Source organism: Perca flavescens, chromosome 16, assembly GCF_004354835.1.
Source record: "Perca flavescens isolate YP-PL-M2 chromosome 16, PFLA_1.0, whole genome shotgun sequence".
Classification (NCBI taxonomy): domain Eukaryota; kingdom Metazoa; phylum Chordata; class Actinopteri; order Perciformes; family Percidae; genus Perca; species Perca flavescens.
In genome coordinates, this window is record NC_041346.1 from 21,179,716 (window position 1) to 21,236,755 (window position 57,040).

Genomic DNA, 57,040 nt, shown 5'->3' on the forward strand with positions numbered 1-57,040 from the left:
TACTAAAAATCCGTTGTTGAATGCTATGAAACTGATTTCTTTATGCAATGTATGGCCCCACTTCAATCTCCCTGTGACACACCTTCCTTTTCTAAAATCAATCTGTGATGGAGCTCACCTCCACAGGAGCCTGGTGCCCTCTCCTGGTAGGACAACTGTAGGTGCAGCTCTTCCTCACTCATTTCCCTGATGAACACCTTGAGCAGGCAGCGAATCATGAACAGTGCGTTGTGGGCCTGCCAGATAAACAGCTGACTGCGGAAGAGAAGCAAAAATAAAAAAAATAGGACATCACGTTCAAGGTCTTACGTTGCACTGTGACGGAAATAAATGCTATGAAGGGCATGGCTATGTGCCATTGCCCTGAAGTTATAGAGGAACGCTTGGCTAACCATGTAGGTTCTTTCAGTAATGTGTAAAATGTTAATAGTTAAACACATTAATTCAATAGTTGCTCAGCACACATACTCAGGATTAAAGCCCTTGTGTACTTTGCCTACTGAAACTAGAAACTGGACCCTAACCCTTGAGTTCATTTCCTCATGCCAAATTAATAAAGCATCGGGTTATAACATTGTAATCATCATCTTACATTGACTGAGCAGAACCAGTGGAGCATACTTTGAAACATTCAAAGTAGCGACAGTCTGGTGTTTCTCAAATAAGAACACCAAACTTCACTGATGGCCTTTGAGTTTCTGTACATCACATGCATCTCCTTTTTTACTATTCAAAATGTGAAGATGAAAAATAAAATCACACACACAAAAAAAAACAAGCCCAAGTTAGATCAAATCCTGTGTAAAATCTGCATAGAAAAAAAATGGTGAGTATACCATTGCCTTCACCATGGCATGTAATGATACTACACAAGTAACTATATATTTACACAGAGACCAAATTGGGATAAAGTTGGTGAGAAACAAATGGGGAGGAAAACAATAAATGATTGGAAGCATCCAGTGCAAGCCACAATGTTTCACAACCACTAAACACACACACACACACACAACATTTGCAGATGCCAATTATGTTAGCAGAAAATGTAGGTTTGTTTATGGGACAAAATGTGTTATGATTTGTGAGAAAAATAGATGGGAGTCGATGGGGAACGATAACTCCAACCTCTAATGATGTTTAATAGAGAATGAGGAGTTGAACCCGAACCCCACCCGAAGCATTTTGGTGACTTGGGCAGGGTCAATCTCTGTGGAAATGGAGGTTGGCAGTGAGTGCAGGATAATGCCACATGTGTTGATGGTTATACCTCAGCAGTTTTCTCATGGGAAACTACAACCACTTCAGTGGTTCTCCCCTGTAAAAAATAAGCATCCCCTGACTGCGTGTGATCAATAACTGGCCTGCACCCCCGCACAGCGAAAACTGACGTGAACGGAGTCTATCATTACTAACACATTCATTTGAATTCATTCTCTCCACCGAAGTTCCCATACTCACTCTTGGCATTCAGTAGAGATTTTCAGCTCTTTGGTTCTTCCCAGGAAAATTCTCACAAGAGCGCCAAAGTTCCCCGTTCTGGGATTGTTTTCAACTTAGGGAGAAAAAAGCAGGAGAAAACTTATCAGCAGCATTAGATAAGATCCAAAAACGTCCATATCATAAAGTTCGGCATGCAAACAACAATAGGAAGAAACAAATGTTTGTTTTTTATTTAAAGTCTGGAGAAATTGTGACAAGTTGACCAAGGTATTGATCAGTTAAAATTTTAATTAAAAAAACACACATGAAGCATATTTATATTATAGGCAACGTACTGAGGATCTTGGCGAGGGGGATGACAGCCTCTTCCAGTAACTTGGAGTCTCCACTAGTTTAAAGGAAAAAACAGGGAAGAAGAGAGTTAGAAAGAAAAGGAGAAATACTAAAAATATATAGAGAAAATGGATCAGAGGAACCGATTGCTTGTATTAACTGCCCTCTGTTGTCATGCTAGAAAACTGCAGTAACCAAACACTAATAACATTTAAATAGTTTGCGTCTGCAATGACAGAAAATAGAAAATGTAAGTTGAATCATTTAAGTCATTTTTTTAAGCAAAAATGGCATAAATCCTCTGGTCCTACATTCTCAAATATTAATATTTGCTACTTTTATAGTTTTTTTTATGACTATAAACTAAATACCTTTGGGTTTAAGACTGTTGGTCAAATAAGACAAACAGAGGCAATCTGAATATGTCGACTTTGACTTTTGGAACTTGTGATGGGCATTTTACGTTATTTTCTGACATTTTATAGACCTCAACGATTAATCAAGACAATAATTGGAAGATGAGTCAATCATGAAAATAATCGTTAGTCACAGCACTGACTTTAACCACTAATAGTTTTGTTACCCCTAATGCATATATGTTCACTTTGTGTTTTTAGGTCTTGTCATGACAAATCTTTGATTATACAAGGAAAGCATAGTGCAATAATGAGTATAATTAGTACACAACAGCCTATGCTCTGTCAACAACTTTTCAAAGATGAATGAATGAAACTCCCTTACTAAATGAAAATGTAAAATGAGTCAAAGTCCAGTTGTAAGACAGAATGTAGTGTGTAGTGTCTTTACTTCTCAACACCATTTACAAAGGATCTAAATGTTGATCTATTCTCAGCCAAGCAGGACAATAACCCTATAGGATCATTACTGAGGTGAGCTCTGCAAACATCCTGTCTGCAGTTTATGGTTGTATCCTGGTTGGGAATCACACTTTATTTTTTTTAAATCATACTTTCTCATTAGATGCCAAATGTTTCAAGCAGTCTCTAATTTGTTGTCCTTTAAATATTTAAACACACCAGTTATAAAACTTTGATGAAAAACACTTCCAGGACATACATTTTCCACCAAGGCCCCTAAGGTCTACAATTAAGAAAATGTTTCTACGGTTACTATTTACCTCCAATGGGTTTCCCCTTCTGGCTGCCTTCTTGTTTTGCAACTAACATGTATTCTCATTATCAGTGTTGAGTTATTTAAAAATTAATTTTATTATTCTTCTGATGATTTAGTCTATATGCTCTGGTGAAAGTTCTTGACCTTAGTTTGGCAAAAAAAAAAATCCATAACACAAGGTTCGTTTACTAGCTTTCTCCTTAGCTTTCAACTACAGTTTTTGACATCATCATCATCGTGAGATGCGTCTGAAAGCTCCGGAGAAAGCTAGCAAGTAGGCGCCATAATGACGTCAAACAGAGAATTGTGCATGTAAAGCTGTAACCAGGACTTTTTGTTTGGTACTTTAACTTGATAAATTCCTGAAACTAATAATCATTGAATCTTGGATGTCCTGACTGGATCTGGAAGTATTAGATCAGAACCAATATGGGCATTTTTTAACTGATTGGGGATCAGTAGTCACCCTGATCATCTTACTCCGATCATTTAGGTCAGTAAATTCTACACCATTCTAAGTAGTAGTTGAATTTATATGTGAGTTTTACAAAAATGCTAGCCGTACTAAGTTAAATGTATTAAGCTGAAGACACCTTTTAGTTACTTTGTTATTTTTGTAAACAAAAAAAACTGGTGTGCAGCTCTAATATCGAGGCAAATAAAAGTATTGGATCGGGACTCTGTATCGGCATGTATTCAATATTAGAAAAATTGGATCAGGATCGGGGGCCAAAAAAAGCTGATCGGGACATCCCTACTTGCAACATTCTGGCACATAATCAGACAACAGAACCTTTCCATGTGTGTTTGTGTACCTGCTGGTGGGACTGATGAAGGTAAAGGAGATGAGCTGGTTCCAGAAAGGATCATTCTCAGATATGGATTCCGTGCCCACCAGGGCCCTGAGGCTGGGGTTATCGGACAGGTCACTGACGTGGCTGGTGTTGGCTCCCATCTCTCTCTACTGGCTCCACTCAGCCAGACTCACCACTCTTCACTACTTTTTCACCAGGCATATGCCAAATCCTGGTGCAGAGGAAATGCTTTAATCTTTGAGGTCATCACATTTAACAAACAACTATGTATGTTCTAAACTATTAGAGGTGTTTGTGTCTGGGTGTCTGTACTGTCTACAATACAAATACAAACCCCAAGTCCAATGAAGTTGGACCGTCCGTCCCAACTTGGGGTCCCAATGGGACGTTGTGTAAAACGTAAATATAAACGGAATACAATGATTTGCAAATCCTTTCCAACCTATATTCAATTGAATACACTACAAAGACAAGATGTAATGTTCAAACTGATAAACTTCAGCCTCTCCAATCACAGCTTTTATTGGAACGTGTTGCAGGCATCAAATTCAAAATGAGTGAATATTTGCAAAAAAACAATAACGTTTATCAGTTTGAACATTATATAGCTTGTCTTTGTAGTGTATTTAATTGATTATAGGTTAAAAATGATTTAAATCACGTTTTACACAACGTCCCAAATTCATTGGAATTGGGGTTTGTAAATGCATAAATCCCCAAAACACTGTTGAACTGCTGGAAAGTAGTCCTGGCAAAGAATAATTATCAACTCAACACACACCGCACATCTGCCAAATGTTGTTTACAATAAAAGGTCTAATTAGCTCAGTGAAAACATGCAGTCACAATATCCAAGTCAATTTAAAGACTATCCTTCATACTATACTGGATATTGTGAATTTTCATTAACCAGGCACCCAGAGTTTGACTTCTCTCTTAAATACAGAGGCATTAGGTCACCAAAATGGCTATAATGGCCGTTACAACCATCTGTGTACAGGCCAGTAGGAGATGTAACTGGCACAGAACTGAGATTAATTTGTATCACTTACCACTTGTAAACAATTCAGATTAAACATCATCTCTAAATTAGTTTCACTAATCCATAGCAAAGATGTATCACAAGTAGCAGAGCTATCATGTGTGCCTTTATTTCAATGCAGAAATATAAGAGTGTATAAATAATACAAGAAGGCATGCTGCCACTGGGACTGATAATGTGGCTATCTAATCTTCCGATCAGTGTATATGTAAATTCTTGATTTGTGTAATTATATGCAAGCAAAAACATCTGTCCTCACCAAGTCCAATACATCAATTTATTAGAAAGGCCAAGTTCACAACAGGATGACACATTAGGAACCAGGACGTGTGTTTCGTTTTCTTGAAATGGCACACCTTTAGCACACAGGTGTAACCTGCATGCCAACATTTGCCCAAGTAAACTGGAGCACACTAGTACAGAGTTGTAGTCAACCACAGAGAATGATAGTTTATACCCATATATAAAATGTTATATCTACGTGTATATACCTCTATCAGTATTAATGGAAATACCTGAAAGGCACACATCTGAGCTAAGAGGAGATATACATGCCACCAAAACATGCTATTTGCTTCTTGTTGTTATTGGCTAACAGACAATTGTCAGTTCAAAAATTTGTTTCCAGATTCAGTGTGTAGTTTCCAGATTCAGTGTGCTATCTCATGCGTCTTTAGCTCTATCTGCTTATAATGTAACTGCACTTGCATCTGCTTGAGTTAACCAACTTGCAAGTTAGCTAGCTCATCCTGTTTCAAGTGCAAGAAACAGTCTTGGCAATTTTGACTTTCAACACGGCTTACTGACAGTCACACATTAGCATTAAATCATAGCTAGGTAAATTTACGGTACTGATTCATGAGCGTGTACCGTTAACCGGGCAGTTAATAACTCACTGTCCAGTAAACAGCTAACGTTAACGTCCGCGGCTTGTTCGCCAGCAGCTGACCGCTTACCTGTCATAAATGCTTCTCGCAGTTTCCACGGCTCTCTTGACTCCCAGGACCGTTAAAAGGCGACTGTTTCATACACTAATGGACAGTTGTGTCCAATTTTTTTTATCAAGTGTAATTTCCAAAGGCAAATACTTGAAACTGCAGGTCATTTGAGAGAATTAAGTTTACTCTACATACCTCTCTCCTCCATGTTTTCCACGTCGCCACCCTTTGCGTAATGACGACATGTGGGCGTTAGTAACGTTTGTGACGTTCCAGATAGAAATAGGGCCAATAGATCCCAAGTGAAACATCTAAACCACGCTCTAAACATAGACAGTACATAAGAGGATCTAACATAGACAGTATATAAGAATGAATGGATCTAAACCATGGATGTATTAAGAGAACTAAACCCCTAAACCAGACATAAAAACCATAACAACTTTGATTTTCTATCTACCCACAGGTTCTATCTTAGAACATTTTACTCAAGCTAGCCACATCAATGGCTATATATTGTCTGAATATAATCAATGTGAACATCAATGCACTTATGAAATGATAAGTCAGCAAGCTAGTTGAGATGGATGCACTTGTCAGTATGGGATCAATGAATAAGCATCTTTTTTTATATATATAAGATTGTATTTTATTTATTGATTCATTGAAATTTGAGGAAAACTATTCCACTAAGAGTAAATACATACAGGTATACAAGTACATGTTGTATGTATAAATTCATGATAACCAAGGAAAAGAAGCATATATTGTGTACACAATTGGCATGTATACAGTATGTATGTATGTATGTATGTATGTATGTATATGTGCATGCCTGGGTTGAACTATTAATTTTTATCTACTTCCAGTTTTATCTAAAAAATCTTTTACTCATTTTAAAATTGTCATGAAACTGCTAAAATCTTGTTTTTTCACTATTTGTCATTACAAATCTCAAACCATTTTTTTACAGGTATGATACTGCTGTTAGTTACATTTAAAATATCTCAAAAATACAAACAAAATTGAACCCTTAATGACTTTACAATATGAAGTGAGCAAGCTAGTTAAAGTGGAAGCCAATCTTTGTATGGGAGCAATAAAGCAGCCACTTTTTTGATTTGAAGGCTTTCTTTTATTCATTCATTAAACTGCAAGTTTGTTTTAGAAAAACTATTCCACTGAGTGTGAATATTCAACACAGTAAATGCATATATCAATTTATGATTAACAAGGAATATATTAACAATGACCAATTTCTTAAAGTTATTGTAAAACAAATGGAAAAAAAGTAAAAGCAAGGTACGCATACTATGGAAGGTAATCAAAAACCACTCCATTCAAAGAAGAAATGATAAGTTAATTAATAGTTTCTCTATTTTATATTAACGTACTGTAATATTTACATTGTTTTAGATGCATTATGAACATTTATAGCCGTCAATCTGTCTTCTTATCTGCTGCTATAAAGGATCCATTGGCAGTGGCATCACCGTTGCTTTCAGGCTGAAACACATGAGAAAGAAACTTTAAAAATGCAAATTATCGTCATGAAGATGTTCTAAAACTAACACCAGTATCAGTCATGTTTAGGTCAAGTGAAACCCAACTTAACCTTCAAAAGCCAATCAAAATACTTCTTTTGAAGCAATTATCTGATATTCCTGCACTAGAGCAGGTCAATATGGCTGAAATTAATATCATGTTAGAAAGAACCCTTCTACTATAGTCTACTGATACTCAATGTACAATACAATATTGAGCCCTACAGCTCTACAAAAATAAATAAATAAAAGAAAAAGGGTTTAATTATTAAAATGTCATAACGATGCACCGATACCACATTTTTCTTAGACCAAGTACAAGTACTTACATTTGGGTACTCGCCAATACAGAGTACCGATATAAGTACTTAATAATCCCTCTGAGGTCTGAGGGTGTTTTCAGACACACAGATGATTTTGACCTGCTCTGATATTGTTGTCAACAAATGTAAGCCATATTCTCAAAGTACCATGTCTTTTTGCTATTGTCAGTTTAGTGCCCGTGGGCTGGACATTTCCCTGAGCTAGTGTCAATAAAATAAATCATATTCCTGATATCAAAATACTGAGTGAAGTTTAGCAAGAATGAAGAACGCAAAGTCCGATGATGCCATTCACATGCATATTAATTAGCCATGTGGATTTACTGCTGTTAGAGAGAATAGTTTGTTTACGCCAGCAGCTATCAGTGTTTCCGCTAGAAAAAAAAATTGGTGCCGGTTATGGGACCTGTAAGGTTTCATTTTACCGGTCAAATGGGAAAAGTTCCGGTCAAATATTTTCCTCCGTGTTTATTGCGCTTAAAAAAACAACTGATAGGCAGGCTATTTAAAGAATAATATCATCAAGGGATGTAGATTTATACTATTTGTATTGAAATGTAGGCTACTTGCTACAGGCAGAGAGGTTAAAAGAATTAAATCAATGCACATAACATTGTGCTGATAATTGTGCTGAAATAGGCCTACTTTCCATTTTTCAACAAACTGGCTCATAAAATTATAAAGTGCTGAATAGAATCAAAATAATTGTAAACAAGTGTCTTTCTGCAACTGGCGATGCGCATAAGCCTTTGCCTTCCCCCAAGGCGACGTCGCTGCGCTGTTTTGATGCGGTTCTTCAGGGAGAAGCCTCTCTCTGCTGGCACACTGGAGACGGGAATTACGCAGGTTACTTTGGCCAGTATGACCCTCTCCGGATAGATTTCACCATAATCCCAATAAGCTTTGCAGGCTGTTTAGAAAGTCAAGCCTCCGTAAGAGCTGTCATCTTTAATGGCATCTGGGTGTGCTCCTTTTCCGCCGCCTACCTGCTCGACTAAGAATGTCACGTTGCTATGAGGTGGTATCGGAGTAATTTTATAATTACAAGTACATGCGCACGTTGTCGGGCTGATCCCTGATACTGGCATCGGTATCGGTGCACCCCTAATAACAAAATTATTACTTTTCTATTAACTTACCATGCAAGTCCCATTACTCTTTTCGCTAACTTTTTTGTCAGTAGCGCCAGTCTCCTGAACCGCTTTTTTGGTCCAGAATGTATTAATAATCGGTGAAATGAAAGGATAGAGGAAAGGCTCCAGGAACCTCTTGTAGACCCACAACAGGACAGGAATCACAATACAGGGAATGCACACCATGGCTGTGGCTGAAACCGGCTGCCCAAAATGAAGAATCTGAAGCAGAGAAAGAACACACAGAGATTCACAAGCTTATGCATGTACATAAGCAAGCTTATGCTTATGTAATAGTAATGTGCCTTTATCTCAGTCACCACAGGGGTGTTAAACATTTTATGCAAATGAATGAAGGATAGATAATTTTATATATTGATTTCATTAGACAAGACTAGACTAGATATCCTTGTGGGCTATATGGGGGGCATTTAAAACCCTGCATATCTGTCCATGAGAGTACACCTGAAAATACAAATTAATTGACTGAATAGTGAAATTAAACTTATATATAAATGCTGAGCAGTTACTACACAAAAGCATGAACAATCAAGAAATTCAATACCCTTATGAAACAAACGGACACATTTTCTTGTAGGCTTGGAGGTTGATGCTAGGTGTCTGCTAAGATCTGTGCATATGATTTATGAATGAGGTCCATTAATCGTGAACAGAGAAACCAGGATTTTGATGCCTGACCAAAACACTGTATGTCTAATAAACTTAATGCTGACAGTGTGCGGGACTTCTGTTTTCCTATGCACCTGTTGACCAGGCGTGCATTAGATAAAACTTAGTTGGACTTTGAAGAATAGAAGCTAAATTATCAAAAATATATAAAAACTACAAAACTTGGTTTCTCAATTGTCATATATTGTACAGATTGTAAAGCAAATGTGTGATATTGGGCTATATAAATAAAATTGATGTAACTATTGTTGTGACGTCTGCTCACAGTGCCCCAGTTGATTGAGAGCCAAAACAACAGCAACGTTTACCAGCAATTAGCCATCCACAAGATGATACATCTTTAGGATGATTTGTCACTGGTCATTCATAGTAATGCCTGTTAAGAGTTGCAGTACACAGATAAATATCAGCCAACCAGACTGTAGTGTCGACAGTGCTTCACAAGGGGGAGTAGAACAAGCAGATTTTAAGTGTCAAGATGCGAATTGTATCTGATAACGTTGATTCTCCATATCACTTTAGTAAGCACATTTCTTATGCCTTCCTCCACCAGTTCTTAAAGCAGTGAGGTTTGTCACCAGCGACCTGTTAGTAAAACTGGTGTTTAAAAAGCTAATGTTAAGTTAAACATAGCAGAAAAGAGGCGGTGTTCTCTGCTCTCCTTTGCCACATTAATCGTCGACCTGTCGTGGCCCTTCTTGAGACTCCAGAGAAAAATCTTAACTTAACTTGTCTTTTGTAACTGATCAGCGTCATCAGAGTGGCTGATACACAGCTAACGTTAATGCTAGCTTCCTACCATCGCTCGGTAACGTTATGAGGAATTATAATTAACCTGCAGACTAAAAAGCATTTTTCTAGCCATACATTAACTGAGTAAGAATTCTCACCTAAGCTGATGACAAAATAACCACAGTTGTCACGTACTGCCGCTGTAGACGGGTTATATTATTCTCGTGTGTTTTGGTATCTGCTGTGAAGTCTCCGGAATGCGATTACACATGCGCAATACCTACTTCCGTAGAAGAAGCGACTAGAAGCGGAAGTTGTCCGGGGCGTGAATCTTTCTTCAAAGCACAATCAACCACCACATGAGTTTCTGAATAACAACTTTGTAAGTGACTGACACATTATCAGAGTTAACAGTAAAAAGTTGTAAACGTTTATTTACTGGGGATGCTAGATAGTGCAATACATGGCACTGAAATTAGCGGCATCTCGCTATTTACGGTGTTTGTAACTGCTACATGTGATGCCTAGCTTAAAATATCAATAGGTAAATAACAAGACAGCTAATTGACAGCTTCGTGCGTGTATTACATGAAGCTTTTAAGTCAAGCGTTCCCTCTGGATTTGAAAATGAAAATGGTATCCAATAAAAGAGGCCTCTATGTAACAACATTTTCGACATTTAGTTAACTTAGCTATTTCATAGTTTTGTGCAGATGTTACTCTCCAGAACCAGAACATTTGTTGTTCAGACGTTCCTTGTAAAGTCTGTGTGTCTTTCATTTCAGTCCCACAATGCCTCTGTCAACCCAGTCGCAAGGCGATGCCGAACAATACGTTTTAGTGGCCAGTTTGGATAACGCTCGCAATTTGTCCAACATACTGAAAGCAATCACATTTAAAGACCATGCCATCTTCAGCGCCACACCCAACGGCCTCAAGGTTACTGTGGAGGACTCCAAATGTCTGCAAGCCAATGCCTTCATCCAGGTGGGCTTGCTTTACATAGTAGTTTACTTTAGTAGTACTTTTGCATTGAACAAACACAGGAAGTGATCCAGCTGAATGCAGGAGAGTCTTGTGTTTCTGTTAAATGTTTCCCTTCAATGGCGATACTTGGAATAGCAGGCATGTCTTCTTTTTGTTCCAGGCTGAGATCTTCCAAGAGTTCACCATAAGGGACGATTCGGTGGGTTTTCAGGTCAACCTCACAGTTCTGTTGGACTGCCTCAATATATTTGGAGGAAGCACAGTACCAGGTAAAGATGAAGGAATCAGTAAATAAATAATCCAAATATACATTTATTTAAACAACTTTTTCTAGCTTTGTTCATATTTTAGCTATAGTTAGATTATTATCCCTTCTCAGATATAATTTTACATTTTCATTAACTCCCTCGTGCAATGATGCAGGAGTATCAACAGCCTTGCGGATGTGCTACAAGGGCTACGGTTACCCCCTGACCCTGTTCCTAGAGGAGGGTGGAGTCGTGACTGTGTGCAAGATCAACACCCAAGAACCAGAAGAGCCAGTGGACTTTGAGTTCTGCAGCACCAACGTCACAAATAAGGTAAACATTCACTATTTCATGTAAAGATGGGGATAAACTACTTTTCAGTTTTCTTACAATGTCACTTACTTTACAAACACATTAGGGATATTTGTGACAGCATCTGCAAGTTTTATTAAAACAACACACAACTGATTACTACTCATGCACCTCTGTCTCTTTTCAAAGGTGATCCTGCTGTCAGAAAGTCTGAAGGAAGCCTTTTCTGAGCTGGACATGACCAGTGAGGTGCTTCAGATCACTATGTCCCCCAGCCAGCCATACTTTAGGTGTGTTATCAAAACTAAAACAGCATTGCTGCTTATTAATGTTTACAGGACATTTGGCTAATTGTTATATTGCTAAAACTCCAAAGAACCATGTTTAGAATACATTCAACTCCTTTCAGTAATGAAACAGTTAAATCTTTTAAGGTTGGGGGCGACCTCGAGCTCACACAGTAAGAGCGTGCACCCCGGGTTTGAGTCTGACCTGCGGCCCTTTGCTACGTGTCATCTCCCATCTCTCTCTCCCACCTTTCCGTCACTATCAAATAAAGGGAAAAGCCACCTAAAACTTTTTTCAAGGTTAAGGAAGTACACTAAACTCTAAAGCTTTTTTTGTTAGATTATACCAAACAAAAATCACCTCCTGCACACGGTCACTGCTTATATGTTAAATGGATTGAATAGCAACGTTTTAGTCGCGACCTTCGTCAGGGATTCTGTTATAACAAAATGAAGAAATCTACTATTTATTGTTCAGACTTCTTACAACCTTTCAGCTAAGGTGCTCTTCACTTTTTTCTGCTCTTCAGGTTGTCTACGTTTGGGAACTCTGGAAATGCCCATTATGATTATCCCAAAGACTCTGACATGATGGAGCTTTTCCGATGCACCAAGACACAAACCAACAGGTATGCACCGAGAAATAGTCTATACTAACCCTGGGGTGGACTAGGGGAACTGGAGATTAGTAAACATATGAAAAGAATGGCATTGACAAAGTAGTGGATGAATTGACATAACATGTTATTTATTTCCCATAAGTTCTTTTTGAGTTGCATTTAGTTGCCTTATGCTTCGTGAAGTGGTGATGGACTCGTCTCTTTAAAAGCTGATAACTGATGATTACGATCCAATTCATACACCTCTATAATCTAACTACTTTTGTAATAACCTGACGGAAGACATTTAAATTGTCACATTGATTGCTTTGTTCCATTTAATTGTCTCACAGAGCCACAGCAGTGAGTCAAAATATCTGCTATGAAAAGGGCCAATTCTGTTGTCCACCTCTAGTAACACACACTGAGGAATTCTCTTCTCTATATCTGCCTGTAATGAGTTTTATTAAAGCGCCACCTTCTGTGCTGTCCTCTGTTCATTGGCGACAGGTACAAGATGTCCCTGCTGAAGCCGTCCACCAAAGCCCTGGCTTTGTCCTGTAAAGTCTCTGTGAGGACAGACAGCAGGGGCTTCCTCTCTCTGCAGTACCTGGTCAGGAACGACGATGGACAGATCTGCTTCGTAGAATATTTTTGTTGTCCTGACGAGGAGGTGGAGGAGCAGTAATTAATCTGTGGAATTCCCCTTTAAACAAGCACCTTAACTTCAGTGGTGGCCAGTTGCTTTGAATTTGTAGGCATTCCAGTGGGGTACACACTGGAAATAAATGCTGGACTTAATGGGCCAAATGGATAATGGACACAGTGGCAAAGGCTGCATTGTTTTTACCAAATGACCTGGTTCACAATTAGCCAAGTCATTCGAGTGGAGCATTTCCACTGGATTTGTGGAAAGATAATGTCACCTACCTGGTCTTGTCCCTGTGTGAAGTTAGACCATTATTATAACGAGTACATAATTCCATACAGATATGTACTACTGTTTGTTACTATGGAGACTGAGCTACTTGTCTCCCCCGCCTGTAACTTCATGAGCATGCAGTTTGTAGACCAATTGATCTGGTCATGGTCTGTGCAGTACAATATTTTTCTGGAGCTTCTGCCTTTTTTCTTTGACACGTGGAGCGAGCTGGTTGATGGCCCAGAAAAGAAGAGATTTAAGACATGTCACAGGATAGTTTCCTCAAGGTGTCCAACGTTGCAGTTATACAGTAGGTCTGCTCTCCACAGGCCTTCGATTTCCCTGCAGCTCTCCACACACATTGCTGTAATTGTCCATTTCTATGGACACCTTTGACAACCACTTGTTAGGAGTATATCGGACAACACAGACAGTAAGTTTAAATTGTTTTATTTTCATGACATAGAAAACTGCAGTCACTCAAAATCAATAAACAATGTTTTTTTACACTGATGGAATATTTACTTTTTGCTGTATTGTTAAAGTTGAGACTTTTATGGCCAGCTACAATCTGCAAAATCTTACATTGGGTGAACCCACAACTACGGCAACAAATGTTATACACAAAGTAAATATTTAAGATTTTATATTGTCAAAACTGATAGTTAAAATGACATTTTGCACATTAAGTCTTCTCTTGCTGCACGGTCACCTTTCCTTGAGACAATAGTGAATCATGGCAGCAGTAAGCCACTCACTCGGAATCGCGTCCCTCCAGTTACCTGCGTGCCATCCTTTGTCTTTTGAAAGCTTTGTGTTTGTTCTTCTTCGTCACTTTAGGCGCAGGTGCTTCTGTTTGGATGTGAACAGCCTTCTCCTCAGCTGGCGTTAGGAAGACGTCAGCTGTAACGTCTTTGGCCACTTCCTGCTTCGCTTCAGTCCTCTTCGTTTTCTGCATCTCCTTCACCATTTGCTTTTCACGCACTCTGGCTGCTGCTGCCAGTCGGATCTCTCGCCGGTGCTGTGGGTGTGTGAAGAGAAATGTAACTGACAATCAAACTAATAGCAGGGTTTCTGCAGGTTTCACCAAGTCAAATTTAAGACCTTTAGAACGACAAAAGTACAACAAAATGCAGAGTCACAAAAGTACTTGCAAGGTACATAAATGTATTCAAATTGAATAAAAAGCTACAGTGATAATCTGTACATATACAGAAAATTATATTTGGACTAGCGAAAAAGAACTACAACACCACAGAATAAAAAAACAAAATTAAGACGTTTAAAATAATGTAAGACCTAGAACACAATACTTGAGCAAATTTAGGACTTTAAGGCCTAAAATATTGATTTTGAAATTTTAGACTTTAAGACCCCATGAAACCCTGAATAGGATATAGCAGGGTAATGCATCAGGCACACCACATGCTTACAATCTAAACTAGCAGGCACTGGATTTTTACCATGTTGGGAGACTTGAATTCTGGGTTTTCAAAGAGTGTAGGCCCTCCAAAGCTCCCCTGAAAGATCTTGATGAGGTTGAGAACCAAGCGAGGTCCGATCTCCACTAGAGAGGCATCCTCCTCGATGATCTGAACGGGGCACAGAGAAAATATTGCAAATGTAACTAAAAAATATTTGAACACTGAACCCCACAACAGAAGAACAATGAAATATTTACTAAAAATGCTTAAGTAAGCCTTGGGGACTGCGAAGAATAGTAAAATGTTACCTGGTAGTTTCTGAACCATATCCGGTTGTCTGCAATGGTGAATGTGAAGACGTGGTCCACAAAAGGCTGACTTTTAGGGTGGTATCGTGGCGTGGAAAAAGTCTGAAACAGTAAAACGTAATGAGTACTTCCTTTATTAATTTAGAAATGTAGATATATCCGCTTTCAATCAAAAGTAAAGCTTGCAAATGGTTACATTCACTGCTGCATTTAAACAATGATCACTGACACTGTCCAAGTCATATTACATCAAGTTAACTTTAATATAACACTGTAAGTTTAAATTGCACAAGTAAATGTAAAATTGTTCCTTGTTGTTGTTGTTCTTCCAGTTAAGTAACACTCCATCTCAGAATTCCACAATATCTTCTGGCTGCAGTTGAACAGAAAGTACTTTGCTAGGTTAGTACCAAAAGTGTTGTCAGGATTAATGTATGCATCGTGTATACACACCTGGATGAAGAGCTCCTTCAGTAAAGCAAAGTGGGGTTCCTTGTCAAATTTCTGTAGGAGAAAAACAAAAAGCACAGGAGACAAAAGTTTAGCTCTTGCTCAGGTTCTGAAAAGTTCTTACCTTTTCACTGAACTACCAGCTGTCAACATGCATAAATGCATATTTTTTTTGCAGCTGGGAAATATAGGACCCCTTAGTACTCAGATAAACAATGGGAAATCATGTACCAAGAGTGTAGTATGTGTGCAGGTGAACATTTTATAGTTCCATTAATCAAAAACAATAATTAGACTGATAATTATTGAAATTGTCTGATGTACACAGATGCCCATCACTGAAATACTCACGGGATCGAACGAAAGCAGCGGCCTGGATCCTTTGAGGCAGTTTCCTGTCATCTTGAGTTCAGCCAGTGTGTGAACTGTGGAGGAGACAATCATATAAATCGGTTGTTTTTTTCTCCATGGCCCATGACCGATATTGTCTACTGCACTTCAGGATTGTAGGACAGATGTAACTCACTGTTTTGAACCAGAAACTTTGCAGAAGGTCCATGAGGACTGTTTGAAATCCTATAAGAAAAGAATATTATTGAATTTACTTTGAATGTGTTCTATAACAGCGGCTCCCAAAGTGGGGTCCCAGGTGTTCCACAACAAAAAGTAATAATTAATTTTTTTTTTTTTTTACTATATTTCCATCCATAAGTAAAACAATGACAGAATGCATGACTAATTTTGGTCATGGGCTTCATACACTTTCCGTTATAAAACATCTAAAAAGCAAAAATCCAAAAACATACAGGACCCAATGACAATCTTATCAAATGGGGGTCCGTGGATAAATTAGTGTCAATTTAGGGGTCATTGACGTGAAAAACTTTGGGACCACTGTTCTATAACACCAATTACACAAGGACATCATACCATTTAGAGAATGTAAGAAAGATCAAATACACACCACATATAGAGGTCCTGCTTCTTCTTGGCCTCAAAAAAGAGGCATTTGTTGCAGTTTTTGATCTCACACACCTGCAAACAATGCAGATATTTAATTAATCTGTAATGTATCTGAATATACAGGTGTTTGAATCCTTAAAAAACTCACCTCATTAACAATGAACAACTTGTCCTTTCTGTCCATTTTGGTATCTAAAACACAAAAGAAAATCATTGTTATTGGGGCAGTATACTTGACAAAACATATCTCTGCTCAGCATAAGTAACAATGTGTAGTCCGCCCATGTGGGGGGTGTGGAATAATACTGTATAATTGACACAGGGCACTAACCTGCTTTTGAATGAGGCATCAGGGTCCTCAGGTCTTGCATCAAGTGTCTTGTTCTGAAGTTAATGCCTCTTGAGGAGAAAATGAGAACCCTTTCCTTGTTGGTCCATTTACCCTGTTCAAGATAATTTATTTCATAATATCAAAACAAACACGCTTACAATTATAGAATTTAAAACATCCCCAGTGATTCAGATGGCCTCCGTACATTTTAATAATAGCCAGTAAATATTGAGTGAAATCAAATGTTTGCTTGGCCCGGTTATGCAAGTGTTGATCTCAGACTGGGCACGTTGTGATTTAACGACTTTCTTCGTCGTGCTAACGTTACACATTAAAATACATAATTTAATGCGCATGTCATTCCTAAGTTACGGGGTGTTTGCTGTTTTAGTATAACAACGGCATTAAATAACTTAAAGAAAACATACAACCGTGTATTACGCTAGCTAATGTTAACTCGCTACCAACTTCTGTGGCTAATAATCACAAGCACTTACCAACGAAACCGGTGGTGGAATCGTGACTTCATTTTTCTTCTCCTGTTCGGCTTCTAACGGTGCTTCAGCTTTATCTACTACAAATTTCGCTTTCTTTGCCTTTTTATTAACAGAAGCCTGTCCTCCACGTTTTCTCTTGAACGCCGACATGTTTGTACTCCGATACAAAATCTCGCGTAGAATCTATCCAACTCAAACACACGTGCGGATAGAGCAGAGGAGGAGACCCCTAGTGGCGCGGAGGTGGTAGAGCGGGTACTAAACATGGCGTCACATCCGGAAATAAAAACCAAAACTGTCTATGGAAAAAAACAACTACAACTTTAACGAGGACTATGAATTTTCTACGACGGTGTATATTAATTCAAAGCAATTATTAATTAATTAATAATTAAAATGATTATATTTGTCTAATTATATATAATGTTACATGCATCTAGAGGATGGTCTGGCAAAGCGAGACTAAATCATTTAGTCTTGCTTGGCCCTGTTGACATTATATCACATTTAGTAAATGTGATATAATGTCAACAGGGCCATTGCCAAGATTTTAGAAACACTGAGGTCATCAGTCTGCATATTGTGCACTAATATATCCATAATTGTACGCCCACAGTCCTATGAAGAATTTGATCAGAACATTTAAGATCTCTAAATTCTTTAATTTATTTTATTTCTTCATAAACAGAGAGGTGTGGTAGTCCGTATGCATTGTAAATAGTTCATGCTTTAGTAGGTACTTTTTTATCACCACATTGGTCTCAAGGAGAGTAATGGTATAATATTCTATGACAATCTATTTGTAGAGGGCAGCATAGGGTTAGAGCTTCATGTCTGCCGAAATTACAAAGTAAAGAAGACCGATTCTCGCGAGATTTAGCGGCACCATACAGTAGATAGGGTTTATGATGCTTATGGTCCTAGCAACCGGTCGTAAATTAACTTATCTGTTTAAGCTGTTTGACAGTGGTAAAGGACATTGTGTGTATTTGAATATGTAAGGCCAAAACATTTTAATATCGTCTTCTCTAATATACTGTGAGAAGTCTGGATAATTTAAGAGATAGAATAGAAAGGCTGCAGTTAGCATAGCTAGCTACATGCTGCAGTTAGCTTTGTCTGGGACAACGTGAAGAACATATTTACAGAACATTTATCCTAGAGTCAACTCTGTCTTTATAGTTAGCTAACAATGAAGTGTCACTATGAAATCTTGGGTGTGAAACGAGACGCAGGAGACGATGAGTTGAAGAAAACGTATCGTAAATTAGCATTGAAGTGGCATCCGGGTAAGTTACAAAGTAGGATCACAGTATCTCTGATGTTAAAGTATCTATACCGCTCTGGAATACTACTTCATTCTATAGTCTCCTCTTCGATATTTGCAATTATAAGTATTGTTAGTATTGGTAAAGTATCAAAAGTGAAGAGTAGTCTTATGTGCCATCTCACTGTGACATCTTATACTACATTGTGATTTTATATTATTTTATATATATATATATATAAATAAACATCTCTTTAAGCTCCTTAATACTTCATTGAGCCATGGCAGAGAAGAAGGTTTCAGCTTTTTATATTTGACTGGAGCTACAGAGTTTGTACGAGTTATTAAAAACACTGACCTTATGCTTTTCAAGTAACTAAAATAAAACACCCACTTTTAATATTCTAGTGGTCTGCAACACTTCTTACATATTGATTACATAGTGTTAATTTACTAATGTGCGTTTGAAACTTGTCTTGTGTATTTCTTACTCTGAGAACGTTGAGATGCTATGTTTGAAACTGCTTTGTGCTGGTATATTCCTTCTACTGTCAGGTTTTCATTCTTGCAGCATGCAACGCTATCAACAAGAATCTTATATCAATAAAGCTTTCGGTGAAGTTTTTCACTCTAACAATAGCTGTGATTTCCCTCTGAAATTTCCAGATAAAAACTTGGACAATGCTGAAGATGCGGCGGAGCAGTTCAAGCTGATTCAGGCAGCTTATGAGGTCCTGAGTGATCCGCAGGAGAGAGCTTGGTGCGGATTAATTTATTTCAAATGTGCAGCAGGGCTCTGATGTTAAGAGTAACAATATCTTAATTATTTTATGCACAAACCGTGTGGGTGAAGTGTGTCTTAGATAGATAGTGTCCTTCTGTGTGGCAGGTATGACAATCATAGGGAGGCTCTTCTGAAAGGAGGAATCAGTGGAGATTATGAAGATGACAGCATTGACCTGCTGCAGTACTTCACGGTCACCTGCTACTCTGGCTTTGGAGATGACGAGAAGGTTAGTGTTTGTGGTCAACCATGTCTCTTCAGTCCTCTTCTTCGACAAGAAAAACTAGAAGCAGGATCTCAATCTGCCAAAGAAACATATTTCAAACACCCCATGCAGTCTCATTTTGTGGGTGATAAATCAATAATGTCACCTTATGATATTTGTTTTCAAAGAAAAAAGAAAATTCCCGCACCCACTTGTCACCTCTGCATGGGTTTTTTGGTGCGGAAGTATTTTTTCGTTGGAAATGGATCTTCAAGTGATTTAATTCCCTGCTTTACAAAGGCGACAAAGCAAGTGGGCTGTGTGTTGCTGTCTACTCACCATATGATATGTTGTCAACATGTCTTTATTATGTCCTGAGGAGGGGAGAACCAAAAACTGTTACTGTAAGTGTTAAGCCGTGCAGATTTATCCACAATAAGCACAGAGATACGTGTGAATGACCTAGAAATGGAATCTTAAACTCAAAACACATACCACACAATTTGAATGGATGTCTATTGATTTTAAAAAGTCAATGCAACCCAGTATTTGTGGCACCACACAACTAAATAACAGGTCAGACTATCTGTCCTTGTTGGATTATTCTACAAGTAAGAGGAAGGAGTGTTGAGATTATCAAAAGGAATTGACAGCATTTATGCCAGCTGCAGGAATGTAGGCAAGCTGAAAATAATGCCCCACTTAAAAAGAAAAAAGATCCAATCTCCTTTTTCAGTATGTAACAACATGCATCCAGTCTACCAAAACAGCACAATAGACCCAAGATTTGATGAAACCCAGGTAGAATTGTTTTGGTTTAAATTCCAAAAACTAAGAGTCACTTGCACTTGTTCAAGTTGGTGGTGGCGGCTTCGTCCTTTGGGATTGTGGGGACATAAATTCTTTGTGCGTCTCACAACATTTATTTTCTCATGTATTATTCCCTCTCGTTTTTATCCACTCTCTTTCTCCCTTAGGGCTTTTATACAGTCTACAGGAATCTCTTTGAGTCCATTGTAAAGGAGGAGATGGAGCAAAGCAAGGTGGAAGATGAGGAAGAGGAGGAGTTTCCTCCCTTTGGAGACTCTCAGAGTGACTATGACACCGTAAGCCAGCACCACACTTAAAACAACTTGTCTCAAGGTTGTTCCTCTGTTGGATGATGTAAGAGTTACAATTCAGTTAAATGAATAAAATACTAGTACATTTTCTGTGCTATCTTCTCTGAGTAAAAACAAAACTAAAGAGCAACAAGACTAAAATATTAATAGGGAACCAGAAAGATTTTTAGTCGGCTGGTGTACTTATTCAGTCTCTATTTCCATATTATTACAGGTAGTGCACGTGTTTTACGGCTACTGGCAGAGCTTCTGCACTCGTAAAAACTTTGCCTGGAAGGAGGAGTATGATTCGAGGCAGGCCTCCAACCGCTGGGAGAAAAGGGCCATGGAGAAGGAGAACAAGAAGACCAGAGAAAAGGCTCGAAAGGAGCGCAACGAGCTTGTGCGTCAACTCGTGGCTTTTGTTCGCAAGCGTGACCGGCGTGTGCAGGCCCACAGGAAGCTGGTGGAGGAGCAGAACGCTGAGAAGGTCAAGAAGGTGGAGGAGCTGAGGCGGGAGCAGAGACTCAGACAGGCCAAGTAAGTAGTGGATGGATAGTTGGGTAAATATTACATTTATCTGTCTCTTTTTCCCTTCTCATACTCATAATACTCTACTGTATTACAAGACTGGCAGAGGAGTACAAGGAGCAAAGCTGGGCAGCCATGTCTGAACTTGAGAAGGAGCTGCAGCAGATAGAGGCTCAGTACGGAGAGGAGTTTGGAGATGCATCCGAGAGTGAGGAAGAAGAGCTGGATATGGACACACGGGAGAAGATCGGCGACGAGGGAGGAGGTCAGTGAGACTGCGTGTCCTTCTCACTTCGCTTAAAATAGCATCCCAGACTCCTCCGCTTGCCTCCCTTCCTCGCGTCCGTCCCACCGCATGGGGGAGACGCGAGGAGAGAGGAAATGAGCAAATGTGTTTAAGAGGGATAGGCGCATTAATGTGGCGCATCAGAGGATAAGAGTTTCCTCTGATGCGTCACATTAATTCATCAGCTGTTTGGGCAGGTTAGCAACCCTTTCAGCTGCGCAGCTTCCGTGAAGGCTGCTCCCGTGTTTCCTCACCTTTAGACCTTTTTCACGGCAGACATGTTGACATGTCATAGTAGGAAAAGCACAGGTGTATTCAAAACCATTAATGATGGCTGCATTCCATTTAGGAGAGGTCCTGGTATTGTGCATGCTGACTCACATATATATCTCTGGCTGACTCACTAAAATAGCTTACTGGGACACTTGATGGAATTGAGCCATGTTGGTTGCCGTTTCCTCAGCCATGTCCCGTTAGCCTCTGACTGTTTACATTCCACGGCTGCTTACCATGCCAGTGACGTAGCAGGTTGTGGAATTCCAACATGGCGGCGCCCATTTAACAACAACAACAACAACACCTTCAATGTACCATTTTACCCCTTTTAACAAATTCAGCCATTTTAATCATTGTACCAACGAGAAGAAATAAAATACATCTGTTATATCCCCTTTAATCAAATTCCAGTTCAGTTCATCTTTAAGGTTACATTTTAATTTTGAATTAATCTCAAAGGCAGCAAGTAATACTGGGCACACACACCATGTTTGATGTTTGAATTGAAGTTTATTGTCAGTGAACTTATTTTTTTTTTTATCCTTCTTCAATGCATCAATATTCATTCTCAGATGCAGAGCAGCCCAATGGACACGAACTGACAATTGATGATTATTATGATGGTCTGTACTGCCCAGCCTGTGACAAATCCTTCAAATCAGATAAAGCGTGAGTAACCCCTCTCTCACTCCACCACCTACCTGCAGGGACCCACAGGGTCCACAGGGGTGACAACCTCTAATGCATTCACTTAACTGTTATTGATGTCAGCGTTGCATTAGAAAGTCGCTCAAAGCTTATATTTAGATTAGATTCAACTTTATTGTCATTGCACAAGTAAGGACAACCAGTACAACAAAATGCAGTTTTACATCTAATCAGTAGTGCAATCATTAAAAGTGCTTTTTTTTCTTCATAGCAGTGCTTAACCCTTGAGTTTAAGCATTTTTTGCTTTTTCCAACGTTTTAAATTGTTAAATTTTTCTTCTACACATTTTCAGTGCTTATTTCTACATCCCATATTTTCTGATATAAAACAAAAATTTTAAACGGGTCAATGTGACCCGAAGTCAACACAAGGGTTAAAATGCAAAGTCTAAAGTGTTAATGAAACAGTTTGACATGACTGATTCAATGTCCTGATGTAAATGACAGGAATTATGTAATTGTAAACAGACTGCCTAAAATCTTGGTAATTTTATCTTCGGCACCAATTGATTGCATGTGTGTGGACTTCATTTGCTTTCTGTGGTGAGGGCAGGGTTTTTCCTGGCTCAGATTGGGCCTTTGGGGGAGGGGGGCGTTTATACACTTGACACACACACTGTTAAATCTGTGTTAGTAATGCCTTAACTGTACTTTTCGTTGTTTCTTTCCTTTTTTTCTCTACAGTATGAAAAACCATGAAAAATCGAAAAAGCACCGGGAGATGGTGGTGTTTCTACGGCAACAGCTGGAGGAGGAAGATGATTTACTTGGTTTGAACCTGAACGGAAGGGAGGGAGGAGAGGAGGAAAATGAGGAGGAGGAAGATGAGGAGGAAGACAAGCCAAGGCAAAAGTATGTAGCTTATTTAGTACCTTTTCACCTGGTTGTCAGTGTGATTAGAATTTCCTATAATTTCTTGCATTTTTCTTTTACCTACACAGACTGTCCAAAAAGCAAAAGAGGAAAAAGAAACAGAAGAAAGTAGTACAGGTGAGTTCTGTATTCTTCTTTCTTTCAGAAGTTGTGCCTGGTTTAGTGTGATGTGAACCTTCTCATTTTATGCTCTCTTCCTCCATAGCAGAGTGCTCCAGAAGAGGAGGAGGGAGAGGAGGAGGAGGAGGAGGAGGAGGAAGAAGAGAAACTAACGTTGACCACGTGCGAGGAAGATGCCCCCGAGAAGTCAAAGAACACTACAGAGCCGGAGAAGCAGGACGCCCCCCCTCCAATAGAAGTCAAGAGGTCAGTCCAGTTCACCAGTCCAACTGTGTGTGGTAATTGCGTGGTGCTGGGCAGGTGGTGAACAGGTGGTTTATTAGAGCTGTTTCCCTGGAAACAGCTGCCTGGTGGAAATGAGCTTGATGAGAGTGGAGTTTATGGGTCATGAGACCAAAATAATGAGTTGAACGATGCTCCGAGAGTCAGGTCGTATTGTCTGTGTTTCAGTTGCACTTGACTCTGGGGAAATAGGGGATGCAACAAAGTTAATTCCTAAAATAAATTAGGCAGGATAACAGTTATTTGTAGGGCTGGGTATCGTTACCGTGACTTTGATACCTTTTTCAGATACCAATTTTATAAAAGGCACTTATTTTCATATGTTTTGGGAATGTTCCGAAGTGGCCAGATTCAGGGTAGTGGTTGCCTCCAACCTCTCGGACGTGTTTGAGATCAGCGCGCCTGATGTGGCTTGGATCCAGGGGGGCGGGGATGTTTTTAGTTTTTCTTCTGTTTCTGTTTAGTTTCTCTTTTGAGGACTATTTTACAGACTGAGTTTTGCTGTTGCCTCACATTGAGAATGGCTTTGTTATTTGTACACGCTATGAAACAAATGTCAATAAAAGAAAAATTTGATCACAAAAGAAATCTATTTTAACAAAAATAAATTACATTATGGCACAAATCTTTTCATTTTTTGCATTCCTGCTACGTGAGCCGTGTCTCTGTGCGTAACGTAGACTGTTTCCTGCCTGCCTCTAGGACATGTAACATTAGACAGCCAATCACCAGCCTTATTAAATCTTGGTAAAAGCATGCTGCGTGCTTATTGGCTCACTGACAATGATGAGATTTACTCCTTAGGTATTAAAGTTTGGTATTGAATGACGAAGCATTTTTCGATACTCTGTACTAAGGAGGCTATTTGGTTGGTTCTTAAAAAGGTATTGAATTTGGTACCCAGCCCTAGTTCTTTGACAGTTTTAAAATGTAACAGTGTCTGTCTTGCAGTTAAGAATGTGATTATTACTTATCGGTCATCTGAATGTTGCCTCAGCAGCTCTGGGAAGACAAAAGGAAAGAAGGGAGGAGGAAAAGAAAAAACGAAGAATGTCAAGTCAAACACAGAAGGAGAACAGCTTCCTGAGGTTTGTACGTTAAACCCAGAGTTTAAGGATTCCATGGGAGTGATTTGTGTTTTCCATTTAATCATTTCATTATTACAAATCTCCTCTGCCCACACATGCATCCACACTTGTTTAACATGTAACTTAGTTTGAGTTATAAAAAAATAACCTTATTACATAATTTACTGTGAGGAAACGATCCATGCTTATTCAGTCCCATTCTTATTTCCACCTTCAGAAGGAAATAAACCTCCGCTGTGTGACCTGCGACAACGAGTTCTCCACAAGAAACAAGTTGTTTGACCATCTAAAGACAAGCGGTCACGCCAGCCCTCTCTCTTCAAACGCTCCCAACAGCTCCATGAACAAGAGCAAAAAAGACAAGAAGAAGAACAGATAACCGATTATCTGGGCAGATGAACCTAAAAGAGTTTGACTCAGCAGGGACACAGGAAACAGAAGTATCCCGGTAGGAAAATAGAAAGAAAAAAAAAAAACCTTTGAAAGTGGACTTTTAATGGACTGCTGGAGAGTAGATAGTTTTTTTTTTTTTTTTTTTTTTTTAATTACACAATCTGATCAGTAAGACAGTTGTGTATGTGTGAGAGAGATAAGACCATTTTACTATTGCAAAATATAGTTTTCCAGATTAGTATGATGAAATATTTTCAGTACCTTTCCCAGTAACTTATGAACATCTCTGTACTGATAAACCTATGTGGAGAAATCCAAACATACATTATGTGCATAGGATACACCCTATTATTAGATCCTTGAGTGTCAGTTCGTGGTTTGTCGTAGGGGTATCAGTGTATCATAAAAACAAAAGCTGACGACACTGCATGTTGGTATTTATACAACAACTCTGGATTGATTTGCATTAATGCCTCAGTAACCACGTCTAACAATAAACTCCTGTATGTTGGATATTTCTGTACAAAACATGCACCTGTACCTTTTTTTGTTGATTTATTCACATCTAATACATCTACAATTCCCAGGTTGATAATAACCAAGGGGTAAAGAGCAGTTCAAACAAGGCAGCAGAAGACGTTGTCCTGAAGGGGTAATTATTCCTCCTCAGGGTCAAACCAGTTACTTGTTTGAAATTATGAGCCGTGTCACTTCGGTTACAAACTCAATAACTTTATTTCTAATCTAGACCATATAGTGTAGCCTTACAATTAAATTAAATTGCTGAAACAAATTGTAGATGTGGGCAGCGATTCAGACATCTGGAACAGGCTACTTATTATCTAGAGAAAAAACAAAACATCTAATCATAACGTACCTTCATTCTGAATTATCTGGTCAATATTTAATCTAATTAAAACCTGGTTGATGGTTTACCAAATTAACTTCACATTCTGTATCACAGAAATAACTATGCTTCCTGTTTTTCCCAGTCTACCCATGCCTGAAAAATGTCAGTTATATTATTTAAAAAAAGGTAATGCTCTAAAGTGGAGATTATGAAGTCTAACATGTAACCTAACTCTCACCATGCACCCTCCGTTTAACCACTAATGTTCCAAATGAGATAATATAACAAAGTATTTTAGTGCAATGCTTGCAGGATTTGATCTTTGCAATGTTTTCTGATGTTATTTAATTTGATGCAGGTGCCTAAATTCTTATGTCATCATATCAAGTCTTGTTTCAGTCTTTTTTTTAATAAGACATACATATTACCCAGTGAGGTGCACCAATCTCTTCTGCAGCCTATAATAAGTGTTAAATCCTTTCTAAATTGTACACAGACACAGACAGATTATCTTAACCTACAAATATATCAGCTAATAATAATTTTATGAGCTAACAATCTGATATAATTTACTAGAAAAATGAATTGTCACCAGGTATTCAAAGCTTACTATGACATAAACAACATAAAGGCTAGATAAAATACCTCCCATTCAGGCTGTGTAAGCATTAGCAACAGACATGATTATTTGTTCATCTCCATGGTATCTCACACTTCCCAGGTGAAGTTTGGCCAGGTGAACAGCAAGACTGTCCTGTTAAAACGGCACAATGGCCACTTGGAAAGTATTTTATACATGTTGAGCAAGTACAGGGGGCACGCAGCTATCACTGTCTGACTCTACAGCAGACCTACTTCTTTTTCTAAAAAGTCAGAAAGATGGGTGGACACACAGCCAATGGTACCCTGGTCCCACCAAACTTGACATAATTAACATAAATAAATATATAACCACTGATACCTGGTCACTAGATTTCCACTACATGCTCACTGATTGGGTTAAGAAAGAAGGCCAGATATGTTGTCAGATGCTTATTAAAGTGCATTATTATTTTGCTTATATTTCAGAACCACATCCAACTTAACTTCATGTTCAAGTCATAAATAAATCTTCCTGGATCTCAAGTTAGACATCTCTGGGTTTAGTTCTTACCGGACACCCTACAGCAGGCCAGTATTCCAGTAGCCAGTTTTTCAGTAGTTTTTACAGTGCCGGTGCTTTCCTGTTGGAGGCCAGAGAAGATGCTAAACTCTCTCTGACGTGAGTGGGACTTTGATGTGTGGTAGTTGTGACTGTGTTTTTTATTGTGTGCCTGTTTTCCCTCCTGCAATAAAGAAAACAGGCAGCTGCTTTGGTGACCGGAGCAGCTAGCAGGCTGTCGGAGCACCTGGACCGTGTTGGCACATGAGAAGTGGGAGTAGCCATGGTTATAAGAGGCATGCTCTCCTAGGCCACTCTCTCTCTTCCTGAGCATCCACCTCATGGTCTCCACAACCCCTCTGTTTATTTTAGGTCTGCTTCTTAAACAACTCTCCAATAGATACTGTACGGTACCTCTACTCCCAATGACTTCTTCCACATCACCATCCCCTATATCATGTGTTCCTTTGTTAAGTGAAAACTAAACTAAATTTGCATTTTCAACTTTTTTGTTTGTGGACTTCCTCCATCTTTTTTTAGATATACAGTTGATGGTCCCAACAATTACAGAGAGTTTCTTTATGACAAATGTTACATTTTCAACAATGACAAACACTGATGTTACCACTCTAGGGGTACCTGCCATTTTGAGGGGTGACCCAAACAGTAATTATACGAGAAAGCTATATCTTATGTAATAGGAAGGACATTATTAATTGTAAACTGTACAAACACTGACCCTTTAGAAGCCCTAGTTCTGAAATCCCTTGAAAATCCCTTAAAGGTGCTGTAGGTAGGATTGGGAAGATCCAGGACTTAGCCAAAAAATTTGAACATCAACAACTTCTCAGTCCCTCCCCCCTTTCCGCTAAAGCCCAAAATGGTCTCCTAAGCCCCTCCCCCCACAAGGGAGAATGAATGTGTGTGCGTGAGCAGTGATTGACATGCAGTTAGACACCCCCCACTGGCCCTGATTGGTGCATCTGAACAGGGAGCTGTGGATTTTTGCAAATCGCACTACAGGCTGTAGGTGGTGCCAGAGGAGCCAGATTAAATTTTTTTAATTACCTGCTTCATGTAGTTCTACTGGAACATAGGATCAGTTTCAGCAACTATGACAGAAAGTTAGTTTTATAAGTCTTACCTACTGCACCTTTAAGTTGAACCCATCTCCTTTTCAAGGGGGGGCACTCCTGGTAGAGAGTGACATCCAAATTGTTTTCTGTGGATTCTCATGGCTGCATATCCTGTAAATCCAGTCTGACAGCCCCACCTAGTTAACCAAAATTAGACTTTTTCCAAGAACCACGAAGAACTAAAAAGCAACAAGCAATAGGCCCTGTTCTATAAATATAGGAATGTTTGTAAGTGTGACATACATGTTGGTTGTACCTACATGGGTTTTGACACCAGTATAGAATTTTTCCGTTGTATTCCACCCGTTCCCAGTCTAAATATCAACAGCTGGCAGAGAGCCAAGTATTTTAAGAAAGTAATAGCCCTCATTAAAAAAAGGTAAAGGGTAAAAAAAGCATAGAAGCATACATGTATGCATGGACTACAGACTGCAAAGACAAAAAAGATCTCTTCCTTTTTTCAAGAATTCGAGTCTTAGGAGGAGATTACATGATTAAAACGATAATTAAAACCACACTCCCATTTTGGCTTTTGTAACTCAAATAGGTAGAACAGTAGAACCCATAAAATGAATACATGTAGGGGGCGGTGTGACCAGTGTAATAGTACAAATGGCTGTTCCTCAAGCTCACAGATTTATTATTATTACATTCACATCTATAATTTAGCAACAAAGCATGTGTTCAGAAATTACAATCATACGTTACATCCAAGCATTAATGAACTTCAAGTTGTTAGAAAGGCCCTGTACACAATTCTTTTCTCATTAAAATGAGTGAGGTATGTTAAGTGATTCAAGTCTTCAAATTACAACGTAGTTAAACAAGTTCCCTTTTACAAGTGCTATGCAAAGGCAATAACAGAGGTAGTCTTCCTCAGAAGGTCAAAATGATTGATACTGTCATTTAAAAGGATATACAAAATGCAATCCACTGCTGAGAGGGGTTCCAGTTTTGGTCATTGGTGGAGCAATCCAGCTGACCTTTATTTGTCTTTCATCTTCTTTCCATGTAGTTGTGGATGGACTTGTTAAAAATTGCCAGGAAGAAATCTGCATCTTCCATCGTGATGCACATCGGGGGTTTGACGCGGAAGGTCTTAAGTGGTGAGAAAAATGGAAAATGAGGAGAGATTACTGGGAAAACATGTAACCAGGTCAGGTGCTTTATTCTGTGTCAGGCAGCAATATTCCTAATATTAACCTATACCAGGGGTCTTTGTTAATGCAGGGTTAAAAAGCTATATTTAAAATCTAACTTTTTTAACTTTGTTTTCCACGAAACAAGCAGCTTGGTGATGTAGATGCCAGCTGTGTTCATACCACATGCTGACTCAGCAATCTCACAGTGTTCTTCCCCTTTTACGATTAACACAATGAGTTGTGTGGCGGTGACATTTAAAAACATTTCACAGCCTCATATTCTTCTATTTTTTTAGTATAATAATCACTGTGCAACAGAAACAAAAAAAATTGCAGTATTTTATTTCCCTAAGCCTTGAAATCCTGTTTTTCTTTTCCTCGGAGTAGCCCCAAAACTCTTCTGTAGTGTTTATACCACATTCTGGTGACCCTGCAAAATAAAGTGACAGAGGGAAAGGCTACTTCAAGATGAGTGCGGTTACCTGTCCATAGACTCCTCCTTTCCCTATCAGGACTCCCATGTCCTTTATGTCCTCAAAGATCTCACTCATTGCCTCAGGAGGCAGCGGCTCTCTGCTGGCCTGTGGAGGACAGAAAAAAGGTAAAAAGAGTGAATGTTAAAGTTAAAAGTAACTAACTATATGAACACTGCAACTGCTTGTGTCCAATTATTCAATTGTGACTCAAACACCTAACCTCTGATTGCTAATTGGCTTGAGAGGCTATACATCTGAATAATGGCAAGTCCAACTTTTGCACAAGGAAACCAAGTTTTGAATTCTTGTTTGTTGTTATTGATATTGACAGAGGTGTTTAATCAATTTGATGCTCATTTTTGAGGCTGTAGTTTGTAATTTTAAACTAACTTCCTTTAAGTCTGTCTTGGTGTATGTCTACATTTGACCACTATTCCTCCTTGCTACTTTACATAATATTGTGGTGTTTACTGCTGACACACCAGCACTCCTAGACTATTGTACGTGCTTCCAGGTAAAAGGAAAAAAAGAAGCAAATTATGGAGTTAGAGAGGCCACAATCTTTCTACCTAAATTGCTGGCACAACTGTTTCGGCAAAGAGGAACATTTGTCAAAATTAAACCCTTAAAAACACTGACACAGTAGGATATTTGCCAAACGGAGCTCTAATTGCCTCAAAAATGACAGAATCGACAAATCTAAACATTATACATTTCACTAAATTTGTATTTACTTCCGGGCAACTGTCTTATTTTATAAGTTTATGTATTGGCTCTTCCCTATGCTGACTCTTTTAAAATACAATATCTGCCAGTATCAACAGATACAAAATAAAAAAAAATAAAAACAGTCAGTAGTACATGTCCTGAAGCTGAGATTGATCTCAGGTCACTGCTGCTCCGGCTAATGGTTAACCGGGGCACTGCTGAACCATGCCCCTGGGATGCACAGCACAGACACACACGTTGTTGAAGCATGTGAGGAGAGGTGAGTGTCACTTCTGTTGCAAACTCAATACCTTGTCTTTGACCATTTCCACACCGATCTGTAGGCCTTTTCCACGCACGTCACCGATTATCTCATACTTGTCTCTGAGTTTTGCCAGTTCTGTCATCAGATAGGTGCCCACATTGAGACTGATCTGCTGCGCGCCATCTTCTTTGATAGTCTGTTGACAAAAAGAAGCGTTAGTCATGTTTGTATTGTAATTCAGTGTGCTTCTGTGATTATAAACATTTTGTTTTCAGATGCAACTACAATAATATTAATACAAAGATATACACTAAAAAAAGGGACCGATGTACAAAGAGAAGATGAATTCTTACATCTAGCACTGATGAAGCAACGGCACAAGCCACAGGATTTCCTCCAAAGGTGTTGAAGTGAACGCCCTTGGCAAATGAGGCCGCGATTTCTGGAAAACACATGAAGAAACAAGCTCACAACTCCACTCACTGCTACTCCAAATTATAACCTTGTTTGGAGCTTTTTAGTGGAGTCCAAACTCTCAACTCACAATATAAAGCTGTATAATTCATCCCTATCTGGGAAACTGGGTTGTATCATCTCTTCCCATGTAGTATGACAATTTAATAGTGGAAATAATGAAGAACAATACACTTTGCAAACTCTCTTACAACTGTATTTAATCTTTGACAAACACACAAGTAGATTTCCACGCTTTTTATGTCCCACACTATTATCTCACCTGGTGTGGTAACAACAGCTCCCATTGGGAATCCATTACCTATGCCCTTTGCCATAGTAACCATATCAGGAATGACATCATGACCTTGGAAACCCCAGAAGTGGCTTCCTGTTCGCCCAAATCCAGTCTGGACCTGCCAGGTGCAAAATAGATGATTAAAGTTTCCATTTGTATTCAGAAGGGCTAAAGAGATGGAAACATGATAAAAGACACCATGGCGGTCCATTAAAACTTATAAACCCATGTTATAAAGCTGTTTGCTTTATATGCCTCTTGGGCATAATATGGAATGGAACTGTAAACTCACGTGCAGACTTCCTTATCATGCAAAATTAACTGAAAAAATAAGATTGTGTAAAGATAAGTAATAAGCCGACAACTCAATTATTAACTTGTTCCCATGAATAGGTGTTTTTTCTTAAAGTAACTATATGTAACTTTTAAATGTATCTGAAACTGTATAATTTTTCATCTAATGATCATAAATGACCTGTAATAACAGTGAAATAAACACTATTTTTATATAGTTTTAATAAGGCCTTTTCCTGGGTCCAATTTTCCCCGCAAAGTCACAAAATGATTTACGCCAGGTATACCGGTTCTACCGAGCACACATTCTGATCACAGATTTTGGTGTAACACCGGAAAAGCCTGTGTTAGTAAGCCAGGTGAAAGGTAGCAGGAGATTTCTTTGTATAGGCCTAATTGTATTTTAATTTTATTTTTCGAAGTTATCTGCTGTAGTTATGGCTGATACTGGGGCAGGACCATCACAGAAAAGAAGGAAATTAAACGAAGAACAACTAAAAGCTAAAAGGGAAAGTGACAGACGACGAGAGTCAATCTTGAGCGGGCTTTCAACAGATGGAGAAAATTATGGGATTGTAAATGATTCGAAACAGACCTCGAATTGGCCCTCAGTAGGGTTTGGCATCGAAAACCGATTCCTACTTGGAATCGTTTAAAAAATTACGATTTCTTCATTGGAATCGTTTGGAATCATTTAGAGGATTTGGTTTAAAATCCGATCATCGCTTCCCAATCTAATATGCGCAAGTTTTGGTTTCCGAAGCGGCCAGGCGCTTGTTGTGTTGCAGCCTTGAAGCACAGTAAGCAGCGCTCTAGTGTGTCTTTATTTTACATTGAAAATAGACCACTACACTAGCCTGACGTGGTCATACTCAGACTCAAATTTTGTGGGCGGGGCTAAGTTCGGCTGGCATCCAGGCTACCACTACACCACTCAAAGAATCGGAATAGAGAATCAATAAGAACTGGAATCTAAAGGAAGAATCAGAATTGGAATCGGAATCGTTAAAATCCAAACAATGCCCAACCCTAGCCCTCAGGTATGTAATATGTCTATTTCATTCATAAAATAGCTTTACAATGTGAGATGTGGTTGTACGTCCGTAGCCTACATTAAATTACGTCCCCCTTCCATTTAGTGCGCGTTTTTATTCCTTTTATTCCGTGTTTGTGTTGGCTATTTTCTTTTTGTCCCCCCTGTACTTGTGTAAAGCGTCCTTGGGTTTCATGAAATGCGCTATATAAATCAAAGTTATTATTAATATTATTATTATTATTACATTTGTTGTTACAACAAACTCTTAATGCTTTGGCTTGTGACACAGTGACAGTGATAACTTTACCCGGTTTAGCTCACAAGACATCCAAAGTAGGCGAAGTTACCGTATGCAACACTTGAAATGCATATTTTCTTGTTGTAAATTAGAAAATGTAATGATTTTCTGTCCGAGCAAAACATTCATCGCAACTATATGACCTCCTGGTAAGATAACTCAGTAATACAGTGGGTAATACAGCACCGTAAAGAAAAGACCTTTAGGAGAGCAGGTGTGGTAAAAACACTACCGCTTTTGTCCAAAGCGGCCGCTAGAATCAAAAAAACCCTGAAAGTTACAAATAGCTGCTGTCCCCCTAAGCTGTACAGAGCATTTTAGTGTCTTTCAGCTCATTGTTTTGGTTTTTACAGCCCTAAAATATTCAAAACATAAAATGTATATCTAACCTCATCAGCAATGCAGACGCCTCCTCTCTCTCTCACGAGTTTGTAGGCCTCTTTGAGGTAGTTTTTAGGGTACTGCACAGCTCCTCCGACTCCCTGTACAAACAACACTTGAAATCCCACAGTCCCATCTTAATTAACACAACACAGAAACAATTAACATGGATGGCATACTAACAAAGGACTCCGTTCTCACTTTCCTGATGTCAGCTGCATTTACTTAGTAAATTAATTATTTACTTGCTAGTCTGGTACTGCCGGACCTTCCTCCACAGCGCTGCGGAGGACGGTCTTGCTAGTCCCCACAGCATTCCGGGATGGGAGAAAAATGTGCTCTGGTTTATTGGCATTTCTTTAAATAAATCACAATCGTCTTAGATGGACCAACAGTTCTGGTGGAACGTTTGTACGTTCAAAGGTTGTTTTAGTTGTGCAACAGAAAACTCAGATTGGACAGATAGTCTAGCTAGCTGTCTGGATTTACCCTGCAGAGATCTGAGGAGCAGTTAACCATAGTCCTCATAAATCCACCGGAGTTTGAAATTCCAACATAAAGAAAGCCTAAGGTAACAGACATCAGGACGAAATGAGGGACATCTGGTGAAATTTCCGGCAGCACCTTAACAATCCCGGAAATGAAACGTTGTCCATATAGACTATTTATTTGCTAATATTACTGTAAAGACATACAATCAATAATGTTAATATTCAATGTGGCAAAGCAACAAATCAGACATGCAAAACCATCTCAAACATGTTGACTCAACTACATTTCTTCTATATATATATATATATATATATATATATATATATATATATATATATATAAAAATAAAATACTCCACAACAGTACCTGAATAGGCTCTCCAAAGAAAGCAGCAATTCGACTTGGGACACTAGTAGCAAATGTCTCTTTGAGCTGCCCAATGTATTGGTCATTTGCCATGCAATATCCTGTGGGATTAAACAAAAGTCCTTTATGTCAAACTAATACAGACATAAAGAGGAAATTCCAAAAACAAGCTATGGACAGAACAATTTTTTATGTATTATTTATCGTCTTTCTATAAAATAGCATCATGACAAAATGTTCATACTACATGGTTCACAGTTAATGAATAAATGAAAGTTAAAGATTACCAAAATCAGTCAGTGTAAGATCCTAAATACTTAAACAAACACGAAACATCATTTTTTGTCCTTCTTTTTTTTTGACAGTTGACTCTACGGGATTTTGAATATTTTTGTAATTATATTGTATTTTGTGGATTTAGATAGGGCTTTGATAATTGCCCATATAACAGCTAACAACTATTGAACTAAATTTAGCAGAGGTGTCATTGACTGATATTGATATCATACAGCAGCATATGTTTTTTTGTGTCAGTCATGTAGATATGCTAACATACAGTATTGATCCTTTTCAGGTAGGCTCTCTAGCTGAGACACAGGCATACTATAAAGCTAAAATTCCTGAAAATGGTAAAAGGTTAACAGAGGTAGAGGTACAGTAAATGATCAACAGTAGGAGACTTTGAACTTTATACAGGCAATTCAACACTTTTTGTTGCATTTCATGGTTGCAACTGACCTGTCTTACTATTATGACTATTAGGCAGATTTTATAGAAAGAAATGCAATTTGTGAATTGCAAATCTACATAAATGAATTAAAATACACATCCCTTTAGGCTGTCACAGACATCTGACGTGAAATATAAACCTGGGTTAATCTTTTTTAAATGTTTTTTTCACTTTGGATAAGGACAGAACGCCCTCAAAGGTCAAGCATTCACACTAATAAAAGAAGCAGTTGTATGTGGTGCATGTAAATTACTATGCAATTAAAAAGGAAAAGAACAAAACACACACAACCTTACACAACGTCCAGCATGAACCATTGTTTATCACTGTGCATGAACACAACACAAAAAACAGTAAAGTTAATGTTTTGTAGGAATATTGCAAAAGGGGTTATAATGCTTAATCGTACAGTCAACGGTCGTGTTTATGAGAGCAGTATGAGTGTGTGGAGCCATGTGTTTGTGTACCTTGGGCACAGCTACATTCTCTGATGGTCTGCACAGGAGAGTCCCTGCAGTGGCTTCCTCCCCACGGACCTCTGAACACATCAGGACACATGGTCTGTGTGTTGGGCAGAAACCTAGTCAGCTACACCAGCCTGACAGCAACAGGCACTCATAATACAACATGGAATGCTGCCACAACGTTATTCATCTGTATTTCAGATATTTATGGAATCTATACGAAAACAGAAGTGAAGTCGAGAAGCTGTTTATTGCAAAATGTGAAATTTAATGAGTTTAATTAATGCACAGACTATAAGCACTAAGAGGCAGTAAGAACATAAAAAGAGTTTGGAGTGACCACTAATCAACTCCAACGTATTTCAAGCTTAGAAATGTATTGCTTGGAACAGCATCTATTTTCAGGCAGATGCTGCCTGAGCATTGGGTGTGTGTGCACACACCTTATTCTTTCTGCTTCTAAGTGCATGTATGCACTTATTTAGAAAATGTAATTTTACATTTTTAGCACAGCTTTCCCTCTGTCTTCGGTGAGATGTTCATTTATTACACACACATCTGTCTATTTATATATTATATATTCACCTTCATTAGAATAAAAATGATAACGCACACCAACAGCTGTATGTGTTTCCTCTATGGCACTGTAAGATGTTAAAGCATACGTACATTTGTGCAGCCTAAACCATTGGCAATGGGGTATTTATATGCTGCGTTAGAAGTAAGACCCATGGTCTGTGGGCTGCCACCGTGGTATGATCCTCTGGAAGAGAAAAATGAATTTGAGACATTTAGATTACAGAGAACTTATTCTAGACAATTAAACTATCAATTTGTACTAAGCTGAATGAATATAATAATGTCCTTTAAACACACACATTCACAAAGAATATTTTTTCATATTCCTGAGTAGGATCTGCAATCATCAACTTAGCAAGCTGTTGTTTACTCAAATTGTGAACTTCTTGGAATCTTGAATTAATGGGGAAATTGTGAATTTTAGTATTTAGCCTTATGAAAAAATGTTACTTACTCTTACGTAATGTAATTTTTAAGAATTGCTGTTAGATTAACACAAAAAACATTTCTGTATTTTTATATACTTTTTATGGAATTATGAAACACATAAGGATGTCTATCTCTATTGACAATTGATTTAAAAAAAAATACTTGTACCTGAAAGTGATGATGTCGAAGTTGCCTGTGTAAAGTCGAGCCATCAACATAGCCAGGTCATTGGCCTCTGAGCCGCTGTTGGTCAGATATACCACCTGGACAGGGAAACACAGAATAAGACACATTTAAATAACAGCCTACATGTTCATCCTGGCACCTGGCCTCAGCTCTTCAGGAAAAAGAAAAAAATCCACCACAGTACCTTAAGAGGATCCGGTAAGTAGGAGGCTAGTTTCTCACAATACTCATGGAGAGGAGGATGGACGTAGATGTTTGTAGTATGCCACAGTCTCTTTAACTGCTGCTCTGCGGCTGCTGTCACCTTCCTGTACCCACAGATGTCAGGAATCAGATACAAGAAGATGTAATAATAACATTACAAACTGTATATAACAATTACACCAACAATTGCTGGAAAAAAGAACTAACAAAGAAAAAGGACCTTACGGGTGGCAGTGGCCTACACTAACAGTAGCCACACCAGCAAACAGATCCAGATATCGCTTCCCATCCACATCCCACAGCCACTGCATGTGTCCCTGGTGGATGAACGCTGGTTTCTTATAGGAGGTAACCTTCATGATCATGGGGTTGCAGTTCTTCCTGCGGATCTCCATCATCCGCTCTTTGGACATACCCTGGACAGAGACAAATACACAGGGCAGAAGCTTCAGTCATTGTCAGTACCAGCATGTTACATTTTATATTTTATTTTATTTAGGTTATACAGAATGCAAGACCCAACTATGTAAGATAGAGACACAGTATGCTTGGAAGATATTGCTCTTACCGTGTATTCCTCTGGTTTGAAATTGCATGGGGGCATCTCTGGGATGTCTGTGGGAGGGTGTCTGAAGGCGGATTTCTGACATAATGCACCTGTGAAATAATTACGATTGAAGTTAAGACACTGAGGTAAAAGAGAATTATTCTTTGAGGAACTACATGAGCTGACTGCTTTACTTAGATGAGGCCAATGGAAGCTTTACTATGACATTTTGTGTTACATTTTGCATTCATTCATGAAACAACCTGTCAGTGACATTTATTTTACCCAAAGGTCTTTTAACTCTTTTCTTTCTTTCTACAGACAGACAGATGTACATTTTAATTGGTGTTGATGCTGTTGTTTTTAGAAAATTCTGTATTTATTCTGTATTAAACCTGGCTGACAATATAACCACATACATTCCATTTAGATCTCATATTGTGCAACACAGGATACACTCCTGCCTGTTTGCTCTTGGTTGTAAAATGTAAAAAAATAGAAGGGCCGCTGGTCGGCAACTAGTAATATGATCAAAGCTAAATTGTTTACTCCAGGAGAAACACTTCCACTTTCGGACAGAGGAGTAGAGATTACGTAATATTTCCCCCTTCCTATGCATGTCCTAATTCGACTAGTCCTGGTGACGTAATATTAAGTATCGCAATAACTATCTGTCAAACGTCTTCTGCTGCAATTTAATTTAGTTACTCATATTACTTTTTCATCCTATCAAATATGCGTTGTTTGAAATTGAGGCAGTCAGTTTTACTTAGCTAAAAAACTATGGCTCAAAAATGCAATCCTACCTTCATGAAGTTTAATATGTTCAGTTTTTGTAGAAACTCTTTTAGAGAGGTTAATCTGAAGGGTTTGTGGTGCTGTGCAACTGTATTGCATAAGGTGTTTCTGTTATGAAGCCTATATGTAAATGGAGCGGACAAAACATTAACGACGAAACACCTCACATAACGTTAAATTTGAATCAACACCTCTCTAGAATTGTTTCTACAAAAACAGAACAGTATGCACTACATTAGGGTAGGATTTATTTGCAGACTGTTGTATTTTGTGGATTTATTCACGTTCATTTCGGGCTAAAACTGGGCACTTTGCGTTAAACCAGTCGGGTTTTGCTAATTAAAATAATTAACTAAACGTCAGCTAAAACGTACAACTGTGCAGTTTCAACATTAACGTTACCTTATAGCTTAATGACACAAAATAAAGGATAACTTAAATTCACCCCATGTTCAGGTTAACAGAAAAGTTCTAGTTAATAACATAGCTCTTGATTTAGTTCCGTCTCCATGGTAACTCACCATTTGCCAAGTGGAATTTGACAGAACCGGGGCGAGAGCAGGACTGTCCTTTTAAAACTGCACAGCGGCCTCTTAGAGAGGAAGCAACTTTAAACATATTGAGCAGGTATATAGGACACACACCTATCCTACTTTCTACTCCCTTCACCGTCTGACACTCAGCAACGGACTACTTCGGGTCTCCAAAAAGTGTCTGAGATGGGGGGCGGTCAGCGACCACTCCACAACTCTGAGGTACGTTCAATCTCAAAACGGTGTGCGTGTTCTTGTTTATAATACATCCATGCTTGAACATGTTTCCTCGAAACGGTGTGCAACCGTGTGCAACGGCATTTGAGGTACGTTTTCTCTCGTTTTGGAGGGTGTGTCAGAAGTGTTACTCACCCAATCAGCAGCGACGTCGTGTAAACCCCTAGTAATTAAAAGGCAGTGGCTTGCGCACACAACAGGGTGTTCAACGCACCACCGTTTCAGTTTAAATAAACGTTTTGGTACGTTTTGCCGGGGCTGAACGCGCACTTGACTAGCCCAAAGTGGCCCCTCGTGTCATGTAGCCAGCATGCAGTCATGTAGAAAATCTTGTTTAACCTTCTGATCACCTGATTTTTCATACTGTAGCCACAACAGAATAATGCCTCTACAAGAAGTTGAACGGAAACTGTTAAAAATAAAGACATTTTTTATCAGAGACTATTTAAAAAGGTAAAATTATATTTTTATTTCATGTGGTTCACTCTGACCAGTAGTGGGCGCTGCAGTACGCCGTAATGTCTTTAAGATGTAGTCTTCTACAGGAAGCAGAGAAAATAAGCACATACAAAATTGAAACAAAACAAAAACATTGTAAGTGTAAGCTTTCTGCAACTGGGATTTTACACAAATCATTTTAACAGATACCCACATTACACCAGAATAGATCAATATATTTGATAAATGACATTTAAAAAGTTCATGAAACATGCCTGTGGAGGAGAAATATATTTATGACAAATAAAGACATAATTAATCATAATGGCAGCATTTAGTAACATATTTTATACAATCAATCATATTCCTTTTGAAGATGAATGAAGATTATTATTCAATCAAATTTTTCTTCTTCAAAATGGGACACTGCAGCATAATTAGAGAAAAGACATCTCTTACATGAGGAAAAAATGGAAAATAAATAAAGTTAACAGCAAAATATTGTCTTAACCCTCCAGTGTTAGTTTTTTCTGTTAGTGTTCAGTCCCGACCTAAAACAGGTTTTGCAATGTCCCAGACCTGCCAGTTGAGCTTGTGTGGCAGTTAGCAGGTGGGCAGGGTGCACATGGTGGCAGTGTCAACATAACCATTCATCGCCAGGGCCATGTTGGCCTGAACCGGTATGGCAGTGTGAATGCAGGCTGTAGGCTTATGAGTATTGCTAACTGTGGACGATGTGTAGCAGTTCCCTGTCACTCCATTAATCTCCTGGTCCACACCAGGGCACCAGTCTTCTTCCATCACCTCTCTCTGGAGCAACAGCATGTTGTCACTGTCCACCCCCTTCACCTTGCTGTAGTCCTTCTCCTTGGGCATCGGAGGGTAACCTTCAATGCGACCACAGCCTGTTGTGGCTGCATTGACAACAGGCTGGAGAAGCACCAAATCCTCTTTGTTAACCCTCTGGACTTCAACGTACTCTGTGGACCGGAGAGCGGGCGACTGCAGACCAGCAGGTGCCTGTTTGCGGCCAATGCTGGAGATGTTGACTTCGCTGTGAGCCTGGAGTTGCCGGCCGACCTGTGTCTGGGGATGGAGCAGATGAGGTTGCTTGTTGCCCAAGCAGAGGTCCCAGTTGCTCGGTCCGAGAGCCTCCTTGGTGCTGTGGCCAGGCTGGGAGAGGCAATGCTGTTTGGCCATCTCAAGTGAGCTCTGTTCGTCCAGTGGGTTTGAGCTGTACCGGGGCAGTGGAGAAAACACAGAGGGCCAGGTCTTCACCCTTCCGTTGGACATGTCAGGGCTAACCATGTCTCCATGAGCATAGGTCAATGTATCTTCCTCCCAGCCCTTCTGGTGCCTCTGTGCCTCTGTCAGCCTTCGACCGCTTTCCCTATCTGTATGCCTCCCTTCTTCTTTTGCCTCTCCACACTTATCCATAAGCAGAGTGTGGCTATCGCAACTGCCCCGTCCAGAGTCGCTGTCAGATGTGGAGCGCTCACATTTGAGAGAACCACCATGTAGATCCTTGCTTTCTTCCTGCATCAGCTCCTGCTCCATGGGAACATACACCTCTAAGTACTCCACCAGGAAGTCCTCATAGTTGGATGATGTGGTTGGAGGGAAATTAGACACCATCAGTGCACTGAAGATCTCGTCAGACTTGCCATTCTACACACAAAGAGGAAAATTCAGTTACAGAAAAGTAGTGATACAATAGTCATACATCCTTTTTCTTATTTAAAAATGATTATTTGCAGAGTTTTTGTATAAATCAAAACCTTGTTCCATATGTAGCTGCTTTACCTTGAGAAGCTGCTTATCAAATCCTTTGATTTTAGGACCAGGGACTGGAGGTAGAATGCAATTCTTTAGACTTCACACATGGAAAAAAAAAATATATATATCTATGTCAGGATTTGTGAGCAGCAGAGGAACAATCAATAAGTATGAGATGATAATAACAATCTTATCTTGCTGTACAATATTGAAGCCCAGAGTATCAGCGGTTACATAAGCCCTTTTATTTTATGATCACAACTTATGTATCACAATATCTCAAGATATTAAACTGTTGCAGTTTAGGTCTTTCATTATCTTGCAATGACAAAGTGATAGTTTAGTTTCCATCAATAAGAAAGATATGCAAAAAACAGTAACTGTAACAAATGACAATAACATGTAACTATTCTGTAATAGCTATTAAATATTAGCTTTAGAATTTAAAATAACAGACATTGGTTTTCTTAAGTAAATAATTTAATTTCTTAGTCATCTATACACTGTCCATAAAAAAATGAATAAAGTTGTAGTGACACCTTTCTCCTCCTAATTAATAATTGGGATTCTCTGTTGTAATTCTACAACAAAGCACTGACTAATAATGTGCTTGAAAAACAAATATATGCACCTTTTTAATGGGATGATTCAGTCACCATCACAGCGAAAATAAAAGGTATCTTAAGATATGCTAATGATTATGTTGTGAACTTGAGGTAAACAGCCGCTCTGGGCCTCTGTAGCATATAACATGTATTCATATTACAATAAAAAATAACATTTCACCAAACGCATTGCATCATAAATGCATGATCATTGTTTTACCTGCGGCTGTTCATGTGAAGCAACCATGTGAGGATGAGGAAGATGAAGGCAGAAAAGATTGTAAGTAGGATCCACACTGATTTCTCTCGATGGAAATCTGTAAGACACAACCCAACAACATTAGTGTCCTATTATCTATTTATTCCTATGGTAATATATATTATAGGATATTGAATTAGTTTAATGCATAATTACATAAACATCCTGCTTCAATCCAATTACCATTAGTTAAAGGGAAATACGTTCATTTGATTTCTTGCTGACAGCTGGATCAGGACTCAAGTCTGGATATGGTTAGCTTATAGCTTAGCATAGCATAACGACAGGGAAAACTTTGGACAGAGCCGGACTAGCTGTTGCACTATTAATTTAATAAATGCATCATATCTTTTAAAAAAGTACATGGTATATATATTCATATATATTGTGAAGTGTACAGTAGATGATTGTTGGTAGGTGTCTTACAGTCAGGAACTTTGATGTAGGAAGTGGAACTCCATTCACTCCAAAATCCATGATCGGGCTTACAGCGCACCTCAACAAGGTATTTACCACCTGACTGCACGCTGAAAATGTTAAATGTCTTCTGATGGCCTGCAAGGTGCATCTGGAAACACAACACGCACAAATTGACACAATGTGAGAAGTTATGCACAGCCCAATCAGTCTTTGAAGTTGTTAACATACAGATTATAAAAGTTGTAAGGTATAACTTAAAAAAAAATGAATTTATTTGATTTTATTTGGACATTAATCAGAAACATCCCCGGTGAAAATGTATCATCCTGTCAATATCCACAAAGAGGTGGAGGTCAGGTTAAAATGCACCTCACGAGTAGTTCACTAACATGGGGGTTGACCATTTTAACTGCTTGGCCACTCCCTTAGACAGGCAAGGAGTTACATACCTCCCACTCATTTTCTTCCTCCAACTTGACGCGGAGCTCGTAGATGAGAGTGATCCAACCTGACCGTGTGTCAGCTTTTTGTGGCGGTTCCCATGACACCCGGAGGAAGGGCCAGCCCTTATCCTCCATTACAGTCACGGTTTGCTTCTCTGGAGGATTAGGCTTGACTGGAGAGGGAGAGAGAGAAAATGTGAATAAGTAATGGTGTGTTTAGTGTGGGTGTCACTGAGAGGGAGGAAGAGAAAAAGAATGTAATAATGTTCATACCACAGTTACATTATACGAGCCAACTGTGAGTGTGTAAGGTGTTTCCAGTTTTCTCAATAGATAGGTGTCCATGTCTCTTCCTCTATTTAAAAGTACACCGTTGTACACCTCCAACTGAGGTCATTGTACTTAAAGAGTGACTTTCCAAATTTAAGATAAGTATTTAATTGTATTTATTTGTTTATTTGTTAATTTGACAGGAACAGTGCTCATTAATCAACAGCAAAGTTACTGTAAATGAGCCAGAGTTAGCTCAGCAGGCATTTTGTGGCGACGTGGTTGAGATAATTGTCAGTGTTTAGGCTTTAATTTATCTTATTTAAGTTATCTTCTTGAGATATAGTTGACAATTGTGAGGTAGGACAAAGTAAGTGTAGGACTAATACCCAAATCAGGTCAGTGCTGTGCAACTATTAGAGACAAGAGGAAGAGGAGCACTTACGCCTCAAGGGCAAGGAGGATACATTAGTCTTTACACTCCCTTTTGGATATTTCATGAGCAAAACAACTTTTGTATTTGGCAACATGACAAGATGGGACTAATTCCATATCACATTCAATATTTATATATTCTTACATAATATCAAGTAGAGCTACCCAGTATGTATATATTCAATCAGATGCCAGATGAAAAACAAAGGCTGGAATTATTCTACATGTTTCTTGTTGTCAACAAATCACATGAAAATACCAAAACCAGCAGTTACTTCTCAGTACTTATCTCTCAGTACTGTCAACTGTCAACTACCCTACCCTGTCTGTGGCCTTCCCCATCCCCAAGCCCCATGTGTTCCTACTTTTAAAATGGGGCACAAATACAGTATATATATATATATATATATATATATATATATATACACTATATATGTGTTCCTACTTTTAAAATGGGGCACAAATACAGTATATATATATATATATATATATATATATATATATATATATATATATATATATATATATATATATATATATATATATATATATATATATATATATATATATATATATATATATATATATATATATATATATATATATATATATATATATATATATAGTATATATATACTAAGATCTAAAGTGGCCCGAGCTGTTTATACATATATAAAACAGCTTGGGCCACTTTAGATCTTAAAAAACATCACTCAAAGAGGAGAAAATAGTGAAGTTGTTGGGGACTATTTTCAGCCGTGGATTAATTCGTATTTGGTGCTCTGGTGAGTATTCCCGGCAGCAGGATGGTGTATGTGGGATTGACTCAAAATAAACTACACTTGCAATGCAACATGTCAGTGCAACAGTATGGCACTTTTTTTTAAAATATTTGTTACCGGGATCAGTTTTTGGTTTAAATATAGAATATCAACAGATTTATTCCTCAAGCCCCTTTATTTCTCTTACATTTGGTTTGATCATTATTAGTTTGTTCAGCAGGCTGACAAAATTTTTTTTTTTAAATTTCACTGCTTTAAAATGGTGACCTTTAGGGCGCAGTTACAGATGGAGGGAGGGTTAGTACACTTAGAGAGCATTAGACCCAGTGTAACCCGGTGTGCTATTGAGCAGCTGTGTGAGTGTGCGTTAAAATACACATTTGCGTTAAAATACACATTTTTAATCCTCAGGGGGAAATTGTGCTTTGAATCTAACAACGAGAGCAAATACGACCCAAAAAATGCACATTTCCTTACCAATGTACACTACATCTACATCCACGGGGTCGGAGAAGGCGCTGCCCAGTGTGTTGGTGGCCACCACAGTGATGTTGTAGTTGATCCAGATGGATGTGTCGTTCTTGTTAAAGAAGCAGGAGTTCTCTCCAGCTGTGTGGTAGTCGGGACACTCGTACACTTTCTCTGAGCTGCAAGAGAGGCAGGGGAACAACATGTCATTGCATGTGCATTTGTGCTGTACTGCACTTACATTTACATTTTCGAAGAGCATGAATTCTTCATGCTACATTTCCTTAAACTGTGTGTTTATGCTGTCCTATTACGCCTGCACCCTGTGTATTATTGGTTTTGCATCTTCTTTTTTTTAGTTCACTGTCAGAAGCTCCTACACGACCGTCTTTCCCGCCACAGGTTTGCCTCATCTCTAGGATGTTTTCTACTCAAAAGTACATCCAAAATAACTCATCTGAGTCCCAGAAGACCTGCTGTAGCAGTAACTGGTGTGAACTGGTCAGAGGAACCGTTAGGTAGATTTCTGAATGATTGTGTGAGCTTCTGCATACATGACGTTCACCCAGCGCTGAAGTGAAAGGAAGCCACTTTTGGCTACTCTGACCTACAACCTCCCCAGGCCAATGGCAGGGGTTGGCCCCAAACCACCAGGTAGGCTGCTCACTGACAACTGCGCCGGCGTCCAATAAGGTTTACTGCAATGGCCATAATGACATTAAGCTTGATTATTCTTCTATGTAGATGTAGTCTGGACTGACGACGATTCATTTACTGATTAATCGCCGGAACATCCGTCACCTCCGGATCTTCCGCCGGATGTCCCTCGCCTTGCAAAACTCTGTGGGTTTTGGGAAACATCAACAAACTACTTGAGCTAGCAAGCTATTTGCTGAAAATGGCAATTTTTGAAGAAACTTTAGATTGTGCAAGAGGGCAGGCCTGCTTGGTTCTTTCGGTGAGTGATTGTAAAGCTTTACAAAGAATATGTTTACGGCATTAACTCTCTAACTGGAATGTTTTGGGACCGATTGGTGGGATTGTTATGGACGAAAAACACACAGGGATACACTGGTAAAAGCAAATTACGTTAAACCATGTATCCAGCTTATATAAATAGCTCATGTTACTGTATTGTGTGAACAGTTAACTTCATTTAATATTGCATGTGGCATTTTTGTTTGCAGGGTGCAAATCTTCCACCAAAACAAGTTTCCTTCCCAAGACCAATTTGCAGATACACCGTCGCTGCGACCTGAGCTTAGCACCGCCCAAGACAATTGTGATTGGTATAAAGAAATGCAAACAACCCAGGCCGGTTTTTTTCTCCTATCCAGGAGTGTATGTTTAGAGGGACCTTACTCTGCAGCGCTGTGGTTTGGCAAGCAAGACTAATGTTGATCTGACATCCTCAGCTGAGCCCTTCAGACCTGAGAAAATCAAACCAACTGCTGCAATCGTACGTTAGAATTCTCGATGAAGAAACTCAATGAAGTGAGTCTGCTACTGCATGAAACTGGACGCCACTCACCTTTCTTTGCGATAGTACAGGGCGTGGGTAGTGGGCAGTCCCCCATCAGAGCCTGGCTCCCACCAGCAAGTGAAGGTCTCTTTTTCGGGAGAACGGCATCTGGTCAGTGCGGGCTTCCCTGGCGGGCTGTAGCCTTAAGACAGACAGGAAAAAGAGGATATGAAAGCAAATACTAGATAATATTCTTAACAGTGTGTATTATGTTACAAAAATGTGAAATGTGATGTGTAATATACCGCAAAAATATCAGATATCAATATCAGATCACAGATAAACAACACTATTACTTAGCACCTGTTAATTGTGCAGCTGTGGCTCCTGTTTCCTGTGTCATCTCTCAAGATACTGAGACTGTGTTTCAAGTCTGGCTCGATCCAAACACTTACGTTTTCCCATTGTATGCGGCGTGAAGAACAGCAACAACAACAGGATGACTTCCACGGCTTTCTTCATCATGGCACCACAAAGCCTTGGCTGAAAAGACAAAAGACAGGTGAGTATGGGGGAATTGTCTGATATGTGCTGTTGACAAATCACATGACCCACAATGTTTGATGCTGTCTGCCCCAACAGCAGAACTGCATATTCTTGTACTGAGTCACAACCTGCTTGCATGACAAAGGAAAACCGCCTGCTGTAGCTGAGATGTTTTGTTATTGTCACACACCCTGCTTGAGGGTAAAGTCATACGTGCAATACTACAATTAATTTAAAGCCCTTGAAGATATAATTAGGAAGAAATGAGATAAAAGAATGTCATCCACAAGTGAACCGTTTAGAATACTGAAAACATTAATGCAGAGATAATATATGCTTTTCAGCAGTGATACAGAATATAATTACAAAAGTAATTTGTTTGAGAACATTACTGAATCCTGTTTTTGGACTTAACTTACAAAATATTCATGCCTTAAACAGACAAGATAATTATATTAAACTGACACAAAATCTCAGAACAGTAAATGTGATGAACTGAAAGAAAATCTTCTACAGTGAATATATACCGTTTCACTGAGGATTAAAAAAAACATCATCTCCGTTTCTGTCTACCTCTACCAGCTGGCACATGCAGCGTGACTGATTGCATAACCTCAGTTCAGGCAGAGACACACACAGTGGGAGGCGGGTTTGTCCGATTCCCATTCACATGACTTGGAAATCTGCGATTCCCTAGCCATGTGCAGATGTTTGAGCTATTACTGAAGGCCAGGGAGGAGAGAGAGAGAGAGAGAGAGAGAGAGAGAGAGAGAGAGAGAGAGAGAGAGTAAATAGATGCTGGAGCTGATGTTGCACTTTATCCCTCACATGCTCTCTCCCATTCTTCTGATTACTGATGACAAATTGTTGCTGTCAGTTGAGGATTTGACGTATTGAATAGAGAGATCTCTTGACTTGCTCTACTCCATCGAACGCCAGGAAAAAGCTGAATCACCGACATGCATGTTTAAATTCTTACACATACTACCTCCAAAACTGTCTGCCTGCCCAGACCCAGTCCGTCAGATAAAAACCTCAGAGCCATCACACGCTTAGGACTCACAATAGCAAATGACACTGATCATCCCCTCAATCAGCACTTCACATTAGGCAAGGCAAGGCAAGGCAGCTTTATTTATATAGCACATTTCAGCAACAGGGCAATTCAAAGTGCTTTACATAAAACATGAAAGAGCAGTTAGTTAAAAACAATTTAAAAGACAAGAATACATTTTACAGTGCAGTATAAGAATTTAAAGAACTGAGAGATAAAATACGTGAATAAAGCGCAGTTAAAACATTAAAACATTACCCATGATTGACAAAAACTTTATAGTATACTATTTCTTTTTCGATGTGATCGTCACCACAAAGCTTAGTTCATTTTTCGGCAAACCTTGCAAAACCCGGTACAGCCCTGCAGACAAAAATCTTTTAATAGTAAAGAACTTGTTACATTACTACCATCTTGTCGGAGATAAAGAACACTTTAATGGAAAAGAGCTCGCTTCAGCAGGGGTTTTGTCCCCTCTGCAATGGCAGTCCTGAAAAATCGGTCTCTGGATGCATACATGGAGATTTTGTGTACTGTCTATATCTGTATGTTTCTGTGGAATGTTCTTAAATGAAATAAAGCGGAGTCTAAATAAATGCTATTATATGCAAATGACTCCTCTCTATGACACCCTCAAAACATTAGGCTCTCAAAACATTTAGCCAAACGTGGAAAACATATGATGCAAAAAATGTCTGATGTCTGAAGTATGAGGAAATGGAATATAAGAAATGCATTTCCAAACATACATATCCAGTCAGAGACTAGTATGTGTATGCATTTTTAAGAAAAAGTCTTTCAACATTGTTATTTTAATTAGGAACTTTTCTAGTGTGCATGCCCCACCCACATATGTGTACTTGCACTGTCCCATCTACCTGGCAAACATTGGCATGACACCTGAGGTTTCTCACTGATTAAGATTTGTTTAAAACACTACAAAGCTGTGCAGGCTGCTTGTTTTAAGGCCGTTACACTACTTTAATAACATAAAGACTTCCGGTAACTGACTGTTCCCAACTCTTCTTTATGGTGCCTTAATTTCAATAACCTCACCATGATCTGATAATTGGCATTAAGGTCAAGGATTAGCCACCTGCTGTATATAGCCTTCTTACGTAATCAGTAGCCCAAAATGAATAAGCTGCTAAGCTGGGAAAACGTTGGCCGTGAGGACAGTGAGAATCTTGTTCCCCTTAACAAATAATAATGGTCTGGAAATTTCTCAGTTTTACCTCAAGAGCCCCTTGTCTTATTTGTTAATTACATAATGTATATCCCTCCACATTTATGGCCATCATAGAAAGCCAACTTACATTTAACTGCTTGCTTACTGACCCACTGCTCCATAGTTGTACATATGGTTTAACGTAGTCATGGTTATGTAGCACGGTTAAAATGACAGATATACACTTGAGAAAATTATATAGAAGCGACCAACATTTAAGGTAATGTCTCATGTCTTGAAATAGAGCACAGGCTTTAGGTGGATAATACCCAGAGATATACCTGCATGATCTATAAATTCACTACATTTTAATGTAACATACAAAGAAAATGAGAAATAAATCAGACAGGTCATGGTGAGACTATGAATCATTTACGATTTGTGTTCGTCCGCTGCCTCTCAATATCAAAAGGTGAGAAGAGTACAGGTCAAATGACATGTTTAGGTAAACATGTGAGCAGTGAACCAAGATGATCCCCCCGGGCATGGTAGTACGACAGCCGACCGTTGCAAAGGTGATTAATAAGGAATGGTTCTTTTTCATGCACTGAAAGACACAGCTGAGCACCACAGCAGCGGAATAGCAGTCCTGATTCTAGGAACAGCAGTACACAAAACATCCTTAATGATTTACTACACAGCCACATATTTCAGTTTTATATTAAATTAATTTTTACATGCAGCGCACATAAAATAAGCAATTGAGCCTCCTTTTCCTCTGGGCCTCAGTAACAGTGTCTATAGATCTACAGCAACTATTGCTCCACAGGGAATTCACACAAAGTAGATGAACAGGTTTGGCATGATAGAAATGTGATTCGTTGTTGCAACAGCTCCTTAAGTATCTGCCCTCATAAAAGAAAATATAGAACAGTGTATGTTACAATTTGAAAATTCAGCCGTGGATAGAAGAAAAATTAAAAACACACATAGTGTAAATTACAATTTGTAAATCTGGCCAGGAATTGAAGGGATATGTAAAACAGATAAGAGGAATCACTCAAACTGCTTTCATAAAAAGTTGACCTGTGCTCCTCCAGAGCAGACAAAACACTTCTTGGTACTATAAAATAACCGGTTTGATCATCAACTGAAACTAGGAACTAGGAACTTTTTGTTTCTCAGAAAGGTATTTACGGGCAGAATGCAACAGAAAACAAGATGTCTAACTTGAAGTTGCTGAATAAATTTTAAGGAGATGAAAACTTGATTTTAACGACCGCATGGCTTTTCTTCTACAAAGATTTAGTCATACTACTGGTGGATACTGTAGACTTACACAAGCTTAAGATCCCAGTTTAATACCAATCGATATGTTTGGGTATAGTTCTCTGACATACGTAACTTTCCATCTTTTGCTTTGTAAAATACAATTTCCTTTTGTACATTCACTGTACAGTGAGAGTTAAAAAATACACAGAGCTACACTAAGCTCAAGGTACAACAATGTGACACACAATCTGCATACAAAAACACACGCAGGTACACAGTATGGTGGTGCTTACTCACTCACAAACAGCCATGTGCATGTGTCTGCATAAATGAATAAAAGGCCCCCAGAGCACATTTATTTCAACTACATACAGTAAACCATTAAAGAAAAAACACAAATCATGTGTCGCCTATTTCAGCAGTGTTCCAGCTACACTACCTACAAACCTTTTACTAATTTGTTGTTGTAAATGTGTAGCCCTGTAAAAATTGTACTTCCTCTATGGTCTTGGCCAACCCTATCCTGTGCCCTCCTGTGTTTTAAAGCACTCACGCAATGGAAAAGAAATACTTCAAGGACACCAGACAACACAGCCTTGACGTTAAGAATTAGATTAGTAAGATAAAAGGAAACAACTGTATAGTGGGCCACTACAGTTCCACACATTAGCCTAATGCATGTGTTTAAAGGTAAATTCATTGAACATCTGATTTCTCCTGAAACAGCTGGGGTGTGAGGGATAGATTTGACCGTAGGTGGCTCTGCTAGGAGATAATTGCGGCTGCAGGCATGTGCTTTTCTGATGGTGCGTTTAATAAAATCCCAACTCAGCTCCATCTGGTCTGTCCTTGACAAATAGAAACCCTGATTGAGATAGCCATGCTGTGTATGTACACATGAGAGGGAAGAATGAATACTTCTTTTGTGGTTTAATTACAAAAAATAAGGCAGAGTGCATAATTGCCTTACAAAAGAGCATAGGATTGTGAAAAGAATTTATTGTCATGTCATCACTTATGTTGCCCATTACTGTCTGCGTCACAGAAGCAACAGCACCAACCAGTACATTATAAATAATAATATAATGTAAGCTCACCTGTACAGAGAATACCCACATTACAGTACACTTTCTGTAATATTAAATGAGCCTTTGTCACAAAACAAAAGGCAAGCTGCCTTTCTGATCTGGAGAACTGATCAAACTGATCTCAGAGTTATAATTGGTGTGCAAGCATTTGAAAATAAAGGCACAACCAGTGTACTGATTAAAAAAAAAATCCTAGATGGATTTTATGCTTCAATTATGCTGTTTGACCTATTAATAACAGCTGCCGTTAGCATGCAACACTGACTGTATAAAGGCCAGTGCAGGGCTAACAGTGGAAATAGTCAGTAAGCTGCAGGCACTATTGAGCTGATCAATTTGGTGCTATAATAGCCAATGGCCTCTTTCACCTCTTCCTGACCAGAGAAGGACCAGATCATGAGAATGGAAATCCCATTATGTGGCTGACATCCCAGCATCATCATCCTCCTAGGCTGAAGGAAATAACCTGCCAATCAGTCAACTGTCAATTGCATTTCCTTCTAAATTAATTTCATGCGGTTACAGTTTAAGAAATAAGCCATTTTGCACAAGTTCGACAGATTTAATTATGCTATGGGAAAACTCGCATGATGACTCACATGATCTGAAATATATCCATCCAAAAACTAACCATGCTTTTTCATCTCTGTCTCATTTAGTAATAAACACGTTAACATAACTGCTTGGGTCTTTAACTGTAACAACAAGCATCAACAACAGGTTTGATCTTCTTTTAAATGATATGGCCCTTCATAAACGTTTGCTGTTACCTACGCTTCTAACCAGCTTGCAACAATAATGAAAAGATAAGGACTTTATAACATAATCTGTAACGTTCAAATAATGATATCTAAAATGCATTAAACAGCTATTTTAAAGGCAATATGGTTGGTACAAAAATTATCCTGATGGGGGGTCCATCATCTGAAACTGGCCTGAACACGTTGCCCACCAATGAGAAGCATACAGTAAACTCTACGTGCTCCGCGCCTCTGTGTTCACTCGATCCTGATGTTATAATACAAAAGATAAATGTAGGCTGTATCTTACCAGCAGCTGAGCGGAGTTTTAATTTTCTCCCTCGGTGCCTTAGCCGTGGTGACTCCTCTGTCGGTTCCCAGTAAAGCGGAACTTTTACTATTATAACTGGTTTACCGGGATGACAGAAGTAAAGGGCACATGCGTTGCCACTCCGTTGCCGTCCTGCCAGAGACTCAGCGGAGAAATCGCCAACATCCACTCTCCGTGCCTACCTCAATGATGATCCTGAGTAGGGCGGGGCTGATTGTTAACCCTGCCCCCGGCTTTGGTGGCCACCGTACAGTCTGTGGTACAAACTGGGTTGAGTTGATGAGAGTGGCATTCCGCAGTTTTTCAAAGGCGTAGCAGTTGAAAACTAATGGGACATTTGGGAGCTTAAAATGTGTTCAATGTAACATATATTCAAATTGATTTGTTTTGTGTGTCTACCCAATTTCTTTTATATTAGGCCTACATAATATTCCTTTTCAATTAGTGTTCATTGTTCATTATGTTCAGGGATTGTGTGACCTAGTGGTTGTGGTTAAGGTAGGCCTATCTCTCCAGGATTTAAATGACAGTCAATGTAATATCCTGCTAAGTGACAAAACCAGAGGGAAACCTACTTCTACCCCAAAGAAGCCTATCTTTCCAAAATGTAAACACATTATCTCACAATCTGTTGTACCATCAGGGAATTCCCAGACTTAAAACTGCCCTGTAATACACTAATACAGTATGCCCTTGCTGTAAGTATATATTTATTTTGTGTATGAAAATATATAACCTGTGGGTTTTCTCAGCAAAACAATAAAAGTCATCTCTCCTCAACACATGCTGACCTAGTTTTTACACATGGTGTAGATACTGAATTTGTTTTTGCTAAGGATTTATGCATCAGTGACCACAAATTTATTTTATTTGACATTTGCTTTACATTGGAGTCTCAACCGTCTTGCCATATAAGACCCACCCGTTTCAATTTTACTATGGGGTTTGACAGCAATATTGTTTCAAATGATGGAAAGGTGTACACTGTAGTCCAATCATTTATCAATCACTGCTCCTCTGTGCTCGATAAAGTAGCTCCACTTAAACTTTGTAAGATCCCCTCCAAAAATCCATCCCCATGGATAAATGAAACTATCCAGTTTTTAAGGCGCAAATGTCGAATGACTGGACGCTTGTGGAAAGCCACCAAGCTCGAAGTACACAGACTGCATCTCAGAGAATTTATGGGTACCATTTATGTCATGGTGAAGGCTGAGGGATCCTCCTACTTCTCTAATCTAATAGCATTCAGCAAGAAAAATCCTTAAGTCATTTTTGATACTGTAAACCATATTGTCTCTCCCAGCACTCCTAACCTACCAATTAGTCCAAATAATTATTTTATGAATAAGGTTGCAAATGTTAGGGCAAACATCTCACCCTTGTCCTGTCCACTCTCTAATGGTTCATCAAAAATCCACTTATTTTTGGGCACCCAGATAGCTCAGGTGGTAAAGCGGGCACCCATATCATCAGTATAGATGATATAGTTTACTCCTCGACGCAGCAGGCCTGGGTTCGACACCGACCTGTGGTCCTTTGCTGGATGTGGTTCCCCCTCTCTCTCACCTTTTATTTCTTTAGTTGTCCTGTCCATAAAGGCCTAAAAAATGCCCAAAAAATAATCATAAAAAAAAAATCCATCCATTTTGAACTCTTTTTGTACTGTGTCCATAGATCATATTGAAGCCTTGCCGAAACAAATGACACCCTCGTTGAGCCCACTAGATGTCCTACTAACCTCTGTTTTTAAAGGCCTTTAACTTCATCGGCCCATGCATCATCAATATTATAAACCCCTCTCTTTTATCAGGGTGTGTCCCCAGTTAAATTACTAAGCAGGGCAGGCCATTGTTCATATTCTGTTAAAGAAACACCCTGTACCCCTCCTTGCCAGAGAACAACAGGCCTAGTTTCAATCTCACTTTCTTTTAAATTTTTTAGAAAAGGTCGTTGAAAAGCAATTTGTTCAAATATTGAAAGGGCGTTTGATAAATTTCAATCTGGTCTTAAATGATATTTTAATGGCTGCTGATGCTGGAGACTTTTCAGTCTTGGTTTTATTAGACCTTAGCACCGTATTCAATACTGTTGACCACCATTATTTAATCCATAGCCAAATGTAGGTCTGCTGTGTCCCTAAATTAAATGGAGATGCTAACTCACGTTTTTACTTCCTACACCGTTTACAGACCGTCTTAAATGCTGCTGCTAGGCTTTTAAAACGATCCAACATGTGGTGACACCTATTTTAATCTCTCTGCACTGGCTTTCTGTTCATTTTAGGGTTAGTGTTAGGTAGCATGTGTTTTAAACTTGTATCTTTTTTATCTCCTTGTATATTTTAAGTGGTGTTTTATCTTTGATTTATTTCTTTGACTGTGAAACACTTTGTGACTGGTGTCTGTGAGAGGTGCTATATCAATAAACTTTGCTTGCTTGCTACCTTAGTGATTTTTACTCACTCTACCTACGTATGAACAAATATTGTAAACCATGTTGTGACCATCAGAACGCTTTGACCTTATAAAACAGTGTGTACCCTCTCTCCTCACTGGTTCCTCTTACTGGGAGCTGTAAACATAGCAAGGTTTCCCACATGTCATCCCTATCTGTCTCTTCCTGCCCTCCCATGTTCTGTCACAGAGTCACTCTCTTAATTATACATTAATAATGTGTGTGTGTGTGTGTGTGTGTGTGTGTGTGTGTGTGTGTGTGTGTGTGTGTGTGTGTGTGTGAGAGAGAGAGAGAGAGAGAAAGAGTTTATCTATATTTAAACTGTTGATATGACATGAATACAGTACAGGACAAAAGTTTGGACACACCTTCTAATTCAATGCGTTTCCTTTTTATTTTCGTGACTATTTACATTGTAGATTCTCACTGAAGGCATCAAAACTATGAATGAACACATATGGAATTATGTACTTAACAAAAAAGTGTGAAATAACTGAAAACATGTCTTATATTTTAGCTTCTTCAAAGTAGCCACCCTTTGCTTTTTTATTAATAAGGGAAAACATTCCACTAATTAACCCTGACAAAGCACACCTGTGAAGTGAAAACCATTTCAGGTGACTACCTCATGAAGCTCATTGAGAGAACACCAAGGGTTTGCAGAGTTATCAAAAAAAGCAAAGGGTGGCTACTTTGAAGAATCTAAAATATAAGACATGTTTTCAGTTATTTCACACTTTTTTGTTAAGTACATAATTCCATATGTGTTCATTCATAGTTTTGATGCCTTCAGTGAGAATCTACAATGTAAATAGTCATAAAAAAAAGGGAAACGCATTGAATGAGAGGGTGTGTCCAAACTTTTGGCCTGTACTGTATGTAAAGGATTAATACACTTTTTGTTTTTAATCCTCTATTATAGAGGAACACACATTCTTTAAAAGAAAAGTACAGCCATAATTGACAAGTTTTTAGAACAGGATGTAACCCTGACTATGATGTTAGCACTGAACAGAATGTAATGTCTCGGTTTCTGTATTTCTGTCAAAAAATAGTAAAAAGTATATTTGGCTTGGAAGCTGTCTTTACCCTAAATAGGACTAAAACCAGTATGGAAAAATGACATGTGGACAACTCCTGTGATTCTTAAAAACACAAGTTCTCTGTGCAGGTACACAACATGCAGGCTGCAAAAGAAACAACATGCAGGCTGTAAATTTCACAAAGGTGAATGAATTTCGAAGTGCACAAGAAAAAACAGACAGCTGGGAGGACACAGGAGGAGACAGAGACAGATTCCTTTTAGGGATCTTTAGGGATCTGTTTCAGTATCCGATCATTGTCTCCTGAACCGAACTTCCTTTCCTTTCCTTCCAAACACACACACACACACACACACACACACACACACACACACACACATTCATGTGAAAGAATTCCTGGAACGTGGTCACTGTGGAAAAACTATCTTCAGGTTAAATTGTGTGAAGAAATCTTTAAAAAATGAAGAAAAACAAGAATTGTTCAGATATTCAGTATAATGACGGTCTCTGTCAAACAGTGGTGGAGGAAGCATTCAAATCCTTTACTAAATAAAAATACAATACTGTAAAAGTAC

At 38.8% G+C, this 57,040-nt stretch overlaps 7 protein-coding genes across 10 annotated transcripts in view; 2 read left to right on the forward strand and 5 right to left on the reverse strand.

Annotated features, from left to right (window-relative positions):
• dym (dymeclin) overlaps positions 1-5,969 on the reverse strand; it is a 58,216-nt gene extending 52,247 nt beyond the window's left edge. The window contains exons 1-5 of one of the 2 annotated variants that reach the window (XM_028601840.1): positions 5,898-5,969; positions 3,723-3,933; positions 1,776-1,828; positions 1,459-1,552; positions 119-255 (exon numbers count right to left, since the gene is read on the reverse strand). In XM_028601840.1, the coding sequence (XP_028457641.1) occupies positions 119-255; positions 1,459-1,552; positions 1,776-1,828; positions 3,723-3,862 (424 nt within the window). In that variant the 5' untranslated portion in view covers positions 3,863-3,933; positions 5,898-5,969. Of the gene's footprint in view, positions 1-118; positions 256-1,458; positions 1,553-1,775; positions 1,829-3,722; positions 3,934-5,720 lie in introns of both variants that reach the window. The other variant, XM_028601838.1, reaches the window with a different exon arrangement.
• Positions 5,970-6,339: 370 nt separating this feature from the next.
• c21h18orf32 (chromosome 21 C18orf32 homolog) lies at positions 6,340-10,432 on the reverse strand. Of its 2 annotated transcripts, XM_028601234.1 has the most exons (4): positions 10,283-10,432; positions 9,658-9,768; positions 8,709-8,924; positions 6,340-7,208 (listed from the first exon to the last, which is right to left on the reverse strand). In XM_028601234.1, the coding sequence occupies exons 3-4, from the start codon at positions 8,886-8,888 to the stop codon at positions 7,143-7,145; spliced, it is 246 nt and encodes an 81-aa protein (XP_028457035.1). In that variant the 5' UTR covers positions 8,889-8,924; positions 9,658-9,768; positions 10,283-10,432; the 3' UTR covers positions 6,340-7,142. The 2 variants fall into 2 exon arrangements, with proteins under 2 accessions (XP_028457035.1, XP_028457034.1); XM_028601233.1 differs by lacking the exon at positions 9,658-9,768 and having other exon boundaries at positions 10,283-10,430.
• rad1 (RAD1 homolog (S. pombe)) lies at positions 10,381-13,992 on the forward strand. The gene is made up of 7 exons (XM_028601232.1): positions 10,381-10,506; positions 10,910-11,111; positions 11,272-11,380; positions 11,535-11,692; positions 11,861-11,961; positions 12,489-12,587; positions 13,068-13,992. The coding sequence occupies exons 2-7, from the start codon at positions 10,917-10,919 to the stop codon at positions 13,243-13,245; spliced, it is 840 nt and encodes a 279-aa protein (XP_028457033.1). The 5' UTR covers positions 10,381-10,506; positions 10,910-10,916; the 3' UTR covers positions 13,246-13,992.
• Positions 13,914-17,710, reverse strand: bxdc2 (brix domain containing 2). Its single transcript, XM_028601231.1, has 10 exons — positions 17,453-17,710; positions 16,956-17,067; positions 16,773-16,816; positions 16,626-16,696; positions 16,188-16,237; positions 16,013-16,086; positions 15,665-15,715; positions 15,212-15,313; positions 14,943-15,071; positions 13,914-14,500 (listed from the first exon to the last, which is right to left on the reverse strand). Exons 1-10 carry the CDS (start codon positions 17,600-17,602, stop codon positions 14,258-14,260), a joined length of 1,026 nt encoding a protein of 341 aa, XP_028457032.1. The 5' UTR covers positions 17,603-17,710; the 3' UTR covers positions 13,914-14,257.
• A 563-nt stretch (positions 17,711-18,273) lies between these two features.
• On the forward strand, positions 18,274-25,895 carry dnajc21 (DnaJ heat shock protein family (Hsp40) member C21). Its single transcript, XM_028602255.1, has 12 exons — positions 18,274-18,741; positions 19,386-19,479; positions 19,609-19,732; positions 20,686-20,814; positions 21,044-21,348; positions 21,438-21,604; positions 22,474-22,570; positions 23,294-23,461; positions 23,551-23,599; positions 23,691-23,848; positions 24,882-24,972; positions 25,190-25,895. Exons 1-12 carry the CDS (start codon positions 18,645-18,647, stop codon positions 25,349-25,351), a joined length of 1,641 nt encoding a protein of 546 aa, XP_028458056.1. The 5' UTR covers positions 18,274-18,644; the 3' UTR covers positions 25,352-25,895.
• Positions 25,896-29,109: 3,214 nt separating this feature from the next.
• Positions 29,110-39,623, reverse strand: agxt2 (alanine--glyoxylate aminotransferase 2). Of its 2 annotated transcripts, none has more exons than XM_028601967.1 (14): positions 39,544-39,623; positions 37,862-37,950; positions 37,519-37,709; positions 37,274-37,397; positions 37,072-37,166; positions 36,565-36,658; positions 35,899-35,992; positions 34,702-34,802; positions 33,852-33,944; positions 31,820-31,952; positions 31,437-31,525; positions 31,130-31,279; positions 30,117-30,215; positions 29,110-29,590 (listed from the first exon to the last, which is right to left on the reverse strand). In XM_028601967.1, the coding sequence occupies exons 2-14, from the start codon at positions 37,895-37,897 to the stop codon at positions 29,489-29,491; spliced, it is 1,401 nt and encodes a 466-aa protein (XP_028457768.1). In that variant the 5' UTR covers positions 37,898-37,950; positions 39,544-39,623; the 3' UTR covers positions 29,110-29,488. The 2 variants fall into 2 exon arrangements, with proteins under 2 accessions (XP_028457768.1, XP_028457767.1); XM_028601966.1 differs by lacking the exon at positions 39,544-39,623 and adding an exon at positions 39,160-39,453.
• Positions 39,624-39,852: 229 nt separating this feature from the next.
• On the reverse strand, positions 39,853-53,089 carry prlra (prolactin receptor a). Its single transcript, XM_028601965.1, has 9 exons — positions 52,945-53,089; positions 47,222-47,309; positions 46,836-46,968; positions 45,314-45,483; positions 43,356-43,522; positions 42,913-43,054; positions 42,448-42,544; positions 41,650-41,719; positions 39,853-41,514 (listed from the first exon to the last, which is right to left on the reverse strand). Exons 2-9 carry the CDS (start codon positions 47,289-47,291, stop codon positions 40,450-40,452), a joined length of 1,914 nt encoding a protein of 637 aa, XP_028457766.1. The 5' UTR covers positions 47,292-47,309; positions 52,945-53,089; the 3' UTR covers positions 39,853-40,449.
• Between the last annotated feature and the right edge of the window lie 3,951 nt (positions 53,090-57,040).

Coding starts and splice junctions, on each gene's coding strand:
- c21h18orf32 (XM_028601234.1), bottom strand. CDS start 8,888: ATGGTGTGCATTCCCTGTATTGTGATTCCTGTCCTGTTGTGGGTCTAC. Junction 7,209..8,708: donor AGAGTAATGGGACTTGCATG/GTAAGTTAATAG, acceptor CATGTGTTTCAG/CCTGAAAGCAACGGTGATGC.
- rad1 (XM_028601232.1), top strand. CDS start 10,917: ATGCCTCTGTCAACCCAGTCGCAAGGCGATGCCGAACAATACGTTTTA. Junction 11,112..11,271: donor AAGCCAATGCCTTCATCCAG/GTGGGCTTGCTT, acceptor TTTTTGTTCCAG/GCTGAGATCTTCCAAGAGTT. Junction 11,693..11,860: donor GCACCAACGTCACAAATAAG/GTAAACATTCAC, acceptor CTCTTTTCAAAG/GTGATCCTGCTGTCAGAAAG.
- bxdc2 (XM_028601231.1), bottom strand. CDS start 17,602: ATGTCGGCGTTCAAGAGAAAACGTGGAGGACAGGCTTCTGTTAATAAA. Junction 16,817..16,955: donor GATGCCTCATTCAAAAGCAG/GTTAGTGCCCTG, acceptor TTTGTGTTTTAG/ATACCAAAATGGACAGAAAG. Junction 16,087..16,187: donor AAAGTTTCTGGTTCAAAACA/GTGAGTTACATC, acceptor TCTCCTCCACAG/TTCACACACTGGCTGAACTC.
- dnajc21 (XM_028602255.1), top strand. CDS start 18,645: ATGAAGTGTCACTATGAAATCTTGGGTGTGAAACGAGACGCAGGAGAC. Junction 19,480..19,608: donor GATCCGCAGGAGAGAGCTTG/GTGCGGATTAAT, acceptor TCTGTGTGGCAG/GTATGACAATCATAGGGAGG. Junction 21,349..21,437: donor CAGAGACTCAGACAGGCCAA/GTAAGTAGTGGA, acceptor CTGTATTACAAG/ACTGGCAGAGGAGTACAAGG.
- agxt2 (XM_028601966.1), bottom strand. CDS start 39,256: ATGTTTAAAGTTGCTTCCTCTCTAAGAGGCCGCTGTGCAGTTTTAAAA. Junction 37,398..37,518: donor AGTGTAGGCCACTGCCACCC/GTAAGGTCCTTT, acceptor CTGTGGGTACAG/GAAGGTGACAGCAGCCGCAG. Junction 33,945..34,701: donor TCTTTGGAGAGCCTATTCAG/GTACTGTTGTGG, acceptor TTGTTTGTACAG/GGAGTCGGAGGAGCTGTGCA.
- prlra (XM_028601965.1), bottom strand. CDS start 47,291: ATGATGAAGAAAGCCGTGGAAGTCATCCTGTTGTTGTTGCTGTTCTTC. Junction 45,484..46,835: donor CTGTACTATCGCAAAGAAAG/GTGAGTGGCGTC, acceptor CCTCTCTTGCAG/CTCAGAGAAAGTGTACGAGT. Junction 41,720..42,447: donor CTTCACATGAACAGCCGCAG/GTAAAACAATGA, acceptor CCATGTGTGAAG/TCTAAAGAATTGCATTCTAC.